General features: G+C 39.4%; 4 protein-coding genes across 4 annotated transcripts in view; all 4 read right to left on the reverse strand.

Moving 5' to 3' along the window:
* The window catches only part of LOC142150466 (olfactory receptor 5G9-like), a 12,470-nt gene extending 3,607 nt beyond the window's left edge, over nt 1-8,863 (reverse strand). Inside the window, exon 1 of the mRNA XM_075205660.1 lies at nt 8,605-8,863. Within this exon, the coding sequence (XP_075061761.1) occupies nt 8,605-8,863 (259 nt within the window). The remainder of the gene's footprint in view (nt 1-8,604) is intronic.
* A 20,974-nt stretch (nt 8,864-29,837) lies between these two features.
* Nucleotides 29,838-32,985, reverse strand: LOC142150467 (olfactory receptor 1500-like). The gene is made up of 2 exons (XM_075205661.1): nt 32,950-32,985; nt 29,838-30,782 (listed from the first exon to the last, which is right to left on the reverse strand). Exons 1-2 carry the CDS (start codon nt 32,983-32,985, stop codon nt 29,838-29,840), a joined length of 981 nt encoding a protein of 326 aa, XP_075061762.1.
* A 12,951-nt stretch (nt 32,986-45,936) lies between these two features.
* LOC142150468 (olfactory receptor 1500-like) lies at nt 45,937-52,342 on the reverse strand. Its single transcript, XM_075205662.1, has 2 exons — nt 52,268-52,342; nt 45,937-46,890 (listed from the first exon to the last, which is right to left on the reverse strand). Exons 1-2 carry the CDS (start codon nt 52,340-52,342, stop codon nt 45,937-45,939), a joined length of 1,029 nt encoding a protein of 342 aa, XP_075061763.1.
* A 12,454-nt stretch (nt 52,343-64,796) lies between these two features.
* LOC142150469 (olfactory receptor 1468-like) lies at nt 64,797-65,747 on the reverse strand. The gene has a single exon (XM_075205663.1). The coding sequence runs from the start codon at nt 65,745-65,747 to the stop codon at nt 64,797-64,799; it is 951 nt and encodes a 316-aa protein (XP_075061764.1).
* Between the last annotated feature and the right edge of the window lie 6,342 nt (nt 65,748-72,089).

The raw sequence follows: 72,089 nt of genomic DNA on the forward strand, positions 1-72,089 counted from the left end.
ATAAAACATAACTTTTAGTAGTAAAAGATAAAAAGCTGGATTCTAAACAGCAGCGAAATATAAATGTGAAAAAGTGAAAATAAAGTGTTTTAATACTTGCCGTGCATGACTCTTATTCCTTACTTATATATAGTAACAGAACACCTTATCTTAAGTAATCAGTTTAGGGGGAGTCAACCTCCAAATAAACAATAATTTAAATAAATATGTTGATATTCAAGTAATATTGTCCCATATCAGTAATTCCTGGAAAAATATATTGGTTCAAATCTATTATAATCCTTTTCTGATATGGTTGCTACAGCAAAATGTCAGTCACATTGGTTAATTATAGCCGTTTGGTTTCAGATCCAGCTGACATGACAAGTTATTAGCTATAAATCATAACAGATATGATTTACAGCTAACAACTTGTCATGTACTTGTCTTACTTAAAATATGTACAGTACATATATTCAGGCAGTGTCAAAAAGTTATATATATATATGAGTTTATTTGATGTAATCACTACTTACTCTTATTATATTTTATATTATCATTATTATTGTTATTATAATACACATTTTCATATTTTCAAATTCTTTCTAGTTTCATTATTGTAGATATTAATTGTATTTTCTTGCAATTTTTTTTCTGCTTTCATTTTTTATCAGTCACATTAGCTGGCTTTAACAGGGCATACAAGAAAAATATACTGAAACTGTTCCTGCACTTTTGCAGACTTCATCAACATCATCACCATCAGTTATTTATATAGCACCACTAATTCCACAACTCTGTACAGAGAACTCACATCAGTCCCTGCCCCATTGGAGCTTACAGTCTAAATCCCCTAACACACACACATAGACAGAGAGAGACTAAGGTCAATTTTGGTAGCAGCCAATTAACCTACTGGTATGTTTTTGGAGTACTTAATTTATGACACTTTCAACATATAGGTATCTGATGCTGACAGCTGATTCCTACATTCCTTCCTCTTTGTCACATGATGCAATTTCAGTGTAGGCGCCATAGACTCTTCCTTTTGGTACGTCAATTTGGTTACAGTGGAGTTTGAAACCTGCAGCTGACAATCAGTGTGCCTTGGCATTAATGATGGGTTTAATGACCAAATTAAGGGGATCGACAGAAGTTTCCTTGTCCATCTTGTATTATACAATGCACGACCAAACAAAACTACAAGAGCAAATGCATTTTCCATATACTCCTGTCATGGTATCTGCTAATTTCACTTAGTAATGAGGACAGAAGGTTGATTTATGTACCTATAAGAAGGTTGGATGCTACATCTACATATTCCAGAGAATGTTAAATATAGATGACTCAGTACCAGTGTTCTGGCCAGGACTATTCTTAAGACCTTCCCTTTCTGATGCCCGTTTCCTTCCTCATAAAAACTCAAATTTTCGGTAGAAGCCAGTTAGGCAGAAACAGAATAATACAGAACAATTAATAAAGTATAATTAGCATATATATCATTCATTCAGTATTGTAATGTTTTTTTCTATATTATTGCTGGTGATTTTGAACCATTCCCTTCCCCGTCAGCGAAGAAAGGAAGCTCAATTTATCATATTTTTAAGAGACGTGCAGATTAATATTATTTTCTTTCTATGCAGAGACATAGATAAACTCAGAGCTAAATAGTTATGAAATCCTCTGGAAACTGCCAACATTTTGCAATTGCAGAGTAACTGGATATGGATTTGGTTGGCCATGGGAGCAGTGGGGAACTTGATCATCATTTGCTAAGATGATTTCTTTTATTTAGTTCAAAAAAAGTTTATCTTTCTAAAATAGTCTAAACATATATTCATTAGACATGAGCAACATTTTCAAAATTGTTCTGCAACATATTCACCTTATTGTGCATTTGACTGTGGACATTTTACAAATTTCTCACTTTCAGTGTAAAATTCCCCATATCATCTTTGGTGCACCCGAAATTTCCACACCATTTTTATTCTGCCTAATCTTCTGACTTATTATTCCCCAATCACAACAAAGAGCAGAATGAATTGACACTGTCATTGTCAGAACTCTCTTCCTTACTATACATTTTCCACAATTACAATTTCAGAGCAGAATGTCACTTCGCAGAATGGAGAAACAAAAGAATAACTCAAGAATTGTATCTCTAGAACATTGCACCTCGGCAAAATGATTTGTTCCAGCGTAAAAATTCAAGTCTCTCGAAATTTGGTTACATCTTCAATCATTTCTTATATTCACCTAGCACTACAAGTAATGGATGCTCCTCAGTAAACAATGTACAGTACAGTGTTTTCGAAAAGTTGGGTTGAAAAGGAGATGTGAACTGGGAAACTAGAGATATGACTGTGATCTCCAAATTATAATTTATCCTCTAACACCTCCCTTTAAAAAACTGTTACTGGGAGGTTGTAAAAAAACAACTAGCCAAAAAAGAGAATTCAAAGAATTCAAAGAAATGAACATAAAACAATATTTATGCTGCATCAAAACAGTGTTTCCCCTACTTATATGGCTAGTTTTCTTCAGAGATTTTACTTTGATCTTATGAATTATAATGTTTCCTCATCGCAGCAAATCACTATCAGGATACTCTATATTACCAAAGAGATTAATTCCATTAATTTTATGCTATTGATTGTAAATTAGTCAAATAGTACTTACATTAGGAACTTCCTGTTGATGAAGATGGTCACTCATTTCTACTCTCTTGGAACCTTGGTATTGCTCTCTTTCTTGCTGTTAGGTGAATACATAGTAGATGGGTAACAGGGTTCAAAGATGTATATGTAAACAAAATATATTTTGAAGCAGTGAAGTGACCACCTTTATATATACCCCATTACATAGATCAATAAAACAACTATGAAAAATAATTAGATCTTTGGAGAGTTCTTTGATTTTTATCCCAGTGTGCGAAAAAATTAGTCCATTGAGAGTATAAGAAATTATTCGCCAATATCAGGAGAACCAGTAACTTCATTATAAATAAAAATGTTAATGCAGTATTTACCTTGCCTCCACTATTGCATTAAAAATATCTTAAAATTAAATATATACATTTGTTCCATTAAGTACACCCGACCACTGTTGACTGTAAGCTGAGCAGCTAAGAAATGATTCTTCAAAAACTAAAGTTTTTAGGAAAAATCCATTATGAAAGTTCGTTTGTGGACTATATAGAAACATCTAATAAAATCTGTATTTAGGAATACAATTTAATCTGATTTTCTACCTGAATAGACCCTCCAACACTATTCAATGCAAAATGCACTATTCATTAATGAAAGCATGTATGATTAAAAACATCCTTCTCATCAATTAACTTATTTTATAACAGTTACAAGTGTCGATTTGGAGTGTCTTGTGATTCAGATGGTGATTCAGATCAGTTTTGATTTATCACTGCAAGTAATGACACACAAAGGATCACCATCTTGGTCAATATCTAATTGGGAATCTATCAGATATTGATCTGGTCTGGTGGAGAATTCAATCAAAGGGTGACCAATTATGTGTAAGGGCATTCTCTGAGCAAACAATTTATGACCCATTGGATCCAGCCATTTTGCTCAAGAACTAATAGGTTAGATCTTTCAGATGTAGTAATATAAGTGTGTGGCTAAATTAGGCAAACTGTGCATCCAATCACTCTGCAGTCCTGTCTAGAAAAGAAACTCAAATTATTTAAAACCAGCTCAACATTTTGTTGGTTTGAGGGCATTTGGCTGAAAATCCACATTATATTTGTGATTTTTGAAGCAGTTTGATTCTTGTTCAACAACCTAGGCTGAATTAGAGTTGGAGTTTGAAGTTAAGTTCGAAGCTTAAGTCTGTCTTTTCAATTTGCATTTATCCTACATGTGCTGGTCTGTTGAACCTACAAGTGCTGGCCTGTTGAACTGCATGCTCCCCCTGTCTTGAATATATATATATATATATATATATATATATATATATATATATGTGTATATAGACCTTACTAACAATAAGGGCCTGATTCATTAAGGATCTTAAATGAAGAGGATCCTTATTTCAGTCACCTGGACAAAACCATGTTACAATGCAAGGGGTGCAAATTAGTATTTTGTTTTGCACATTTGTTAAATACTGCCTTTTTTACATGTAGCACACAAATACTTGATAACTTATTTGTACACTAAAATTTAAAGTTGATATTTGTGTGCTACATGAAAAAACAGGCAATATATAACTTATGTGCAAAACAGAATACTAATTTGCACCCCTTGCATTGTAACATGGTTTTGTAGAGGAGACTGAAATAAGAAGTTTCTCAAGTTAAGATCCTTAATGAATCAGGCCCCTTGTATCCAGGGACGAATTAACCATAGGGCTAACTGGGCTACAGCCCAGGGGCCTTTGGCATCCAGGGGGCCCTTGAAAGTGCTCAGCAGCAGTATTGATCGGTCAAGGGCGGGGGCGCCCCCAGTGCGATCAGTGCTGCTAAGCACTTTCACTGCGGTCCTTCCCCGGCAAGCTGTAGTCTCCTTACTGAGGAGATCTCGGGAGTCTCACTCTCACGAGATCTCCTCAGTAAAGAGCGCACATCGCACCGGGGAAGCAGGAGAAGGAGATAAGTGCCGGGGGGAGGGGGGGGGCGGCTCGGCTCACCGGGAGGGCCCTCAGGGAGGAATGGAGGCCCCCTTAGCCCAGGGGCCTCCATTCCCTTAATCCGGCCCTGCTTGTATCCAAACCAATACACAATATTTGAAGATATGTTGGTCTCACTTACAAAATAGCCAAGTGTGTCTCTCTCTGCAGAGACTTTCTCTTTCCCCAAGTAATGAGGAAATCACAGCTTACTTACTTACACACCTGTTTATTTACATCTTTCAGCTACTAATCAGTCTGCTGTCTGGATGAGAGGCCTGAGGCCTGAACAAAGCCTTAGGAATGAATCCTGCCCTCAGTCCATTGAATCCTTAAACCACCACTTACTGAAGACAAGCCTTTTACAAAGCTGTCTTTCTATCACACTGCACAATTTCCCTGGCATTTGAAGCGTATGCTCTGCTGTGAACTTAAAATTTGTAACTCCAAGAACCATCTGGTAACGTGGCTGTTCTTTTCTTTATTTTCACACATCAATATCAATATGGTTGGCAATAAGCTTAAATTGTCTTCCATCAGGATATTTCTACTTTGTCACTGACATATTTTTTCTCATGGTCATAAAGCTATCTACTCATATACATGATTGGATGCCTTTCCCGGTCTTTTTTCTGGGACAGAACTGCACCTATCCCTACATCTGAGACATCTGTCTGTACTATAAATTCATTTTTATGTCTGGTGTTATAAACCCAGCCTGAGTACATAAGGCTACATTTAGCTATTGAAATTTGTTTTCAACTTCAGGACTCCACTTCATCATGAGTGACTGTTTTTCTTTGGTAAGGTCAGTCAAAGAGACAGCTAAGGTGGAGAAAAATGGATATAAACCTTTGATAATATCACAAGATTCCTTAAATGTCTTGATTACAGGTTTGGGGCAACTTGTGTATAGCCTCAGTTTTATTAAGTTGTTTTTTTTATCAAATATCTTCCTATGTTTTTCCTTAAAATTTGACCTCTTCCATACCTATATTGCACTTCTTTGGGTTGGCTGTTAATTCTCTCCCAAATATGAAGTTTAACACCACTTGCACCCTAGGTATATGTGATTTCAAATCAGGACCATGGATGATGATAACTTCATCAATACAAACAGTGGCATATTGTCGGTTAGAGCTTAACATTCTACTCCGTCACTCTCTGGATTGTGTCTGGAGCCAAATGTAATTTGAATGCAAATGTTTTGAATTAAAACTGACCTTCCACCTATTCTCTTATCCTATGTATTAATAGCAATTGCCTGCACCCTTTTGTTATATCTACAATGTTGATGTGTTCCCAGTATTTCAATTAGCTCATCCACATGGGGCATAAGGTAGGCATCAAATTTAAACATAGAATTAAGTTTACGAAAATCCTTGTAGAAACACAAACTCCCATCTGATTTTGAAATTAGGACAATGAGACTCACTATTTGACTCTTCAGTTTCATCTAGTTTGATTTCTTTTTAACTTCCTTGGAAATACTTTAGCTTCTTGACTAATCTTGGGTATATTATGGTTGTTTAGGTTAGTTTTAACTTGTTCGGCCATGTTTTTCTGAAAACATTTCTCTAATGAGTAAGTATTTGGCTTCATATTCTTGATCAGTAGACAGGGTTTTCACTATTTTTACTTTGAATGTGTGGCAGCACGGACTACAGCCAACATTCCTTTCTGCTGTATTTTCATCATTTTCACTGGATCCCATGGATTTAATTATATTCCTTGAGAACATTTCTTTTATTTGGGGTTGTGGTCGTTTGAGAACTTATTGTTCAAATGTTCTTTTATATGGACTGGCATCACCTAGCTTCTTAAATAGAGTCAGATGGATTAACTTACATTGAAGCACAGTGGACTTACAAAATGGTGGATTGCCTATTACCTGGATTCCATCCCTCTCTCATCACATCCACAGGAAGTTATCAGCTCCTTCAGTCCCTTCAACAATACAAATGCTTGTATGGGGTTAAAACAAGGAGAAGCTCTTCATCAACTTGCATTAAGAATGTCATTATCCTCTTGTGGCTGGATCACATATAAATAACTTATGGTATAAATAAATTTAAAGGAAATAACGCAGGGCGCTTATTTGTATAATTGTACATGCACATATTTTTGATATTGTGTATATTTTGAGATAGGTAATCACTATTTCTGAGACCAGAGTAGAAAACGTGTTTTTCCTGTTAAGTTTCTAGATGAAATGCATTATGTCTGATGTATATATCAGATACAATGAGCCTTTGTTTACAAAGTCTTTGGTGTATTGTGATGTGGCGAATTGGCTTGTTTGGTTTTGTGTTGTTTTATAGGAATGTGTATTCGGCGACTGTCTGAAGAAGGTATTCATGTCAGTTAGACCTTTTGACTTGCTAGTATGTATCCTGCCTCTGAAATAAGACACAGGATATCACAGCAAGGTTTTTTAAGAATTCCATAGAAAAATGTAAATATTGTGGGCTTTGCAATGCATGTAAATCCATATTTGTGTAAACAGGTTATATCCTGATGCTAAATATAGCCTGTGTCTAAATTGTATAAAAGGCACTGGCTTGTATTGAAAACTTGTTCTTTCTGATTTCATATGACCTGAGCGCTGGTACCTTCAACCAGTGTTTGAGCAAATAAACATCACTTGCTTCATAGACCTGCTTGAAAATATCTTCCATGCTGAAAATCCTGTGACCTGCAGATGATATTCAAAAATCTTATTAGTTCGCCAGCTGTTTCTGAGGTTTGGATCCAAGCTTTCCGGTACCATCGCTCTGCCTGCTACCCATGCAGCCCTGGTCAGTATGATAGGCCAGGGGGGCTACATCCACAACTTTCCTGATCCACAGTAAGAGTTCAGGAGTTCCAGCCCAGGAACACCAGCAATGAGATACACTAGCAGCGTTAATTACTCAGAAGAAACCTGATAGTGGATGCCGGCAAGGGATCCAGTGGTGCAGCATGTGTAAGCCCCTCCTACTGCAGCAAGAGGGAGCATTTGGGATAACAAAAGGGAACGGTGGCAAAGTAAACCCAGCTGTTTGCCAGCAACAACAGACAGGATGGCATAGGCGGTCCATCCTGTCACACCAGTGTTGGCCACTATTTTTATCCCCTGGACTCTAAGAGACTTAGAAGCACAAGCTCAGCAGGAGAGTGCCACACTGTTAGGAACCCCTCCAGCCAGCACAATAAAACCCGGAATCTGCTCCGAAAGTCTGGTGTTCACTGGAGCCCCTAGTGGTGGGGACAGACTTGGCTGCAGACAGACAGAGGGTCGAGAGATGTGCACTGAGTGGGGAGATATATAGAAAGGATGTTGATTCAGCGCTCCCTACACAAATAGGTGTACACTGCAGCCACACGGGACCGGAGGGGAAATGGGAAGGGGAAGGGGAAGGGGAAGGATGAAGGGTGGCTCAACCCTTAGACACAGTATTATTGATATTAATAGGTCCCTGGGCGCATGGACAATGTAGTTTTGTATAAAACAATTTTAATGCATCATATGATGTTACATTTATACAGTGCTGTACATAAACATATACACAGAAATAGCGGTAGTAAATGACCTTTTTAGTGGTAGATAACTACCAGCCCCTTGCATATAGCAACAATAGGTAACAACTTATAGAAGGGCAATAATGGAACAAATACACATATGATAGATGTATAACAGCTGGTGGCATAATGGGCTAGCCGTGTGTGCAACAACGCTGAGTAATAGTCCAACAAAAAACTAGTAATAGTCACAAACAATTTTAAATGTGGATTCCATAAGTTCATTCCTCCTGAGTGAGGATATGTAACAAGTATAAAATGGTGCAAATAATGAATAATCCCCAAATATGAATAGTTTGGTTCCAAAACAAATCCTGGTTTATAGGTATTAATATGAGCCAGACAGGTCCATCAGGTGAGCCCAATTATGGAGGCTGGTTGAGGGACTTACCCTTAGTGAGGCAGAATGCAAATCACAGAGTTGTGGATAGTCCTAACCTGAACGCGCTCCATTGTGCTTTGGGCCCGTTGCCGTGGAGATGTTTTTCACATCCTGTTGCGTGGCGGAAGTGTCCGTCTCAGAATGTATGCTCTTGCGCATGCGCATGCGACTGTGATGCCGCCGCTCGTAGCGGTGGGTTTGGATATAGGTGTTCTCAGCGATAACTGCAGAGAGCTGTGCAATATGTTGTTGTGTGGCTTCAAACCAACGCGTTTCACCTTGGGGCTTCCTCAGGGATTGTAAAAGGGGGCCCATTGATTAACTTCTTATAGGCGCCCATGTTCCGGGTAGGCTACTGATAGGTCATTTGTGTTGTCATATGCCCCATCTCTGATAGACAGATGTCTCATCCAATGGGAGTCATCGTGATGAATAAATTTGTTTCTCCCTTTTTATTATGTCAGCTGTTTGTAGTTACATCTTCCACATTTTGTGTTGTTGCTTATATGGCTAAGGTAACATTGTTGGACTGGTAATATACCATAAATAGACACTAACACATAAAGTGTGTCCATATTAGTGTTTAACTTGCAAAGTTCTAGTCTTGTTAGTAGTGTTCCCAGATAGGTTGCAAAGCCTGCATTTTCCTTCATTTGATTCCATTATATGGAGTCCAAAGTCCTTTTACAGTAGTGCAATGTCCAATGTCTAATAAACATCCCCTAAAGGCTCTGGGGAGCAGTGGTCCTTGTTGCTGGCTGCATGGTGGCAAGTAATGATTACGTTCGCAACAGATCCCTGTTGCCATAATGTTACATTAACCACAAGTATACATACATACGGTCATAAGGGTCGCCCCTACATTCACGACCGGTGATGGTGGTTGGGCTAGTTGTGCAGCAATGTGGTGGCCCCTACTTACAGTGGGTAATGCCAATGTTATTGAACAATGGATTTAAACAAGAAAGTTATGTTAGACACTCGAAATTCACACATTGACCGCCGATTAGGGGTTGTGGTGATAATTGTGCAGGATTGGGTAATAAGTATTTCCCATATGTAGTTCTGCAAAATTGGGTAGTACGTAATTCCCATATATAGTTGTGACATTAGTTGGCGGGTGATTGCATGAAAACAGGGTTTGCAGATTGTACAGAGGGGATCTCAGAGGAATTGGCCTAGTTCGAAGTCAATATTGAGTCCTTCTGGTGCAAGGGTTTTCAAAAAGTAGATGTGTTTGGACTCTTCTCTCGATATAGATTTTATATAGTCACCCCCTCTCCAAGGTTTGATGACTTTTTTAATACCCATAAATTGCAATTTTGATGGGTCCTTGGAATGGTGTTTAGCAAAGTGGTCAGAGACACTATGCTTGTCAAAACCCTTTCTGATGTTTCTATGATGCTCGGAGATCCTGACGTGAAGTTTTCTAATGGTTCTCCCAATGTACTGTAACCCACAGGGGCATTGTAGGAGGTAAATAACCCCTGTGGTGTCACACGTAATTTTCTCCTTTATGGGGTATGTTTCTCCCGTGGTTGTGAAGGTATACAGGGTAGAAGGTTTAGTGTGTCTACTGGTGCTGACTTTGCACGCTGCACATCTGGTGCAGTGAAAAAAAACTTTTGTGCTCTCTTTAAGCCAAGTCTCGCCAGTATTTGGTTTGCTTGGTGCTATAGTACTATGTACAAGTTGGGTTCTAAGGCAGTTCGCTTTTGTATAGATGAACCTTGGCTTTTTTGGAAGAATTTCTTTGAGCTTTTCATCTCCCAGAAGAACTTTCCAGTGCTTCTGAATGATGTGCTCGACTCTTTTTGAGTCATTGCTGTATTGATTTATGAACGGGACATTGTACTCAGTAGTTGGGGCATTCTTTTTACAAAGGATACTGGTCCTATCTGTTTCCCTAACAGTTGTTAGGGCCTGTTCAACTATTTCCTGATTATAGTTCCTCTCAAGAAACCTATTCTTAAGTAGTTCGGCTTGGTTATCGAAATCTTCTATTTTGGAACAGTTGCGCCTAATTCTTGTGAATTGGCCTTTGGGTATGTTATGCATCCAATTCTTGTGGTGACTACTTGTTGATGGAATAAATGAGTTGGAGTCTACCTCTTTGAAAAATGTTTTGGTTTCAATTCGATTTTGTTGGATGTAAATTTATAAATCAAGAAAATTGATAACCTCTGTACTAGTGTCCACAGTGAAGTGTAGGTTCAGGTCATTGGAATTGATGTGGTTAAGGAAAAGTGTAAGTTGGTCTTGGGGTCCTGTCCAGATGAATAGGACATCATCTATGTATCTATACCAAAGATGTAGAAATTGGAGAAACGGATTGTGGGTCCATATGTTGTTGTTTTCCCAGACAGCCACAAACAGGTTCGCGTAACTGGGCGCAAATTTCGCGCCCATTGCTGTCCCGCGAACCTGTTTGTAGAACTGCCCCTCGGACCAAAAATAGTTATGGTTAAGTGTGAAAGATATGGCCTCGACTAGAAATTTTACTTGTTGTGCTGGGATGTTTGATTGATGCGTGAGAATGTCCAAAACATGTGCACAGCCTGATGTGTGCTCAATGACAATGTATAATGAAGTGACGTCGCATGTGGCCAATATATATCCTTCCTAAGCTATTTGAGGGACACAGGGCATGTGTTAGAAATTCTCAATAAAACTGTTTGGAAGGAAGGTCATATCACAAACCAGGAACATGTATAAATGACAAATAGAATCATGCGAGAGCTCCCCCTGGAGTTGGAGGATGTCCCTACACCCTCCTACTCTATGCCACAAAGATAACAGTGTATTGAAACTAATGCACATGCTCGGCTGCTACCTCACACCAGGATGCGGCATACTGCTGCGTCTCGTAACACACACATGGGGAGAATCCTAATCCCTGCCCATCACGAACCCATGTTTTCACCCTTGCCAATCCTGAACCAAGCTGATTAGAACTAGCCCTGTAAGGTGGGAATTCCACCATGGAAAATTTGGGCGCATTAAAAGAGCCTTCTTGAGCTTGGTGTAGAGTCTTGTCTCTTACCAGCTATATTGTGGATCCTGCACCATTCCTGCGACTAAGATGCAATTGTGGTATGCATCCTGTCTATCCATCTTGCTGCCAAGAACCTCTGCTCCATCTTGAGTTGCTCGTGGATCTGTTGAATGTGAATCTGATGGAACAGTGAGACTAGGTTTCAGATGTCTACCAAGTCGGTAGAAAGCATTTGGGCTGAGCGGCTGGGATCATCAAGCAAGAGGAAGGATCATTGCAAAATTTTGGCCAGAAGATTGATCACAGAAAGATCCAGCAGACCCAAAGGATTCATTGCTACTGCATCAGCCTCAGCATCCTTCCATTCGATGACAGCTTGTCCAGGAATCGGTCTAATGTAACTGGGTTTGTGTACCACATATTGCTGTTCCTCTTCATAATGAGTGTAGTTGTAAAGCACTGGGACATTTCTTGGGATAGATTTGATCTTACAAAGTATATTCTTCAATTGCAATGATCTGGTTTCACCTTCCCTTGCACATGAACCCTGTGATTTATATCATATCTTAATCACATTCTGGACATTTAAGTTCGGACATCACCATGTTTACTGAGATAGGTGTAGCGCTTTGATCTCTCCCTATCAAACTTATTTAAAGAGGCAGGACACCTCCTATCTTATTAGTTCCCATACCCCTATAGATACAATTATTCAACTAGGGAAAATGAGCACAGAGTACTGTACCAATTAAATTTATGGCTACTAATTCAAAATGGATTTCTATAATAGGTAAGGGGACCAAATTACTCCTGGGGTAAATGTATTAACTTTCTATTTTTTCAACTCAAACTTAAAGCGGCAATGGCTTTAAAGGCAAAACAATGCCTTTAAAGCCACTTTGAATTTTCACTGCAAACTCGCCGAATAGCGGCAAGTTGAAAAAATCAGAAGTTAATACATTTATCCCCTAGAATAAAGCTCGGGAGCACTGTACTGGCACTCAGGGCAAGACTCACAATATTTAGAAACATCTTTATATTGTATAGTTGGAAATTCCAAGGCGCAAATGAATGTATGGTATGATGGATATTTTATTAAAGCAAAGAATAATTGGATAAATGCATGCATAAAGAATATAATAAATATAAATACTGATGTAAATACACATCTGGTCCAAACCATAAAGGTCATCACTGCTAGCTGAAAGCAGTATGTAATAACATTGGAAATCAAACAAACATTAAAATGAGTCATGCAAATAAAGGTGGTGATGGTTGCCTGTTCTAAAGTCTATGGTAGTGGTATCACAAAGACAGTATAGAAGTTCAGGAGCTGAGCTCATACAGCCAATGGGGTGTGTGGATAAAAATTCTGACAGCAGCAGCTGTCGTTCGAGTGCCACACAAATAACAACAGGTTCAGTGTCAAAAAAACACACCATTTGGTGTCTCAATGTTCCACAGTATTGTGTAAGTCCAGTGGTTGGGTCAGGTAGCAGGGATAGCTCAGATGAAATAAGGTGTGCTGCCTGAATTTCAGTCGTTTCAATGTGCCCCTTCCAATATCTATACTTCCTCCAGATCTTACACAAGAAATCCTTACTGTATTCAGCCACATGATAGCGGCTTCAGATGAAGTGTCTTTACGTCCTGGTTCTTCTGCGCATGCGCATAGGGAGTCCTTGCTGTGTTAATAAGTTCCTGATGGCTGCAGTCAAAAATGATCCCTGAGGAAGCCCTGTACGGTAGAAACGCATTGGTTCTCATTAGCTACACCAACCTATTACCGATTAGCTGCATACTGTGTAAGTATACAGATTAGTTCCTCCCCGTCTGCAGTATGCATCCTGTTCCCCTCTTTCACGGGGCCGACAGCATGTCATGGTACAGAAAATAGGAGAGAAGTGTACAAATCGAAATGGAAAAAGGTAATTGAGGGCTTATTGTAATAAGGATGAAGGTTGTGTATTAATTTAATGAGGGTGGGTGATACCATTTAATAGTGGGTCAGAAATATTAATTTATTGGCGGGGCAATTTATTTCATGTTGAGGACTACTTAATTTAATAGTGGGTACATTGTAATGACTATTAATTTAAGGTGGTGTGATGGCATTATTAAATTAATGCTTGGGTGCTTTGGGGCTTATTACCTAAATGTGGGACTGAGATTAGCATGAAGGAGTGCTATTTATTAATTGTGAACACCAGTTATTTAATATTGGGTCTGTTTGGGGGTAAATAGGTGTAATTATTAAATGTGAATAATATTAATTTAATGACAGGGCATGGTGGAGGGAATTAGGTCTGTCTATTAATTCTATTTATTTAATGTTGGGGCTAATTAGGGGGAAATAGGTATTTTTATTAAATGTGGATGCTATTATTTCAATGTCGGGGTTTGTAGGGAGTAAATAAGTCTATATATTACGTGTGAATACTATTAAATTAATGTTGGACTGGTTTCAGTAAATGTAAGTGCAATTGATTTAACATCTGGGTTGGTTGGGAGAGGGAGGCCTATATTGGCCTATACTCATTGCTAGACTTTACATATTTTATGCATCTCTCTTTTTACAAAGCAGTGCTCCAAAATTCCAGAATCTAGACAAGCAGCAAGCTTAAAAGACCAGCAGCTGCAGGTAGTGGAAACTACTGGAACAGGTTGGAAAGCGTGGCACAGTATGCCAACTGTCCTGATTCTGGTGGTATAGTACAGTGTGAAGCAGGACATTCATCCCAACTATCCTTGCAGTGGGAACAAAGTCCTGAATGAGCGGGATAGTCACATAAAATTGGCACTGCTCCAACAGAATCAGGACACTTGGCTACCATTGTCCATGTATTTGAAGGGGATTGGAAGAGATGAAGGGCAGCCTATCACTGTCTCAAATGATAGCTATGCCCCTTACATACACTCTGACAGTGTGGAACGGAAATCCTGTACTTGCCCCTGAGCAGAACCAGATGGGGTCTCTATGTTCAATTTATTAATAAAGTAATGTTGGTTATCCCTGTGTACACAAACTGATATGGGGACAAGCGGAACTGGGCAAACTAAAGATTATACGACTGTGACAGCCCACTGGGTTGGGGATTCACCTTCACCAGCAGGAACAGCAGCAGCAGGCACCCAAGTACCTCACATTTTTCAGAAGTAGGCTACTCTGTGTATCAGCGGCTTCACTAAGAGCTGACAATCTGTTACAAAAAGTAAGGGATGTCATTGCAACATGGCGAATCCTGCTTGGACTCTCCTGGGGATATGTGATTTCTGATACCGACACCAATATTGTTAGAGGATTACAGCGGGGGGGGGGGGGGGGAATTCCATCACATTTCCTGTTTTGCTCACACAATCAACTTGGTGTTACAGAACTTTTAAAAAATGACAATGACAGAGATTCAATCTCATCAGGCTCAGTACCAAGGGATTGGTGAATAGCAGATGTGGTGCCTTAGTTTAAAAAGGGTTCGAGATCACAACCAGGGAATTATAGACCTGTAAGGCTGACATCAATAGTGGGGAAACTACTGGAAGGTATTTTAAAGGATAGTATTCAGGATTACTTGGTACACAATAAAATTATTAGTGGAAATCAACATGGATTTGTGAGGGATAGATAATGTCAAACTAATCTAATTAGTTTCTACGAGGAAGTTAGTGGGAACTTAGACCAGGGCAGCACAGTAGATGTGGTCTACTTAGATTTTGGAAAGGCCTTTGATACAGTGCCACACAAGAGGTTGGTTTACAAAATAAGGGAACTGGGTCTAGGAATCAACATTTGTACTTTGAAAACTGGTTAGAGAATAGGGAACAGAGAGTGGTGATAAATGGAACATTTTCTAATTGGTCAAAAGTCTTAAGTGGAGTACCTCAAGGTTCCGTGCTGGGACCACTCCTTTTTAATATTTAACAAAGTATTGGCATGCATAAAAAGGGGCATAGATGCAAGGGAAGACAGTGTAATTTTGCCACTGTATAAATCGTTGGTAAGACCTCATGTTGAATAATATTAATTATTATTATTATTATTATTATTATTTTTTATTTATAGGGCGCCACTAGGTGTCCGTAGCGCCTTACAGGGACAAACAAAATTACAATACGAGGTGAAACAGCACAGAACAGTAAACAATAATCACAGTAACTCAGTGAGCTCAGGGCACAGCTAGAGAGGTGGGGGAGGGGAGAGGGGTAAGTCCGCCAATAGCGGCACCTAGGAAGGAGGGCACGGAAGAGAGGGAAACCCCCAGGGGGAAGAGGAGGGAGCGAGAGGGGACGGGGGAAGGGGGTCACCGAGGAGGAAGGCTAGGTAGCTGGCGAGCAGAGTTAAAAGTGGTGGAGACAGGAGGAGAGAAGACCCTGCTCAAAGGGGCATACAATCTAAGGGGTAGGGTAGACTGACAGTGAGACACCGGGGAGAGAAGGAGAGAAGGAGGAACAGAGAATAGGGATAAGGGAAGGGGAATGAAGGGGAAGAGTCAGAAGAAAAGGTAGGAAGTTAAGTGGGAGACTGGAAGGCTTTAAGAAAAAGGTGGGTTTTTAAAGCCCGTTTGAAACTGGACAGATTAGGGGAAGTTCTGATGGAGGGAGGGAGCTTGTTCCAGTGGAGGGGGGCAGCGCTGGGGAAGTCTTGGATACTCGCGTGGGAGGCAGTGATCAGGGGGGAAGAGAGGTAACGGTCATTGGCCGTTTGGAGAGGGCGGGATGGAGCATGAGTAGAGAGGAGGGAGGAGATGTAGGGTGCTGTGGAGTTGGCGAATATGCAGTACAGTTCTGGGCACCATTCTATAAAAAAGATAATTTGGAACTAGAAAGGGTTCAGAGAAGGGCGACAAAATTGATAAAGGGTATGGAGTCATTAAGTTATGAGGAAAGGTTAGCCAGTTTAGGCATGTTTACTTAGAAAAGAGGTGTCTAAGGGGAGATATGATTACTATGTACAAATACATATGGGGTCAATACAGAGAACTTTCATGGGAACTTTTTACCCCAAGGACCATACACAGGACACGTGGTCACCCCTTAAGGTTAGAGGAGAGGAAATTTCACAACCAGCAAAGGAAGGGTTTTTTTTACAGTAAGGGCAGTCAAGATATGGAATTCATTGCCAGGGAAGGTTGTGATGGCAGATTCAATAAATATGTTTAAGAAAGGGTTAGACAAATTTTTAGCGGTAAATTAATTAAAATGAAGGATAGTAGTGGATATAGGGTAAAAATAGGACTGTAATATTGAGTCTGGGGGGATTTTCATAATTGAAACAGATTGGCGGTTGCTTACTCTGGATGAATTTCAAATATAAGTGCAGGATCGCAGGAGATCCAAAATAGGTTGAACGTGATAGGCTGGTGTCTTTTTTCAACCTCATCAACTATGTTACTATGTTACATGCAGGAAATGTTGTTCGTGTCACGAAAAATTTAGGGTCATTTTCGGGATTCTGCAGCAGCATGTAGGAGAAAGCAGCAGCTGCAAGGAGACTAGAATTTGAGGGGAATGTACTTTAGTCCAGCGAAGTAGTCATCTGTGAAGAGAATGCAGACACGGTTGCTTGTGTCAAGTGATTGCCTTAATTATACTTTTTGAGAAGCAGCTAGAGAAATTGAAGGATGAAATAATACTAAGCAAATCCGCTAACTATATTGTAATTGTAGATCTAGGACTTAATTCGCTTCACCAGGATCCAAGAGCTATCAACACCTTGTAATGACGTCTCTTCCTTCAGTTTCTCTGGCAACTGCTTTTCGGAAAAAACTTAGCTTTCCCAAGACACCCAGTGGAGATGCAGATAAGTCAGCACAACATTTTGACATTTGCTGTGCTGTAGAAGAATTGCCCAAAAATTGTGACAGCTATGCCATAAAATGAACTGCAAATTCCATGAGGATGGCCATTATCGGCAATTACATCAAAGTACACAGACTTCTGTGATGGTGGATTCCAGCGGGGATAAATTAGTTTTGTTTAAGGAAGATGTACACCATGATTAGGGTAAATATGATGACAATGTAGATTGTAGGTGCTGAAATCTAGCTAAGAGAAAGGAGCTACCTGATGCTGATATGCCTGTTAATATTTTGGGTGGAATGGTATCTTGACAATTTTATGTTTTTCTACAGAAAACTTTTTAGCTATTCAGCTAGAGGTTTTTTTTCTTTAAAAAGATACAAGCTTTTTATTTACATTTTTGTTTCCCTGACTTAAAACCACTATGCACTTGAACATAGGCTTTAGCACATGAGATTGAGGAATTAGTATCATCATGACTGAGACTGGAGAGTGGTAACAACAACGTCACCCCTCCTGTTTCCTTATGAGCTATGGCACAATACAATGTCACTGTAGACTTTGAAGAACACTGACAGCCCTATTATTACAATTTCTGTTTCAGCACTGAACCCTGCCACCTCTCCTGTTTCTGAGTGAGCTATGGTACAGTAAAATGTAACTGCAGATTTAGGCCAAGCCAGCCAGCCCTATAATGTCTATTTCAGCAATGACTCTTAGCAGTGGAGCACTGCTCTTTGTCTGTTACCTATATAACACTTCTGAATTTGCCTGCAAATGCATTGCAGAAAAAAAGCCCGCAAGGACTTGTATATTTGTATTTCAGCAATGACTCTTAGCAATGGAGCACTGCTCTTTGTCTGTTACCTATATAACACTTCTGAATTTGTCTGCAAATTCAGAAAAAAAGCCTGCAGGACTTGTATATTTGTATTTCAGCACTGAAAAAATTACCAACGCAGCTCTTCTCTTTGGGTGTATATAAAATCCTACACTTATTGGTGCAAAGTCAGAAAAAAAGCCTGCAAGGACTTGTATATTTCTATTTCAGCAATGACAAAATTACCAACGCAGCTCTTCTCTTTGGGTGCATATAAAATCCTACACTTATTGGTGCAAAGTCAGAAAAAAAGCCTGCAAGGACTTGTATATTTGTATTTCAGCAATGACAAAATTACCAATGCAGCTCTTCTCTTTGGGTGTATATAACACCCTACACTTATGGTGCAAATTCTGACAAAAAGTCTGCAAGGACTTGTATATTTGTATTTCAGTAATGGAGCTCTTCTCTTTGCCACTCTATCCTACCCCTTCTATATCCCTCTCTCAAATGACGCTAGATCGCCATGGAGGGCAGTATTTATAAATTCCAAAACTCGCGAGATTTGAGATCCGATGATGTCACAATGACGTTGCACCTCGTTTTGGAATCCGATGTAGCGCAAATGTACCAAGCCGAATCTGCTCGGTAATCGAATCCCCGAATTTCGGGTGGGTTCGGTTTTCAGGAAACCGAGCCCGCTTATCTATAATATAAAGTAGACTCAAGTTCTACATTTTCTCTTTTAGCACTTTCATATTTACTATTGAGATGTGCTAAATGTAGTGTAACTCTAAGTGCAAGCGGACATAAGTAGCATATTTGATTTACCAGGCATTTATGTTGCAAATAAGTTTGCATACCTGCTTACAACTCTAATTACATTTATTCAATTGAGGAATTCTCTATCATATGATATAGTATTGCAGCCTCTTTGCAAACAACACTTGGTGTAACACGGACACTTACGGGCGGATGCAGATTAAATAGTACATCCGTTTTGTAGAAAAGTGGGTGTGATTCTGCCACTTATGTCGGGCTTCCAGGCTGCACCTGGAGAAGCAGGGCAGGGCATGATGGCTAACATAGACTGAGCGCAATAACAGCATGATTATGCAATTGCAAATGGATACAGACCAGACATGAGAAAGCCGTATTGGTGGACTGGGGCAAATGTAAATAACAGATGATGATAACGGTTTCCGACACTAGTGATCCGCTTGTGATTAAACCTTTCCAAATGCGACGCTGAAACTGATTGGTGTTTTCTTTATTGCCGAGTCATGCATTATGCTATTGTTGCATATTTAAGCACATGGTGGGCAGCTGTTTCTGCTATATTAGAGAGGTTGTTTTAAGTTCTATTGATATTGCATAGAAATGCATTTGTTGCACATATAAATACATAGAGGCATGGGCACAACTGGGATATACATGCCTGTGACGTGTGCCTGGTGCAAACTGGGCACATATGCTAAACAAGAGTTTATGGCTCCTGTTGGACTGGTCTAGGAACAATCCAATAACCAGATCGGCAAAGCCTCTGCAGGCCTTGATATTGTGAGGACCTAAAAAAGCAGGAGGACATTGGGATTCCTCCTTTACTAGCTGGGTGAAGAGTGAATAGTGTAAGTCCAGGAAAACAGTGACATCGACCATTTAGGGTAGGGTAGTATGGTAGGCAATCCCTGGCTGTTATTAACTGTACTCTTGTTAAGTGTGATTGAAATCTATATTGGTGATTTAAAATAACGGAACACTTTAATTTCTCCATTTGTTATTGCCTAGATAATCCTGAATTCACATAGATATCGTTTACTCTCAGCTACCACTAGTGGCTGTCTTCGGTGGACTATCTAGCCTAACTGGGCTAAAGAACTACACATGAGCCCCGTATTCTCACACGCATGTCCAAGTTTTCTAAGTCATGTTTTCTTTTTGCTTATGTAGTTGGTTTATAAATCCATCATTTCTTTTGCAGATTTCATGCACCAGGCACATATTAAGCACCTACATAATTATATATCTATAGCAAACTTAACTGCACACATTGTCCATTCCTGTGTGCAGTTAAGGGCAAACAAGCTAAAGTGGCGAGAAAATTTTCCCAGAGATAAATCATGCATTATGCTTAATAAGATTTTGCATAACATTTGTAATCCAGACAAGGACAAATTGATATGATGTTTGAAAGAGGAAACATGACAACATGATCGTATATTCTGTATGTCTTTCACCACAGGATAATGAGATTATCTTAATGTTCAAAGTGCACCAAATTTATCTCCTTTCTAATGTACACCAATGGTTCTACTTCCACTTAATGAGTTATTTAGGATATAATTCTCATATTTTTGTTTAAAGTCTTAATGGTTCATAGTTCCCACATTATCCATCTGCCACTTAAAAAAAACTGATATGTACGATAATAATATGTTTCTGTGCTGTAAGAGTAAGGTACAAATTTACACCTACTTCCAACAATAAAAGTATCATCAAACATTTTTAATAAAGATGACAAAGGTCATTTTTTACAGTTGTCATGACCAGAAACATATGAGTGTTGTATACTTGGACCTTATTTATCACCTCCGAAGTTGTGAACAGACAACACAATGTATCACCTTTTTTGCCGCCTTCATTTCCTCCAAGGCAGATGACAGCAAGACATAATGAATAACATACAAGCTTAGAGTTAATTCTAAAGCTCATATGGTATTTTCTTTTTTCCTTAGTTTTCATGTCCGAAACTAGTAACTTTTCCCATATTTGAACAGTTTCAATGTTATTGAACCTTGCACAGAATACCATTTCAGCCAGCTTAAGAGTTTAACACAAAAAAATTGCACTGCTTTTTGTATGTACCCATCAGACACAAAATTAAAACCACTGACAAGTGAAGTGAATAACAATGATTATCTCATTACAATGGGACCTGTCAATGGATATATTAGGCAGCAAGTGAACAGTAAGTTCTTGAAGTTGACGTGTTGAAAGCAGGAAAAATTGGCAAGCATAAAGATCTGAGCGACTTTGAAAAGGGCCAAAATGTGATGACTAGACGACTGGGTCAGAGCATCTCCAAAATGACAGGTCTTGTGGGGTTCCCCGGATATGCAGTTGGTAGTACCTAGCAAAAGTGGTCCAAGGAAGGACAACAGGTGCAACAGGATCATGGGCGCCCAAGGCTCACTGACGAACGTAAATGAAGGTTACCCCGTCTTGTCCAATCCCACTGAAGAGCTACTGTAGTAGAAATTTCTGAGAATGTTAATGCCAACTATGATAGAAATGTGTCAGCACACACAGTCCATTGCAGTTTGCTGTGTATGGGGCTTCGTAGCTGCAGACAGGTCAGAGTAGCCATGGTGACCCCTGTACAATGGGTACGTGAGCACCAGAACTGTACCATGGAACAATGGAAGAAGGTGGCTGGGTCTGATGAATAACATTTTCATTTACATCATGTGGATGGCCAGGTGCATGTGCATTGTTTACATGGGATGCACTATGGGAAGAAGACAAGCTGGCGTAGGCAGTGTGATGCTCTGGGCAATATTCTGCTGGAAAACCTTTTGTCCTGGCATTCATGTGGATGTTACTTTGACACGTACCACCTAGCCTCGTTCAGCAGGATAATGTGACCTGCTACACTGCAAAAATTGTTCTGCAAAGGTTTTAGGAGCATGACAAAGGGTTAATGTTGTTGTCTTGGCCTCCAAATTACCAAGATCTTAATCCAATTGAGCTTCTGTGGGATGCACTGGAAAAACAAGTCTGAGCCATGGAGGCCCCACATCACAACTTTAAGTACTTAAAGGACCTGCTGCTAATGTCTTGGTACCAGATACCACAGGACACCTTCAGAGGTCTTGTGGAGTCCATGCCTTGATGGGTCAGAGCTGTTTGGCGACAGAAGTGGGACGTACACAATATTAGGCAGGTGGTTTTAATGTTGTTGCTGATGGGTGTACATAGTGACTTACAGACATATACATGCAAATCAGTTTCTTAAAATATAATATAAGTAAATACAAAAACAAATACTACACTTTGTACTCTTTCTCATAGTCTGACGATGGGGGGGAGGCTAGAAGATTGGAACAACTTCTCAGTAGCAGACTGTGAAAACTAGAGATGGTCACTGACCTCCGTGTTTTGGTTTTGGATTCGGTTTTGGATCTGGATTACCGTCGTGTTTTGGTTTTGGTTTTGGTTTTGCAAAACCGCCATTGCGTGTTTTGGTTTTGGTTTTGGTTTTGTTTGGTTTTGTTTTGCTATTTTTTGGGAAAATCCATGTTTTTGGGCCTAAATTAACCCAATTTAGTGCTCCAACTGTTTTAGAGACAAGTAATCTAATTGTTGAGGTAATAAATCATCCAAAAAAACAGTTTAATTCTTCGTTGGTAGGCCTATTCTACACACAAAACAGATTGTCTTCCTCTCCATCTATGCATATTGGCAATGCAACCATCGTCTTTGAATGTATATTACACCCTACACTTATAGTTAAATATGTAAAGAAATGGAAAAAGCCAGTTTGGTTTCTGTCTCTCAAGGCCCCCCTCCACTTGTATAAAATACCAAAAAATTCAGCCATTATAGACTGTACAATATTAATTGACATGGAGAAAGCCAGTTTGGTTTCTGTCTCTCTAGGCCCCCCTCCACTTGTATAAAATACTAAAAAATTCAGCCATTATAGACTGTACAATATTAATTGACATGGAGAAAGACAGTTTGGGGTCACTCTGTCTCTCTAGGCCCCCCTCCACTTGTATAAAATACCAAAAAATTCAGCCATTATAGACTGTACAATATTAAATGACATGGAAAAAGCCAGTTTGGTTTCTGTCTTTCTAGGCCCCCCTCCACTTGTATAAAATACCCAAAAATTCAGCCATTATAGACTGTACAATATTATGAAAAATGGACAAAGCCAGTTTAGGGTCACTCTGTCTATGACACCCTACCCTTAAGGATAAATTGCCCTAACAGCAGCCTTTCAAGATGGTATGTGATATGGAAATGCCACAAGTCCCTTTCCTCTTTGGGGGTAGATTGCACCCTACACTTACATAGAAAGTTTTAAAAAGATGTTATCGGCATCATCTTCAGCTTAATCCTCACCCTCATCAGTGTGTACGTCATCATCACAGACTATCAATTCATCGCCGCTTGAATCCGCCATTAGAGAACAGTCAGTGCTTGGATGTCTTGGATGGTGAAGGCCTTCCTCGTGGAAGATGTAGTTCATTTTTATAAACATCATTTTCTCCACATTTTTGGGAAGTAACCTTCTACGGCGATCACTGACTAAGTTCCCTGCTGTGCTGAACACTCGTTCAGAGTACACACTGGAGGGTGGGCAGCTTAGGTATTGCAAAGCAAGTTTGTACATGGGTTTCCAAATGGCCTGCTTTTATTCCCAGTAAGGAAAGGGACTGTCTGACATTTCCATATCAACTACCTCTTGAAAGTAATCCTCCACCATCCTTTGCATGTTTATACTCATATTGGATGGAGTTATGGGCAAAGTGACACATTTTTTTGAAAAATCCTTCAAACCAGCCCAGATGTTAAATTGTTCTGGTCTGCCCCCTGTGTCTTCCCTGCTTCTTTTTTGGAAATTTAATTTTTTACGAGCAACAGCTTGAGAAAGTGAAGGAGGACACGTCGTCAAGCCGAGGCCCAGTTCAGCGGCCAACTTGCTGAGCAATAGCTCCTTGCAAAAGTTCACATCTCGCTCATTTACAAGTAAAGACTCAATGTAGGTTTTAAACCTTGGATCAAGCACAGTGGCCAAAACGTACTGATCCGAGTTCAAGATCTTAATAACTCGAGGATCATTGTGAAGCGAATTAAGTACTTGATCGACAAGGCCAACATACTTTGCTGAATTGCTTGCTTTCAGCTCCTCCTTCATTTTCTCAAGCTGCTTTTCCAATAGTCTAATTAAAGGAATGACTTGGCTCAAACTAGCAGAGTCTGCACTGACCTCACATGTCACAACTTCAAATGGTTTCAGCACCTTGCACAGCACTGAAAGGATTCCCCACTGTGCAAGAGTGAAATACATCCCCCCTCCTTTCCCAATGTCATGACTTGTGCAATATGCTTGGATGGCTTTGCGCTGTTCCTCCATCCTCTGAAGCATGTACAGGGTGGAATTCCACCGAGTTACCACCTCTTGCTTAAGTTGGTGGCAGGGCAAGTTAAACTGCTCTTGGAGCTGCTGTAATCTCCTACATGCTGTGGCTGAATGCCTGAAATGGCCTGAAATTTTACGGGCCACCGAAAGCATCTCCTGCACCTCACGGTTATTTCGTAGGAAGCTCTGCACCACCAAGTTGATGGTGTGAGCAAAACAGGGAATATGTTGGAAATCACCCAGCTGTAATGCTCGCACTATATTGTTGGCGTTATCTGAAATGACATACCCTGGGGAGAGTCCGAGTGGTATAAGCCATGCATCAATCACATCTCTCAGTTTGCGTAACAAATTGTCAGCCGTATGCCTGTTAGTGAAGCCGGTGATACAAAGAGTGGCCTGCCTGTGACAAATGTTACGTAGTGGTGTACATGCTGCTGCTGTTCCTGCTGGTGAAGGTGAATGACCAACCCAGTGGAATGTCACAGTCATATAGTCTTTGGTTTGGCCACTTCCACTTGTCCACATATCTGTGGTTAAGTGAACAGTGGGCAGAATGGCATTTTTCAGCGCAATCTCTACATTTTTACACACTTTTTGGTATAGTTGTGGAATAGCTTTACGGGAGAAATGGTGTCGCGATGGAATTCTGTAACGCGGACACAAAACCTCAATTAACTGTGAAAAACCAGCTGCGTTTATTGTGGAGATTGGACGCAGATCTAACACTAACATTGCAGCCATGGCGTCTGTGATTCGCTTGGCGACTGGGTGACTGCTGTCATATTTGCTTCCCCTCGCAAATGATTGTTTCACAGTTAATTGCTGAAATGTAGGACTGCTCATTTTATTAACCTGCCTCTGGGATGACGATTCACCCCCAGCAGCAGGACTAACGCTTTCTTCAGAGGAATCAATAATAGTGCCGGAGTCATCCAGCCTTAAGTGGGATGCCGGGCTAACTCCGAGCGCTACTGAGGATATTGATGAGGATGGTGTGGTGGGTGTATTTTGTAGCCGTCGGTATGTCGGTGAGCGGAGGGTCTTAGCTGATGAGGGAGTGCTTGTATTCTTTTGGGAAGAACTTTCAGCTTTTCCCAACACTTTGCCATGAACTCTCGTTAAATGGCGTAACATAGACGAGGTTCCAAGATGGTTAAGGTCCCTCCCTCGACTGACTGTGGCTTCACATACACTACAAATGGCTATACAATTGTTGTCTGGATTTGGGTAGAAATAATTCCACACATAAGAAGTGGATTTTTTTGTTTTATGCCCAGGCATGACAATGGCCTTTTTCTTGTCACGTGCCAGAACTGCTGCCACTGGTGCAGGACTTACACAAACAACCTCATCCTCATCAACATCCTCATTAGCGCCTTCGTCGCCTACACAAATCTCCCCCTCATCCTCTTCTAATTCCAAAGTGGCATCCTCAATTTGGGTATCACCGGCTACACTCGGGCTATTAAGGCACACATCAGCAGAATGCTCACGATTAGACATCCCACTGTTGGATGGACTCTCCACAGGGATTGTTGTCATTTGTGAATCAGAGCAAATATTCTCCTGTAATGCCTCACTGTTATCTTGCAGCTCGGCTTTGACGCGTAACAGTAGTTGTGCACCAATTGTAGGCTGGGTAACTTTTTGGGATCTGCCACTAATAGCAAAAGGTGAAGGCCTCATTCTCTCTTTGCCACTGCGTGTGTAGAATGGCATGCTTGCAAATTTTTTTTATCGTCACTTAACTTTTGCTCAGTTACACTTCTTTTTCGCTTCAATACAGTAAATTTTTTTTTGGTTTTTGTTTTTTGCACTAATTTGAAAACACTCTGTTGTTTGACATCGCCTTGGCCAGATGACGTACTGGGAACACTAACATCAGGACTGGTGACAGAACCTGGTTGCTCATTCAGATCATATGTGGACTGCTTTGAATCCATTCTGAGCGCAAACCACTGGGGAGTGCTAAAAATTATTTGGTAGATACTGCTGACAGTTATGACTTTTGACAGCCAGAAATATTAATGCACAATTAGGGAGGACACCCCAAAAGCACTGAGGAGTGCTAAAAATTATTTAGTAGATACTGCTGACAGATATGACTTTTGACAGCCAGAAATATTAATGCACAATTAGGGAGGACACCCCAAAAGCACTGAGGAGTGCTAAAAATTATTTAGTAGATACTGCTGACAGATATGACTTTTGACAGACAGAAATATTAATGCACAATTAGGGAGGACACCCCAAAAGCACTGAGGAGTGCTAAAAATTATTTAGTAGATACTGCTGACAGATATGACTTTTGACAGCCAGAAATATTAATGCACAATTAGGGAGGACACCCCAAAAGCACTGAGAAGTGCTAAAAATTATTTAGTAGATACTGCTGACAGATATGACTTTTGACAGCCAGAAATATTAATGCACAATTAGGGAGGACACCCCAAAAGCACTGGGGAGTGCTAAAAATTATTTAGTAGATACTGCTGACAGATATGACTTTTGACAGCCAGAAAATATTAATGCACAATTAGGGAGGACACCCCAAAAGCACTGAGGTGTGCTAAAAATTATTTAGTAGATACTGCTGACAGAAATGACTTTTGACAGCCAGAAATATTAATGCACAATTAGGGAGGACACCCCAAAAGCACTGAGGAGTGCTAAAAATTATTTAGTAGATACTGCTGACAGATATGACTTTTGACAGCCAGAAATATTAATGCACAATTAGGGAGGACACCCCAAAAGCACTGAGGAGTGCTAAAAATTATTTAGTCGATACTGCTGACAGATATAACTTTTGACAGCCAGAAATATTAATGCACAATTAGGGAGGACACCCCAAAAGCACTGAGGAGTGCTAAAAATTATTTAGTAGATACTGCTGACAGATATGACTTTTGACAGCCAGAAATATTAATGCACAATTAGGGAGGACACCCCAAAAGCACTGAGGAGTGCTAAAAATTATTTAGTAGATACTGCTGACAGATATGACTTTTGACAGCCAGAAATATTAATGCACAAATAGGGAGGAGACCCCAAAAGCACTGAGGAGTGCTAAAAATTATTTAGTAGATACTGCTGACAGATATGACTTTTGACAGCCAGAAATATTAATGCACAATTAGGGAGGACACCCCAAAAGCACTGAGGAGTGCTAAAAATTATTTAGTAGATACTGCTGACAGATATGACTTTTGACAGCCAGAAATATTAATGCACAATTAGGGAGGACACCCCAAAAGCACTGAGGAGTGCTAAAAATTATTTAGTAGATACTGCTGACAGATATGACTTTTGACAGCCAGAAATATTTATGCACAATTATGGGGGACACCCCAAAAGCGCTGGGGAGTGCCAAATATGAAGAAAAAATAATAAACCTCTATCCTCCTCTCTGCACTAGCGATTTTGGTTAGAGCAATTGCAAGAACAATATTGTATTCTCTGTCCCTGCTCTAATTAGCCTATGACTACACCCTGCTCTCTCCCTCTGTCAAATGGCGGTGGATTGCTGTGGAGGCGTGTATTTATAAAGTTGAAGTATCGCGAGAACCGAGCCCCGAGATCCGATGACGTCACAATGACGTTCGGCCTCGATTTGGATTCGGAATGGGCGGGAGAGTACCGAGCTGCTCAGCTCGGTACTCGGATACCCAAAGTTCGGGTGGGTTCGGTTCTCGGAGAACCGGACCCGCCCATCTCTAGTGAAAACTAACAATTTTACTGCATTTGTAACTTTTTTCTTTATCGTCAAAAAAATGCTCCTCTGTGAAATCACTAAAAGAGTATAACTGGTATGGTAGAAGCTTTACAACCGATTTATTGCCCTCTGTCCAACAATTCTATTAGTGTTCCAAAAAATAAGTAATAAATCCCTACTGGAATATTGTATGTTTTTCTGCACTTATACATATGAAATAACACTACATTTTTTGGATTCCAGGAGAGATAGCTCATCAATAAAGGTTCCTTAGGGAATTGATATATCATTAACACGTTATTTGTTACCTCCAGAGGTTACAAATGTATACAGAGGTCTTCACAAAACTGTATTGTGGGAAGTATTGCTTTACTCATTATTGTGTTCTATAAGGATTATATATTGGACTTGGATTCAACCCCTACCGTTCTTCCTGGTGGAAGGTGTATATCCAATCCTTTTAGGGTTCGTTGAACTGAGTAATAAAAAAGGGTTATTTGTTCTTTTATGATAACATGATAACTCTGAAAGTATGATCCTTTCATCAACATACATTAACCCTTATCTGCCAGTGACTTCCTGGTAAGTTGCTTGACTAAAGCAACTTTAGCTTCTAGAAAAGATGATGAGATCATTAACAGAATACAAACAATAGAACACACATGGCAAAATAGTACAGAACAATAAACAAATAATACCAAGTCTCCAAGAGCTCCTAGCTTAGCTAGCACAGTGAAGTTGGAGCAGAAGCATAGCTATTGAGACAGGAGGGAAAATGGCCCTGCTCATAAGAGCTTACATCCTAAAGGAATTGCAAATAGACAGCAGGCACAATGGGAAGTCAGTGGAGGAGATATAGCGCAAGAGGAACAAGCAAGAGGGGATAGGGGAAGAGAGAGGTGAAGAGGTCAAGTATGAAGTTATGATAAGAAGGATGGCTGGTAGGCTTTGAGGAACATATGAGTTTTAAGTGCCCGTTTGAATGTGCACAAATTAGGGACAGTGGAAGGTCATTCCAATGGAGCCCTAAAGACATCTTGGATTCTGGAGTGGGGTGAGGTGATCATAATGGAAGAGAGGCAATGTTTATTGGCCAATCACAGAGAATGGAATAAAGTGTGAATGAAGAGGAGTTTGGAGATATATGGGGCAGTGGAGTGGAAGATTGGAAGAGGGCTTTGTAGGTGAGGGTAAGGAGTTTGAAAAAGATTCTGTAGAGAAAGGGAAGTCAGTGTAAGGCAAGGCAGAGAGGGGAGGCAGAAGAGTAGTGGCATGAAAGGAGCCTAGCAGCCATGTTGAGTATAGAATGTAAGGGGGCAAGATGGGAGTAGGGTAGGCCAGCGAGGTGAAGGTTACAGTAATCTAGATGGGAAATGATGAGTGCATGGATAATGGTTTTGGTGGCATCCTGTGATAGGAAGGGCCGGATGCGCACAATGCTTCGTAGTTGGAAGCAACAGGATTGGGGAAGAGATTGAATGTGGGGGGCAAAACAGAGGGAGGAGTCGAGGGTGATACCCAGGCAATGAAGTTGGTGAACAGTTGAGATGGTGGTGTTAACAGTGATAGAGAGATCAAGGTGGGATGGAGATCTAGAAGAAGGGGAGACAATGAGTTCAGTTTTGGCAATGTTAATTTTGAGAAAATATTAGGACATCCTAGAGGAGATGGCAAAAAGGCAGTCAGATACCAAGAGCGGAGGGGGGTAGAAGGGTCAGGAGAAAGAGGTAGAGGGGTATTCTGATTAGGATACAGTTATGACAACAGTTCTGAATAATTCTACAAAGATTCAACGAAAGAACATGTTTTCTATAGAACAAGATTACCACAAAATATATTTTTATGGACTGTTTTGTGTAAAGCTTTCTTTATGTCCTTATTCTTGAGGCTATATATAATGGGATTTATCAAAGGGGTTACCACCGTGTAAATCAGTGATAAGATTTTACTTATGTTCAAAAATTGTCCTTTTGTTGGTAGCACATAAACACCAAACAGAGTTCCAAAAAATATGGACACCACAGTCAGGTGGGAACTACAGGTGGAGAAGGCTTTCTGTCTGACAGTGTTAGATGGAGTCCTTAAAATAGAGTGAAGGATATTAACATAAGATACTATGATTATTATACATGGGATGATAACCACATTAACACTTAGTAAATAAACTTCTATTTGAACAATGTTTGTATCTGAACAAGAAATTTCCAGTAGGGGAACAAGATCACAGAAGAAATGGTCAATAATATTTGGCCCACAAAATTGTAGCATTGATGTTGTTATAGTGTCAATCAATATAATGGAAAAACTCAACATCCAAGAGATGATCGCCAATTTCAGGCAATATGCACTGTCCATTATAGAAGCATAACGCAAGGGGTGACAGATGGCCAAATATCTGTCGTAAGACATCACTGTGAGGAGAAGACACTCAGATGCTTCTGAGGCACAGAAGAAATAAAACTGAGTGACACAGGCAACAAAACTAATTTTGCCCTTCTCATTCAGTAAAATATAAAGCATGTTGGGGACAATATCTGTTGTTAGCAAGATATCATTCATAGAGAGTTGTGTGAGGAAGAAGTACATGGGAGAATGGAGGTTTTTGTTGTAGGACACCAGTGTAATGATCAGGAGGTTCCCACATACGGTCACACAGTAAATCACAAGGAAGAGAATAAAGAATATAATCCTTACATTTTGGCTGCCCTGAAATCCCAAAAGGATAAACTCAGTGACCGAAGTCTGATTGCTCCCCTTTGTTGATTGATGAAATAAAAAAATATCTTATTAGTTATAAATTTGTTATGTATATTTGTAATGGCAATATGAAAAAAGTAAATGCTGCTGATTGATTCTAGTTGAATATTACAAAACTCAAGGACTGGAAGAGTTGGAGGACAAACATTTATGCAGAGCGTGTTCTGTCAGTGATAATTGAATTTATTCTATCTAGAGAGTAGAACTACTGTGCCTCATATGTACTGCTGCTCTAAGGCAAAGAACAACAAAACTTAAATCTACATTACATAGTCATTAAGATTTTAAAGTAGTATTTAATTTATACCAGGTGTTAATGGTATTATTATTATTATTATTTTATTTATAAGGTGCCACAAGGCTTATTCTGCTCTGTACATAGGTGGTTACAACATACTGTTTACCATTTCATGTTTCATTTTTCATCAATCACATTGGCTGACTAGAACAGAGCAGTCAGAGGAAAACACTGAAGCTATACCTGCACTTTTTCAGACTTAAATTATAAAACTATAAAACATTCAATGTATAGGAATCTGATGCTGATAGACTGATTCCTGGATTGTGCCTCCTCTTTGGCACAAGATGTTTTTTTTTAGTGCAGGGACCCTAGGCATGTCCTTTTTAATTGCCTATCTGGCAATTAAAAAGGACATGCCTATGGTCCCTGTATGGTCAACTGTAAGCACAATTCATTTTGCTTACAGTTGAGTTTCAAACCTACAGCTCACAGTCAGATTCTTCTTGTCCATCTTGAATCATGCCATACATGACTAACCAAGACTGCAGGAGCAAATGTATTTTCCGTGTGCTCCTTTCCTGCCATGGCGTCTTCTGCTTTCCCTTAGTAATGAGGACAGTAGACCTTCTTCTGTGCCATAAAAGGATGTTGGGTGATTCTTCCACCTATTTAGAGGATGCTAAATTAAGAGGATTTACGAGCGAGGTTCAGACCAGGACTATTCTTGCCACCTCCCCTGGTCCTTCTGAGGCCCCTTATCATCCACATAAAAACTCAACCCTTAGGTAGCAGTCAATTATGTAGAAACAGAAAAAACGCAGAATGCAGAATAAAATATATTCAGTATACATATATAGTCTTTATTCAGTACCCTCATTTTTTTCTATGTTCTTTTTGGTTATCTTGGAAAACTCATTTCTAAGTTAGCGAAGAAAGGAAGACCAATGTTCTCATATTCTTAAGGAGATGTCCATGGAGAGACATAGATAAACTTAGAGCTAAAGAGTTATGGAATCCTCTGCATGCTGCCAAATATTTTGTAATTGCATACTAAATAGATAATGGATTTGGTCGGCCATGGCAGCAGGGAGAAACTTGATCATTAGAATTTTTGAGATTATATTTTGTATTTAGTTAAAACAAGTTTGTATTTTTAAAATGTTCTAAATATATATTTATTAGAGATAAACCACATGTTCAGCAAAATAGTCACCTTATTGTGTGTTTGGCTGCAGAAATTCCCACATTTCTGAGGCAAAGTGATAAGTTTCCCATATCATTTATGTTGTATCCATAATTTCCACATGATTACCATTCAGTCTTTTCATTTATAGTATTCCAACCACAACACAGAATGAATTTGCACTGTTGTTGTCAAATCTCTATTTATAGAGTTTAAATTAGCAGAATTTAGAAATTCAGTGTAAAATGCCATTCAACAGAATGGAGATACAAATTTGCAACTCGAGGACTGTATCACTACAACATTACACCTCAGCGATAGGACCATTGTCCAGCGTGACATTCAAGGTACTAAAAAGAATTCTGCAAATTCTCTCTCTTTTGTTTATTAGTCACCCAGCACTACAAGCTATGAATGCTCCTCAGTAAACATTGTGCAATACAAATTTTTCAAAAAGGTGACTCAAACACCTTCTTTATAAATCACTGTTACATAGCTGATTGTCAAAAAATAAAGTAAAAAATAAATAAAATGGCATTAAAATAATTTATATGTTGCCGTAAAACAATGTGTTCTTGAAACATTGTTAAGTGACCAATCTCATGAATCAAATTTACAAATATTTCATCATCACCAAAAAATCTATTTCAGCTACTCTGGATATTCTGTATTACCATGAAATTCATTTCACAGATTTGTATGTGATTTTTTTGATTGGAGATCAGTCAAATAATACTTACATCAGGAACTTCCTGCTGATGAAGATGGTCACTCATTTCTACTCTCTTGGTACCATGATATTGTTCTCTTTTTTGCTGTCAGGTCTCAAAGATAAATTCTTTGTTGCTCATTATTTTTATGCATCTACATTCCAGTATATCATTGAACACTGAAGTGACCACCTTCATATATACCACATTACATAGATTAATAAAGCAACTATGGAGAACCAGTAGATCTTTGGAGAGATCTTTGATTTTCCCTGTGTGTGATAAAATTAAGTGCATTGGGAGTATACGAAAATTGCTTTTAATTTGTCCCCAATAGTTTTATTAGCTTAAAAGTAAAAGAAATATAATGTAGCATTTGCCTTGCGTCTTCTATAACACTGAAAAATAATATTATATAAAAATGAAAATATATACCTTGGTTCTTAGAAGTACACTTGACCATTGTTAACTCTAAGCTGAGCAATCATCATCATCATCATCATCATCATTTATCATTATTTATGTATATAGCGCTAGCAAATTCCGTAGCGCTTTACAATTGGGAACAAACTTTAATAAAACAATACTGGGTAATACATACATACATATCTAGATGTAAGAGGGCCCTGCTCACAAGCTTACAATCTATGGGACAATGGGAGTTTGAAACACAAGGACATGTGCTACATCATATTGCACACTGGACCATCTAGAGTGCAAAGGTAAAAGTACTGAGTGGGCTCTGTGTGTACCAATGTTGGTCAGAGGGTTGTTGTCTTGTGTTATCTGTGTAGAGGGTGGTAATAGGGGAGATTAAGATGGTGGTTGTGGAATATCATAAGCTTGCCTGAAGATGTGGGTTTTCAGAGAACGCTTGAAGGTTTGGAGACTAGAGGAAAGTCTTACTGTGTGAGGGAGGGAATTCCACAAAGTGGGTGCAGCCCGAAAAAAGTTCTGTAACCGAGAATGGGAGGATGTGATGAGAGTAGAAGAGAGATGCAGATCTTGTGTAGAACGGAGGTGTCGAGTAGGGAGATATTTTGAGACTAGTGAGGAAATGTATGTCGGTGCAATTTTGTTGACGGCCTTGTATGTTAGTAGAAGAATTTTATATTGGATTCGTTGAAATACAGGCAACCAATGTAGAGATTGACAGAGTGGCTCAGCAGAGAAAGAACGGTTTGCAAGGAAAATCAATCTAGCCATTGCGTGCATAATAGATTGTAAGGGTTCAAGTCTGACTTTGGGAAGACCAGTAAGGAGGGAATTGCAATAGTTGATGCGGGAGATGATGAGTGCATGAATTAAGGTTTTTGCGGTGTCTTGTGTGAGATATATGAGTATTCTAGAAATGTTCTATTGATGTATGTAACATGATTTAGATATGGAGTTGATGTGGGGAATAAATGATAGTTGTGAGTCAAGGATAACACCTAGGTAGCGAGCTTGCGTGGTGGGATTTATGGTCATGTTATCAACAGAAATTGAAATGTCAGGCAGGAAGGTTCTGTTTTTGGGTGGGAATATTTTTAATTCAGTTTTTGAAAGATTGAGTTTGAGTTGGCAAGAAGACATCCAAGATGAAATGGCAGAAAGACAGTCAGTAACGCGAGACAACACCGATGGTGAAAGATCAGGAGAGGATAGATAGATTTGTGTATCATCCGCATCGAGATGATACTAAAATCCAAAGGAGCTTATTCGTTTTCCAAGAGAAGTGGTGTAGATAGAGAATAGCAGAGGACCTAGCACTGAGTCTTGTGGTACTCCAATTGATAAGCGGAGCAGAGGTGGATCCAGAGAAATTAAAACTGAAAGAGCGATCAGATATGTAGTGTCAGGATCTGCCTGCAAGCCGCTTGCAGTACATACTGCTTTGCTTGGCAGCTCCTGCCTTTTGACTTTATTAGTGTGTATTTGCAGAAGTACCTCTGATCACCAGAGGTGCTGCTATCTTGCCTTTCACGTTTAGGGGATAACACTTTCTCCAATTATCCCATGCACGTGGGTGTGTTTTCTTTTCCCTTATATATGCCTGTTCCTCCCAGCAGTCATTGCTGGTTATTGTTGTCCCTTCCTGTTGTCACATCCTGAGGTTATTCTCTGTGGTCACTTCCTCCTGTTTGTGCTCCTGGATTTATGCTGCTGGAGATCTATTTCAACATACAACCTGCTGACCTGTTCCTTATGTGAACCTGGGACTTATCTGTGCATTTCCCTGTGCATGCTGCCTGGAATATTTCCTCACCTCCCATTTACCTGCAACTGCTGTATATCTGGTAAATTCTGCAAGCTATTATGTCATCAACTGTTCATACTCTCCAGCAATAAACATTGTTTGTTTTTTCACCTATCCATGGCTCCTTAGCTGTATTTCTACATTGATCCGTGACAGTATAACCAGCCAACAAAACAGCTTAGGAGTCAGGTGAAAGTTTTGTTTTATTTCTGGGACCTTTTCTCTGCAATCAATTTTTCATTTGTTTTCTGCAACATGTCTGTTTCACCAATCTTGGAATTGCCACTGCTACAAACTTTACAGATGGACATTATCTTGCTACGCTCCCAGCTGGCTAAATTTTCTACTTTGCTTTTGGACCCACTCAGGAGACTGTCAGATTCTGTCTCTCCTAATTCAGAAGCTGCTAATCTGTCTCAATCCACCTTCTCTGCTGATGAACCTGTGCAAACAGCACCTCTTAAAAGTGCTTCTACAAATTTGCTGTTTTCTAAGAACTATGGGGTAACAAATTCCCAATTCACAGGTGGTCCACGCCTCATCTGACCGAAGAGGAACGGCGTCGCAGAATAACAAACAAGTTGTGTCTCTACTGTGCCAGCAATGCACATTTCTTGCAGGACTGTCCCATCCGTAGACCACGTCAGCTTACTGAACCATCCCCTGTTGTTTCCTCTCTGCATTCCAAATCTGTTTATGCTCCACCATTTCTGTTCTCTGGGAAGAGACCCAATCTGCCAGCTCCAGCCACCTGTCCTGAGGTGCCAGCTCCAGCCCCCTGTCCTGAGGAGCCAGCTCCAGCCGCCTGTCCTGAGGCGCAAGCTCCAGCCGTCTGTCCTGAGGTGCCAGCTCCAGCCCCCTGTCCTGAGGCACCAACTCCCTCTGTCTCCTGTTGCGAGGTGCCAGCCTCTGTCTCCTGTTGCGAGGTGCCAGCCTCTGTCTCCTGTTGCGAGGTGCCAGCCCCGAGTCTGCTGCCACTGTGTCCGGTCCCGAGTCTGCTGCCACTGTGTCCGGTCCCGAGTCTGCTGCCACTGTGTCTGGTTCCGAGTCTGCTGCCACTGTGTCCAGTCCCGAGTCTGCTGCCACTGTGTCCGGTCCCGAATCTGCTGCCACGGTGTCCGGTCCTGAGTCTGCTGCCACGGTGTCCGGTCCTGAGTCTGCTTCTGCTTCCACGGTGTTCAGTTCCCAGTCTTCCGCCGCTGTCTCCAGTTCCGAGTCTTCAGCCGCTGTCTCCAGTTCCGAGTCTTCAGCCGCTGTCTCCAGTTTCGAGTCTTCAGCCACTGTCTCTCTTCCCGAGCTACAGTCTGCTCCAGAGGGGGCACTGCCCTTAAAGACTGCTCCAGAGGGGGTCCTGTCCCTCCAGTCTGCTCCAGAAGAGTTACCTGTCCATGCGGTTCAGCCCGATTTGCCTGTCTATGCGGTTCAGCCCGAGTTGCCTGTCCATGCGGTTCAGCCCGAGTTGCCTGTCCATGCGGTTCAGCCCGAGTTGCCTGTCTATGCGGTTCAGCCCGAGTTGCCACTCTATGCGGTTCAGCCCAAGTTGCCTGTCCATGCGGTTCAGCCCGAGTTGCCACTCTATGCGGTTCAGCCCGAGTTGCCACTCTATGCGGTTCAGCCCGAGTGACCACTTGGTGCTGTCTGCTTTGAGGCTTCTCACAGTGCTGTCTGCCCTGTGGCTTCTCACAGTGCTGTCTGCCCCGTGGCTTCTAACAGTGCTGTCTGCCCCATGGCCTCTCACAGTGCTGTCTACCCCAAGGCTTCTCACAGTGCTGTCTGCCCCATGGCTTCTCACAGTGCTGTCTACCCCGAGGCTTCTCACAGTGCTGTCTGCCCCGAGGCTTCTCACAGTGCTGTCTGCCCTGAGGCTTCTCACAGTGTTGTCTGCCCTGAGGCTTCTCTCAGTGCTGTCCCTGCCAAGCCTGCCGCCCAGTCTATGCCTGTTGCCAAGCCTGCCGCCCGGTCCGGGCCTGCTGCCAAGCCTGCTGCCCAGTCTGGGCCTGCTGCCAAGCCTGCCGCCCAGTCCGGGCCTGCTGCCAAGCCCGCCGCCCAGTCCGGGCCTGCTGCCAAGCCTGCCTCCCAGTCCGGGCCTGCTGCCAAGCCTGCTGCCAAGTCCGAACATCTGTTACCGAGGGTGCCAAGTCTGAACCATCACCTTTCTTTGAGGGACATCCTTCCCAATTTAATGCCCTTCTGAGATATTTTGCTTCACAGATCCCCTCCGTACCAAGCCTTGTTAGTAGCGCTAAGAGAGAGGTACTATTCCTAATATCCCATTTTAGGGGAGAGGCTTTGGAATGGGCAAACCCATTTATTGAGAAGGATCATCCCATCTTATCGGACTTACAATCCTTTTCTGAGGCAGTAATCAGCAAGTTTGTAACTCCTCCTGCTATGCCATCTTGCGGGGCCTCTGCATTGTCAGCAATACCACCTATCTCTCCTGGCCAAGAGATACCATTGTGCTCCTCCCAGTTGGCTCAGGTCTCAATCCCGAGGAAGTCCCGTAAAAGGGAGGACGTAAAAAGAAAGGAGGTTCTGCAGTGCTTCAGCTTCCATCTGGCATGGTCTCCTTTGCCTTTCCGCCCATGGACGAGGACTTTTCTGCCAGGCCCCCTATTGTGGACTATGATTCCGACGAATTTAGACATTTTTGGTAATCAGGCGTCTGGAATCCGCCCTAAGGAGGGGGTACTGTCAGGATCTACCTGCAAGCCGCTTGCAGTACATACTGCTTTGCTTGGCAGCACCTGCCTTTTGACTTTATTAGTGTGCAGCAGTACCTCTGATCACCAGAGGTGCTGCTATCTTGCCTTTCATGTTTAGGGGTTAACACTTTCTCCAATTATCCCATGCACCTGGGTGTGTTTTCTTTTCCCTTATATATGCCTGTTCCTCCCAGCAGTCATTGCTGGTTATTGTTGTCCCATCCTGTTGTCACATCCTGAGGTTATTCTCTGTGGTCACTTCCTCCTGTTTGTGCTCCTGGATTTATGCTGCTGGAGATCTATTTCAACATACAACCTGCTGACCTTTTCCTTTTGTGAACCTGGGACTTATCTGTGCATTTCCCTGTGCATGCTGCCTGGAATATTTCCTCACCTCCCATTTACCTGCAACTGCTGTATATCTGGTAAATTCTGCAAGCTATTATGTCATCAACTGTTCATACTCTCCAGCAATAAACATTGTTTGTTTTTTCACCTATCCATGGCTCCTTAGCTGTATTTCTACATTGATCCGTGACAGGTAGGATGATAACCAGGATGGAACAGTGCCTTCAAGACCTAGAGATTGTAGCGTTTGTATGAGGAGAGTAATTTTGCACTTTTTAATAAATATCCATTGCAAAAGGATGTTTGTAGACTATATTGAATAATCTACTGAAATATGTATTTAGGAATAAAGTGTGAACTGATCTTCATCCAAAATAGACCATCTAATTATATCCAATACAAAATGATCTATTCATGAATTAATTAATGTATGATTTAAAAAATCCATCTCATCATTTAACTGAGTAATAGGTGGAAGTGTCAATTTGGAATGTCTTACTAATGAAGATGTAATTCAGATGGTGAATCACATCAGTTTTAATTTATCACTGTATGTAATGGACCAAAATTATCACTGATCTTTATCAACATCTAATTGGAATCTATCAGATGTCGATCTGGTCTGGTGGAGAATGCAATCAAATTGTGACCAGTAACTGATTATGTGTCATCTGCAGAGTCAGCTCCTCCTTGGGACCTGTATTGCTGTCAGCCTCCCAGATCAAGGCTAGCTGGGCAGCTTGAAGTGCAGAGGCAATGGTGCACACGGTCATTAGGGCAGATATGTCTTAATGCTTCTTCCTGAGCCAGTTTTCAGCACTCCTGCAGGTACTTCAGTTTTTCTAGGAGACTTAACTGCCCCATTAAAAGAATCCATATCCAATAATCACTGTAGAAGTTTATCTGGTCTTTCTGGCCACAGGCAATGTGTTGTAACCCCTCCTTATCATCATCAACATCATCATTAGTTAGTCAAGTCGGGGCAGAGGATGGCCAGTAGCTGTCAATTGTCTACCAGTTCCTCCATGTCAATCTCTGGGAACAAATGCTCATGGCACCGTGGCCATCGTCCTTCAATCATCGTCAAATTATTTGTCCTGCCAGGTTGCCAGGGAATAGTGTAGGAAACAAAATCCTCCTCTACCAGCTTCTCCCTTGAAAATAATTCTTCCTGGCTCTGGACATAAGCAACATGGTATGCAGTTTCCTGGGGCAGTCAGAGCAATTTCAACAATCTCCTTCCACTTGGGCTACTCCAACAGGTTATAGGGCACAGTGTCACCTTTGTATTGTAGAAACATAACAAGCAGTTTGTTTATTTTCTATTTTTTTGTCTCCATTTATCTCTCTGAACTCCTCACAAGTGGCTGAGAAGCACTCCAATGGATTTGGGGTACAACAGTTAATATAAAAACAGTTAAAATAAGCTATAGTATTTTGCCTGTTTGAGCCTAAATGGCTACATTTTATAGTAATTTAATATTTTTTTTAAAAAACCAAGCATCAAACATTACTGTATTTGACTATGAAGTTTGTGTTTACAGTAGGAGTTCGCAGTTCACACAGAAAATGTTTAAAACTGTTATACAATGCAGACATTTAAGCTTGACCAAGTTCCAAAATTGTTAAACTGTTTGCGGTGCTTGACTTTAGCTTAAAGATTTTATGTATTTAAAGTTGCAGAATTTATCATAAATGTTTGAACTTTAGAGCTGAATTGTTGAACCAGTTTGAGAATCAAATTAAAACGAATTTAAGCATCTCTCGTGCTTAGTAGCATGGAAATTTAACTTTTTCATGCATTTATTCAAGTCTGAAATGTACTATATTTTCTGAAACAAGCATGTGGACATTTAGATTTAGTGCTTGGTGGCATATTATTTGCCTTATGTAATGTTCGAATTGCCGCTACCAATAAATATTGTCCGATGCGATTAATGTGGTTCCAAAGCACAAAGAGATTTAATAGCAAAATATAGCAGGATAACAGCAAACCATGATGATGCATAAAAGGTATAATATTTTACAGGAAAGTATATCCGAATACATTACGCAAGCACCCCCTGGGCCCAGGTCCAGATTTAGTCTTGTAGTCTACAGGTCCAGGACTTGCTTATATACAGTTTGCGTTAACATAAACAGTGATGATGTCATGAATATACACAGATAACACCAAGAAAGATCTTCATTGGTCCGTTAGACTACCGGTCATAGGTCAGTTAATTTGATCTCTCTTCAAAGATGGGGGGCAACTTACTCCAACTGTTGCCTATGTGTCTTCCCGCCAAATAGCCAGTTTAAACTGACCAATAAACAAAGTGCTTTTGAGTATAAATCTCATACCATTCATTACTTGCGACCGCAATATGCGATCGCTTCCATATTGATACCAGATTTCAGCTAATAAAATAAAGATTAATATGAGACCAAACTCCACACATTTCTGTTGACTTGAACCATAGTTACCTTTACTGTTGTATTATCTTGTGCATAAATAATTTCTAATACATTTACTAATAAATTAATGTGGATTGGAACTTTAATAAATGTGTACTATTTACAAAATGTAAGTGTGAATGTAAGTGTGTGTTATTTACCTGTGCGATTGCGTTATTAACCCTGTTATGACATCTTGTACTAATCGCAATCGCACGGCAAAACAATGTTAATCAATTTAGCCTACTTCATCCAATTATTTGAATTCCACACTTAATTAACTTTTTCTCTAGCTGTTGATTACTCATGCAGTCTTTGGGCTAATCTCAATAATTTAAATACAATATTAGTATAATCATAGCTGTCTGGACACACTGATCTTTTCCCCATTGATAAGTTGTTTTGTTTTGGTTGCCCACGATCGAAATTATGTATTTGTAAGTTTTCCCTTCAGCCCTCTAGCACAGACAGTGACTTCAACATGAATGGCAATGTATGTGTAGTGTGACCCACTAATGTAAGAAGGAGAAGTTCTGGCCCAGATTCTGAAAAGGAGGACTTCCAACAATTTCAGGAACTTTAAGTGCAAACACCACTCAAAGTAAATTATACCCTAACAGGATTGAAAATGAGTGTGACCACACCCACCAACAGCTCAGAAGGGAGCTCAGGGGGAGGGGCTGGGGTCTGTCCTGCAGGAGGCAGCTGGGAGAAGTTGCAGAACCGGACTTGTGACACTTTAGTAAAGAGAGGCAGACTTTTCCAGAGAGCTTGAATTTGTGAGGCAGGAGCCAATGAGAGTCCTGGATTACAGAGAGTGAGGACTACTACAGTAGTAGCAAGGTGTCTAGGACGTACTCCCAGCATCTCTGACTTTGTGTGTTTTACTGAATGGGGTTACACACAATTCCAGCACTCAATCTTTCACTCACCTATCACACAGGTTATAGATATGCTGAATCGCCCCCAAACAGTGCTTTCACATCCATATACACCTATGATCTGCCACCACCTATTGAATAAGGGCAGATGGACCCCAATATACTATCACGCACTGGCACACACTATGCTCCTTGTTACACACAGGCTAGCAATGCGAACACCAGCAGTCAAAAGGTTAACACTTAATACCTCAAAACTTTGTTACACAAATGTACACTCTGGCACATACTAGACTTGTTAGTCAAATGGATTAACATTTCACAGACCAGCATTTAAAGGGTTAACATGGTCAATCAATGTTCTTCATAACAGGCAAATGCAGCGGGTCCCAAAGTGTGCGCTGTGGCTCCCAGGGGTGCCACGGTGCTGTTACAGGTGCCGGGGCCAGGAAGAAAAGAATAAAAAACAAAAAACTTACCAATCGGGCGGCACCTGGGACCCAGCATTCTCCTCCCTCTCACTGAGTGCCGGGAGTGACATCATCACATCCGACATATTCAGTGAGAAGCGGCGGAAGAGAGGAGGATGCTGGGTCCTGGGCGCCGCCAGATTGGTAGGAAGACAGAAGAGAAGACAGAAGAAATAGAAGAAAGAAGACCAAGTATGGTAAGTAAAGAAATGGTGATAGGAAACAGCAATGGAAGGGCAAAAGAATGAAGAAGGGGGAAGAATCAGGATGAAGAGGGGCAAAGTGAGGACGAAGAGGGGCAGAGTGAGGATGAAGAGGGCCAGACTGTGGATGAAGGAGGGCAAAGAGTGAGAAGGAGGGCACAGAGTGTGTGGATGAAGAAGGGCACAAAGTGTTAGTATGAAGGGGGCACAGAGTGTCTGGATGAAGGAGGGCACAGAGTGTGTGGATGAAGGAGGGCACAGAGTGTCTGGATGAAGAAGGGCACAGAGTGTGTGCATGAAGGGGGCACAGAGTGTGTGGATGAAGAAAGGCACAGAGTGTGTGGATGAAGGGGGCACAGAGTGTGAGGATGAAGGGGCACAGTGTGATCGTGAAGGAGGGCACAGAGTGTGAGGATGAAGGGGCACAGTGTGATGATTTCTGTACATGTTGATGTTTTATTTTGTTTGTTCTTATTCCTCTTAGTATTAGCTGTAAATTATTCTTTGACAGAAATATAATTGAAAAAATACATAATAATATTCTTTTCCCTTATTTTTGCAAACAACATCCTAAGTATTTCTGTCCTGACCTCAATACTTATTATGTTATTTTGACTCAACTACTTATAAAACGGTACTGCTCTGTAATTATTTTGGAGGGGTGCCTTGAAAAATTATGGAGACTCTATTATTATTATTATTATCGTTTATTTGTAAGGCGCCACAAGGTTTCCGCAGCAGCGTACATGGTATGAACAGTAGACTACACAGGGTAAAACGGTACAGAACAATAAACACAAAGTACCAATACTTCAGAAACTCCGGGCTGGCAAATACAGTAGAGATGGTGCGGAAGAACAGGTATGGAGACAGGAGGGAAGAGGGGCCCTGCTCATACGAGCTTACATCCTAAGGGAGGGTAAACAAAATCAGGCACAGAAGGGAGCCAGTGAAGCAAAGGGGAGAGAAAAGAGGGGCCAGGGGAGAACAAGCAGAAGAGATGAGAGGTTAAGTGGATGGTTGGTAGGCCTTAAGGAACAGGTGAGTTTTAAGTGCCCGTTTGAAGGAGCACAGATTGGGTGAGAGACGAATGGAGCGAGGGAGGTCGTTTCAGTGAAGGGGGGCAGCACGGGAGAAGTCTTGGATTCTAGAGTGGGAAGAGGTGATCAGAGTGGAGGAGAGGCGACGATCATTGGCCGAGCACAGGGAGCGGGCGGGAATGTGAATGGAGAGAAAATTAGAGATATAAGGGGCAGTGGACTGGGAGAGAGCCTTGTAAGTGGTGGTAAGGAGTTTGAAAAGGATTATTATGGGATTAAGTTCCGGTTGGACCTTTCGTTGCTATACGCAGGCCAGAAATTTGACCCGGGGAGCCTGTTCTTGCCCTTCCACTAGATGGATTTGGTTTGTTTGTCTGTCCGGGTTATACATTCAGACACCTCTCCACCGATTGGGATGAAACCAATGCGAGGTGGTCCAGTTTTAAGGGGTTAGGGTCCTGGTCGGACCTCCCGCTGGTGTACAATGGGCAGAATTTTGACCTGTAAAGCCTGTTCTGAGCCTTCTACTGGATGGATTTGGACGTAAACTTCCCAGCCTGGTCACTTAGGATACCAGAAGACATACCAGAGGGTTGAGCTCCCAGTCAGACCTCCCGTTTGTGTATGCTTGCCAGAACTTTGACAAGGGTAGCCTCTTCTGAGCTTCCACTGTATGGGTTTGGATAATGTTTGCATTATTTGCATTCGGACGAATTTCACTGAAAGGGTTTGGAAAACATCTATATATAAAAGAAGAAGTTTGTTTGTCTCTTTATTTGTTGGCAAATATCTTAAACACCCCTGCACCAATTGGGACAAAACCAACACGTGGGGGTAAATGTATTAACCTCCGGTTTCTTCAAGTCCCACGAGTTCAGCGTCTTCGGTGCCTAAATTTAAAGCGGCGCTGCCTTGTAAAGGGAAACTTCCCTTTACAAGGCAGCGCCGCTTTAAATTTAAGCGCAGAAGACGCCGAACTCACGGGACTTGAAGAAATCGGAGGTTAATACATTTACCTCGTGGTGTCCAGTTGGATTCTGGACAAGTTTTAGGAGGTTTCGGGTCCTGGACGAACCTCCTTTTGGTGTACGCTGGGCAGAACTTCAACCCAGGGAGCCTGTTCTGAGTTTTTTTCTGCATGGATTTGGACGAAAACTTCACAGACTGGTAACAGTGGACCCAAGAAGACATACTAGGGGGTTGAGGTCCTGGTCAGTCCTGAAGTTGGCCTAAACTTTGACCTGGGGAGTCTGTTCTGGGCCTTCCACTGGATGGATCTGGATAACATTATATAAAAAGAAAAAAACGACACTGAAAAGGAAAGCTCTACTTTTTCCATTCATTTTAGTAAAACATTATGTTAAAATTTCAAGGAGTACATCGGAAATTAAATCTCTCAAAGTGCTTAAGATTAAGAAATTTAGATTAAAAATATTAATTTTACAGCAAATTTTCCATTTTTTCCAGTTACATGAATGAATTTGATTTCATTTAGAAACACCTTACACATATCTATTACAAGTAGTGATTTCCCAAATTAATATATATATAAAAACAATTTAGTGACCCTTCAATTGTTGCATGTTCAGTGCTGTTATGAAGCAGGCAGCATACATCTGGCCATTTATATGTTCTATTAATGTCTATTGAAGTAGCTATTTGTTTTTTTTTACTTCAGAGAGACCTTCAGGGTGAGATTCATCCTTCTTACTCATGATCACCAAACTCTGGCATTGTCAGTGTAAACTGGCTGCTTTTTGATATGGTTAAATGTGATCCTCCCTTACTAAACACAGCTAGCCCCAGGATTGAAAAGCACAAAGGTTTTCCTAGGCATAAATGTAGTAACTAGGGTAATTAAAATGAGAACCACTCATGACTGAAGGTAGTTACAATGCAACTTACTATAGGAGTAAGTGGTTAAGTGGTTAGCACTTCTGCCTCACAGCACTGGGGTCATGAGTTCGATTCCCAACCATGGCCTTATCTGTGAGGAGTTTGTATGTTCTCCCCGTGTTTGCGTGGGTTTCCACCGGGTGCTCCGATTTCCTCCCACAGTTCCAAAAACATACTAGTAGGTTAATTGGCTGCTATCAAATTGACCCTAGTCTGTGTGTATGTGTGTGTGTGTATATTAGGGAATTTAGACTGTAAGCTCCAATGGGACAGGGACTAATGTGAGTGAGTTCTCTGTACAGCGTTGCGGAATTAGTGGCGCTATATAAATAAATGATGATGATGATTCCTTGGTAATGTAAAATAAGTCATTAGGTCAGTAAGGAAATTACAACAGCATGGGCATTTCTTAATTATCATCAAAGCAGCCATATTTGGGGTGACCCATAAATAGCTCAAAAATCAATGGGGCCTCCTCTTATGTTCTGAATGGCTAGATAGCTTGAACAGCATTCAATTTGAGCAAACTCCCATCTAACAACTACATATTTTTTCCAGCTGTTTTCCTAGCGGATTTGTCCAACCACAGCTTTATACGTCTAATGTTTTACATTCTTATCATGTTAAAAATCATCACGGCAATGTGTAATATAGAGCTTTGTTAAACTATGGTTTTCAGGCAGTTTGCAAGCAGTTCAGTGTTTAATAAATCTGGAAGTTTTGAAAATGTCAAAAATTCTGCCTGAAATACGCAGTTTCTACAAAGCGACCCTTCAGTAAATCTAGCCCAAAGACTTTACTATAGAACAAGATTGCAACAAAATAAAAATTTATGGATTGTTTTGTGCAAAGCTTCCTTAATGTCCTTGTTTCTCAGGCTGTAAATAATGGGGTTTATCAAAGGGTTCACTACTGTGTATTGGAGTGATAGAATTTTACTTATACTCAATGATTGCACGCTTGTTGGTAGAACATAAACACTAAACATGGTCCCATAATAAATGGCCACCACAGTCATGTGGGAACTACAGGTGGAGAAGACCTTCTTTCTGACACTATTAGATGGTGTCCTTAAGATGGTATAAATGATATTGACATAAGATATAATGATTATTATGCATGGGAGGCTAACCAGAGGGACACTTAGTAAATATATTTCTATTTGTACAATAAATGTATCTGAACAAGACACTTCCAGTAGGGGAACGAGATCACAGAAAAAATGGTCAATAATGTTCGGGCCACAAAATTGTAACATTGATGTTGTAACAGTGTCAATCAAAACAGTAGAAAAACTCAACATCCAAGAGATGACAACCAATTTCATGCAATATGCACTGTTCATAATAGAAGCATAATGCAGGGGGTTACAGATGGCCAAATATCTGTCATAAGACATCACTGTGAGAAGAAGGCTCGCGGATGTTTCTAAAGCACAAAAGAAATATAACTGAGTGATGCAGCCAGCGAATCTAATGGTGCCCCTATCATTCAGTACAATATGAAGCACGTTTGGGACAATATCTGAGATCAACAAGATGTCGCTGATAGACAATTGTGTAAGGAAGAAGTACATGGGAGAATGGAGGTTCTTGTTGTAGGACACCAGTATGATGATCAGGAGGTTCCCACATATGGACACACAGTATATCACAAGGAGGAGAATAAAGAGTAAAATCTTTATGTTGTGGCTAACTTGAAATCCCAAGAGGATGAACTCAGTGACCATAGTCAGGTTGCTCTCCTGTATTGACTGATGAAATTAGAAGAAATTAATAGAGTTGTAAAAAAAACATGTAAACTGTATATTAGCAAAATGCAATAAGCAAAAAACTAAGTGCTGCTAAAGAGTTTAAATTGAATATTATAAAACACATATGCTAGAAAATAAGAAAAGCAATTGTCAATATATAAAAAATATGATTGTGCATTGTATAGAGCAAAATACTGGCCATTAGTAGTCACTGAAAAGCTAAATGTTCATACATTCTATGGGCCTGATTCATTAAGAAACAAAAAAAAGTGAGTGAAATTTTCTCTTTTTTAAATGGACGAAAAATGCAGCAGGTACACCTGTAGTCATCAAAAAGAGGATCTCAAGAAACATTTAATACGGGTGTAAGTACACTGTTCCTATACGACACTTCCCATATGTACAGTCACAACACACTGCATATGTATTAATAAAGTCCCATCAGAACGCATAGATAAAAAATAAAATATTAAACACATTAACATCAGTTAATAATATAATCATTCATGCAAAAATATTTAAAAAGTTTAATTTTTCATTTTGGAAAATCGAAATACTTTTATCAGGATGCTAGCAAAGTCTACTGTACATAAAACGCCTTTTTCCAGTTGCTCCTGAGAGCAAAAACATGTTCTAGCATGTATACGGGACCGTCATCACTCGGCACTTACACGTGACTTGTTGTTGATGTATCTGATACTGCTGAAAATCATGTTCCAATCTTAAGTTGTCTGGAGGACAACCAATGTACATTTTGGTTTATATGCAGCCAGGAGTTGTTAGCTGTTTGTTATTTCTGATCCAAACTGACTAAACATGAGCTTCACTTGTTCTTTTTAAAAAAAAATATTGAAGCTGATGATTATGATGATGGCAGCTGGAATTTGCCGTTCGAATAGAAAAAAAAACAAAACTATAGAATTTAACCATTTAACTTCGAACAAGCTCAAACATGTCCGAGCCAACTTGAACATGTTGAATTTTGCTGGAATTTTTTAGCCTATCAAAAATTCAACCATTTATCACAATTGTTTTACACTTTAAAAACAGTTTGAAGATCTCACCAAGTCCCCCTGGAGATGTGCGTTGCCTGTTCTACAATACCAGAAAGATACACAAAAAACTACTTTGATATTAACAGATGTGATAAAATAGACATATTAAGAGACATTTATCAGTAGAGGCATAATAAAAAATTTCATAATTTAACCATTTAAACTGTTGTACCTGACATTTATCCCCTCTAGTGTAAGTGACCTCTATGAATTCACAACTGCAGATGCAGAGCAGAAACAATTATTTAGGCAATCTGCAATATCTCCATTTAGTTTTTAGTTTTACTATTCTTCCCTTTGTTTTTGGTCTACCTATAATGTATTTAAAAAACATTTTGTAACCCTTTGTTACTGTCGGTGCAATCTATTTTGCTGTCTGTGGTATAGTACATTGTATCGTTTGTTTAATGTCTTTTAAACTTGCTTTGTACGCTTTTTTACTCTTATTTGGTCAATTTTTATTTCTTATAAGTAGTTTTTTTTTAGCCCTTATAACAGCTGCCACTTCATTGGAGAACCGTATTGGATTTCTCTTCCATTTGCTTTTAACACCATGTCTGGCACACAGTTTTGTTGCATTTAATAATTTTTAGTTTATCCCACTGTTCTGACACTACAGCGATCAATTCCCGCCCTGGAAGCTGCATGAAAACAAAAGTCAACATTTGTAAAATCTAAAACACCTGTTTTGATGTGGTTTTGCTTTATTGTCACCTGTATATTAAAACACACTGACCTACCTGTCCATGTTTTAGGACTAACAGTGTCTGTTTCGAGCAGTTTGAGCATGAACATGATGACAGTAACACTGTCATCCTCAGAGATATGATGATGATGATGATGAACATTTATTCTCATCCAACACTCAAAGGAGGAGAGATTGATATAAAAAATTACAAACATTTAAAAGGACAAATAATGCTCAGATAACCCCCTATTTTACAGGAAAAGAAGCAATGCCGGTGACAGTGGTAATGAAGCAAAGGAAATTAGTGCTGATGCATCTTGACCCGCATCCAAATTACTTATGATAAAAACGTTTACTGGGCTGCAAACATTTCTCATTTGTTCACAAAACAAGGAAATGTGTGTTTTCAGAATCTTGGGGAATAGCCTCACAAAATAAAATGTCAGTATATTATGTATTTTCAGAACCTGCTACTACAGTTCCCATTGTCAATGAGGACTGTGATGTAAACCTCTTTACCAAGCTTTGAAAAGTAAAGATTTTTACTAAGCTGACTCTGCGCATGCAGTTTTCATTACCAGATACTTCATCCCGTATTGCTGCAAAAGCGGTGACAAGGGATGATATTTTCCGAGGCAATTTTGAGTTGGGTCATAAATACACCCTATATTCATAAAACTGTATGTAGTTGCCATTCAGCATAAAAAAGGTTTTTTTGCAGCAATTGCATCAGAGAAGCACAACTCCTTGTATCCAGCTTGAAAAATATTATTCTATTAATGAAAGTATGAATTATCATAGGCAAGTTGAAAGTAATAGTATGGCTGCTAGTTCTCTATCAACTACAACAAACAAGTACCAAGACATTTCTTAACACAGGAAATAACAGTCATATGTTATGTAAAAGTCCAATCACCAGTGAAAAACCAAAACTATCAATTTGGACAATGATTTAGTGTTAACCTACCTCTTTAGACAAGCTTATAATATTCCTCAACCACCCTCTTAACCTCACTACCTTTAGCCTGTTACCGCCTGTTACACAATTTCACACAAGACAACTACCCCCTGACCAACATTGTTGTGTGACAGGATCATTTAGCTTATGAGTCACTTTTACCTTTGCAGTCTGGCTGGGCCAATATGCAAAATGTAGACTTAACCTCATGTGTCAATCTCCCATTGTACCATAGATTGTAAGCTAGCGAGCAGGGCCTTCTCACCTCTCTGTCTGTTTTACCCAGTTTGTTTATTAGTTTATTATGTTTGTCCCCAATTGTAAAGCGCTACGGAATATTTTAGCACTATATAAATAAATGATGATGATGATCATGATGTTACATAGATAACACAGTTATTATCAAGTACCTAGATTGTGCAGTATGGTTAAATTGAAATTACCATGGAACAAAGATCAAAATATCAAATCAATCTAACATAAGGAAAGACACCGTAGTCATCTTTTGAAGAAACATACAAGACCTGACAAACCAGAAGATAGTTCAGAAAAAGCAAATGAAAATCTTAATTGTATATCTAAAGCATCTGTCAGGGTGATGATGATGTACATGTTGATTGTTGGTGAAATGAAGCCCCATCTGTTGTTAATTGTGAAGTGCAAACTGTAAATTCTCAGTCATCATCACATAACGTTTGTAATAATTCTACAAGAAAATTCCAGAAAAGCCATAATTAAGGCCACCAACTTTTATTGCTGGAAGTATTAAAAATAATACAGTGGGACATCCTAGGCCACCTACTTTAAATGTACACCAAGGGAAATAAATGATAGCTGTAGAAAATATGCCTTTCTTGTTTGTCAACTCTGCATCATTTTGGGAATTGATTGCATGTGCTGAAATTGAGATAAGTATTTCATCTAACACACAAATACTTGATAGCTTTATTTTTACACTGAAATTTAAGGTTGATCTAGGACCTGCCCTATCCCAAATATAAATCTTTCCACACATTTTAAATTTACCTCCCCCTCCAGTGCAAAATGATTTTGCCCAGGTGGAAAGTTAGTGCTTTTTTATTCTTTGCTCTCTTTAATGACTCAGACCCTCTGTGTTTTGCTCCATGTTGTAGATGGCTGATAGGAAGTATCGGGTTAAAATAATGCTACAATCTGCCTAATAGGAATAAACTGAAGAAAATCCTGATTCACAAGCAGAATTTATTTTAAAATTTAAAAAAGAAAAGTGGCAAACACAATTTTGAGACTTTAAACAACCCTACTGCAATGTACCGAGTGGGCACAGAAAAGTAAAGATGAAGATTGAAAACATCAGAGACCACTGATAAGTGGTCACAAGTCACAAACTAATATTGCAGCATTCATAGGCGATTTTCCACTAGGACAATACAGGGACAATGAGTTTCAACATGAGAGCTCCTTTTATCATTTTATAAACAAGTGACATTTTGATTGGCTTCATTACATTAAATTCAGTATGATTGGCCTGATTATCCGGCGGGTGTAAATAATTGTGCTAATTTATTCATGAGCCTCGAATCGCTGAAATTAGTCCATATTTCATAATAGGCCAAATCTATTCACCCGTCTCTATACAGAACTGCAAATATGTGCTCTTCCCTATACAGTGCTAACTAAAGGAGAGAAACTGGCCTAAAGGAAGATATTAAAAAGGCCTAAAAAACAAATCAGATGTTTGAAGACATTTTTGTTAATATCTTCCTATTTGAAATAAGAAAAGTGATGGAGTGCCAACTATCAAATCTTGATGGATATTTGGACGAAAAAATAAGAGCAGGCTCTTTCACTGAGGGAAAGAGAAACCCCCCAAAAATATCACCATCACGTCTGCGAGAAAGGGGAATAGAAAGTCACAAAACACGTCAGCTGGTAAAACATTAGTGGATAACTAATATCACTTTACTCAACAAGGGAAAAGTCCAAGTTAATTGGTATCAGGGGTTAACCTCAAAAGAAGTCTTGTCTTATGGTCAATTAACTAAATATAACAAAACCTGCTTAAATTACTGCTGTTGAAATCTATGCAAATAATACACTGCAATATACACTATATTACCCTATAAGGTGACAGCATGGTGGCTTAGTGGCTAGCACCTCTGCCTCACAGCACTGGGGTCATGAGTTTGATTCCCAAACATGGCTCTATCTGTGTTGAGTTTGCATGTTCTCCCTGTGTTTGCGTTGGTTTCCTCTGGGTGCTCCGGTTCCCTCCCCCACTCCAAAAACATACTAGTAGGTTATTTGTCTGCTATCAAATTGACCCTGGTCTCTCTCTCTCTCTCTCTCTGTATGTATGTTAGAGAATTTAGACTGTAAGCTCCAATGGGGCAGGGACTGATGTGAGTGAGTTCTCTGTACAGCGCTGCGGAATTAGTGGCGCTATATAAATAGATGATGATGATAAAGGTGTACATACATACATACATACATACAGTATACAATGTATATGCTGTGAATATATCAATATAAAAAGCACACAAATTAGACGACTGAAAGTTTGTTCATCTCTGAGAACCACTCTCAGGATTACTTGTATTGCCTAACTTGAATTATATATCACAGATTAGCAAAAGTTTTTGATTTGGGAATAGGCAATATATCCATCAATGCTTACTGCCAAATTAATGTACTTACATTAGTATCTTCCATGTTTTTCTGTAAAGGTGGTCCCTCATTGGTGGACTCTTGGTTCTTTAGTGTTCCTCTCATTTCTGTAGGAAAGTAGATTCAGAAAGTGATATATATGGGTCATATATGTCTGAGATAATCTATTTGAGCCATCTTTAAAAATAATTTTTAAGTAGAATTTCTGCCATTACAAATGGGCCATTATGTTTCTGTACTTTTTATTTAAAACATCTTTACAAAAGCATATTTAACACAGCTATCAGTATTTCTCCAAAACTGGTTGCTCAAATTCTAAGAGATTTTACATGTTAGTATTTTTCAGCAACATAATAAAGTCAAATGATTTATGCAGTATTTATACAGACCTCTTAGCAAACCACGGTATGAATATTGTCAGTGTTCAGAAACATGTTGTCAATCTCTTGCATGAAGCATTGAACTGAATATATTAATATATACCCTCTTATATAGATGAATACACTGAACTAAAATAAACAAGTAAATCTTTCGAGAGTCCTTGATCTTCTCCTGTGTGATAATAACCAGTCCATTGGGAGTATAACAAGAGTGCTGGTAATTTGTTCTTAATATCAGGAGAGCAGTTTCAAAATGCTCCAATGTTTTAAATACTAATATTATATTTATTTTTCATCCCCTATAAGACTGAGTAAGAAAAATGTCACTCTAAAATGTGCAATCCAGAAATAATAGTGTTGAAAACTTAATTAGGTAGGAAAACTAATTTTGCAGGACTGAAATGATTAGCAAATACTCCATTCAGGTAATCAGAGTAGACTTTCATTCAGTTTAACTTTTGATTCTTTTATTTCTATATTGCTCAGCTTAGATGGACTATAACACCCACCCTCACTGTCTATGTCTTTGCTTCTTACTTCAAGGGGAAAATTGCCTACATCCATCAAGAAATCTCCTACTACTACCTTTACCCCAGCCTATTTCAAAGCCCTGCTGCCACACATTGTCAATTATCCCTCCTGTCACAGTCTATCTCCATTCCTCTTTCCCCTCAACCTGTTCTCTCAAGCATTGTCCTCCTCCCCTGCCTCCTCCCAATCTCTCCTCTGACACTTGTAGTTGCCTAGCCAATGTTTTCAACATGTCCCACTCTTCTGACATCTTCCCTTCCAGCATCAAAAATGCAACTTCCATTGTCAAGAAACCATTTCTCAAACCTGCCACTCTCTCTAGCTACTGCCCAATATTGATTGTGTAGCACTCTCCCCTGTTCTCCAAGCTCACTGTCTGGTGGTCATTATAGATTCCACCTTCAGTTACATTCAACAAACAATCCTGTTATCTCCACCATCACAATATTGCCAGAATTTGCCCTTTATTCTTCCTGGATTTAACCAAGACTATCAGCCATGCTCTTGTCATCTCTTGCCTTAATTATTGAAATCTTCTATATCTTCTGTCTAATATCTGTCTACCCTAAAATCTGACTTCAATGTTGTAACTAATCACCCACTTCTGCCATACTTTTTCTGCTGTGCCTCTTTGCAAAGCCTTCCATTGGCTTTCCATAACCAACGTAATACAATTCAAGTTGCTTACCTTCACCTATAAAGCCATCATTAACACCTTCCCTTATACATATCCTACCTTGTCAAGAAATACACCCCTACTCATGCACTCTGTTCTGTCAATGAACGTCACATCTCCACCTTTCCTGCTACTACCTCACACTCCCACCTTCAGAACTTCACCCAAACTGTTTCCCACATTTGGAACTCCTTAACCGGCCCAACCCAAACAGACTTACCCACAATGTCAAATCTTTGATGTGCGCCTTCAAAACCCAACGTGCCTATTCTGCTCCAATCTAAAGTAATTGCCTCCTTACATTCCACCTTCTACTCATCTCCCTTACCTATCATCTGCATTTGCTACCCTGCCCCATCCTAAATAAGTCCCTGCTCTTGCTCCACCTATTTCTTCGTCTCGATTGCCTTCACCCAATCATTTCATATATTTCCATACAACTCTTGAATGTTAAATCTCAAAAGTTTTGTCCTCTTATCTCCTATCTCCTCATCCTTTTTGTAAGTTTTCCTTTGTTCAAGTTGTGTTTTCTTATGTAGTCGCTTTCTATATTGTTTCTTCTTATATTGATTTTTATTGATTCTCTTGACACTTCTCTGCATTTTGTTCTGTTTATTTTTGTGTTGATTGCGCAACACTGCAGATTCTTTGTTGCGTTATAAGGAAACTAAAATGATGATGATAGAATATACCTGCTTTCCTGTTTTGATGACCTTAAGCAGCGGTCAGGGAACAGGGGTAAATTACCCCAAATGGGGTAAAAATTAAATTCCTGGGGGTAATGCTGCTGATTCACATGCTGTCAGTTGGATTGTAGACCCCTTAAAATGTAAAATTTCTGTTGTACCAGAAGAGCCTCAAGGGTTGACAGAGGCACTTCTTGAGCTTCGATGCAATAATGAAGCACGTATTGCATTGTAAAACAAAGCAGATCTTTCATATTTTTGGATGTCAACAGCTGCAAAGGCATTCAAAATTGCACATAAGGAGGCAGTCAAAAAGTTGCTGCCTTTTGCAACAACCTACCATTGCAAACAAAGATTTTCCACTCTAACTAACATAACAACAAAGCAGAGAAATTGACACAATATTGCTGCTCTCGTATCAAAAATGTAGCAACATAATTTCTCTAAAACCTGAAGTTTTGAAGTTGAATAAAATTTTGAATTCCAATAATTAATAATATATGGTTTAATATATGGTTTCCTTCCTTTCAAAACAAGGGGGTAACGTCGGCGTATCTAAATATATATGGGGTAAAAGGTAAAAAAGTTCCCTGACCCCTGACCAAAAGGATTATCTGATCTTCATGCAATACCGAATAGTAGTAGGATAAAATAATCTTGGCCCTAGCGCAGGTTGAAGATATGACTCCTGTTCAATATATATATTAATTAAATTTATGTACTAGGTTTTAACCGTGTTATGATACTAGCTATGGTCAAGCCATCAAAGTATCTTAAAAACATGTCTTTCTTTTCCATTGTGAAGTCTCAAACATTTAAAAGAAGTCCGCTCAGAAATAAAATTCTAGTGTAATGCCTCTTGTGACAAGTGTAAGGAACCCGGCAACAATAATAACGGTTAAGCTCTCCTGGGACCCTCTCTCATCAGGAAAAATGCCATTGCCACATCCCCATAAATATTAAATATTGCCAGGTGCTGGTTATGGTGGATATATGTTATATAATTATTATGTATGGGTTGCATTATTCCCTAAAAGAGCCTAATCATCCCTTGGGAGGTTGCTCCAATCAAGACTGTTTCAAGCACATTTGGGTTTTATCATACATAACAAATGGGACTTTAGCAAAAATGCAACAGGCTAATTTTAGGAAGGTACTTTGATAATCTGGAGTGGAAAGTAATTATGTTGCTTTGCTTCAGATGATTGAGAAGTATTGTTGGAACCTCTTATCTCTAGACTACATGGATCTATTACCAGTCGTGGGCCCTAAGGAGAAAAGGGAAGAGTCCAGGCATCAGATGGCCAGTTGAGATGGTTCCCTCCATGTACCCATAAGCGCTGACTGTGGAAATATGGTCAATGATAAAAAGTCTGACCCCTGGAGATCCAGATACACTTGAACAACAGGACTGGCTGGGGAGTACAGTCCATGCTGGACTGTTGTAGATGAAGGGGCTGGATACATCAACTTAAACTATTATAAAGTTTCTTCTTCAGTCCTCCCAGATGCTTCAGATCTGTGTTTAAGTTTGTGTCCACCAAATGCAATGTGCCATTAAGCCACACTGCTGCCTTGCAAGGTTACAAGGAGCATAGCCCAGTGTCCATAAGAGCATACCAGCATAGCGCTTAGAGTATATATTTGTATGGTGTGAATTTCTTAATTTAATGTCACGTTACAGGATTAGTGTGATGGTGTAACTGTTTGTAAAAGAGTTGGTTAAACAAACTCTTATGTTTTCTATTCAGTTATACAAGCAAATTAAGGTATCTACCTGGGTATAAAAATCATTACCCATACAAATGGTATTGAGGTGGATGAGAGGCTAAAAAAGTAAGGGCTCTCTTGGTGTGGGAATGGTCACCCCTCTTTTCCAAACTACCATAATGGTTGGGTTGCAATATCCATGATGTCACCATTTGTGAAATACATAAAATTGTAATTCAAGCACATATGGTGCTTTTTTGTGATGAAAATACTATGTGGATGGCTGCAATAATACATTGTCAGAATCTGCCTCCGTCTGCGCTGCAGCATCGCCCACGGGGATGCCGCTTTGCCTCTGCAGCTCCAGTCTGCTGGACTAATGTTGTTTCAGGCCTGCAGTACCTCTGGCTTACCAGAGGTGCTGCTATTGTTCTATTGCCTTTTCCTTTACTAGCAGGAGTTAACCTTCTCCTCCTGTCAATCACAGCACCTGTGTTATTGACTATATGCCTGCTCCTCACTATGCTCCTTGCTGGTAATTGTTGTTTGTTTTTTCCCTTGAACTAACTGTATTGCTACATTCTGTTTCTGTGAAATCATTCTTTTTTCCTGTAACTACTGTTCAGAAACCACTTACTACTCATCTATACCCAGTCACCAGGATGTTAACCTGAAATCTGTCATATGGTTGCACATACTGCAAACTTACAGTTCCTGTGAATTCCTGGCCCTCGCCGTTAATCTTTGTACCGCTAACTTACCTGTTTCTGCTGGGATGTTTTCATTACCATTTACTTGTTATCTTGCCACATCCGGATGTTTGTTTACTTACCAGGCCTTACCTGGTCTGTGTTTACCTTGGATTGTGTTCTCACTGCAACAAATCATTTTTAATGTTTTCATCATACTTCTGGCTCCATGGCTGTCATTACAAGGATTTAGTTTTTGAAACAGAATTGTAATATACAAGTAGTATTCTTGACACAGAGATGCTGGAGAGCTGAATCAAGCATTGATGATAAACAAGAGATGATTATCTGATAAATAACTGATGTTTCTCACCCACCTCAGCTCTGCTAGCTACGTGGACATAGGTGTTACAACCTAATTTTCCAAAAAGTTAATTGCAGGGATGTTCTTTCAGAAACAAACATATGCAACAGACAGGCTGAGATTACCCAGTGCTTTTTTTTTGTAAGAAAAAATTTGCCGGAACTTACATCTTGTTAATCTTTTATTCTTATTGAGCCGTGATTAGTGTATATAAACTGTACAATGGTTCCTTCCAAACACCTCTGTGCTTTAAAATCCAATACTCCTCAAGGCAAGTCTTCAGCCTACCGCCCCTCCTCCCCCCAATACTCCCTTCCTTGCCCCTCACACACTTGACAATTGTAAAATAAAAATAATAACTTACCTCCTCCGGGCTTGCTGGCAAGGCTGCAGTCCAGATGCACTGATGTCTAAAGTAGAATGATGTCCAGTCTTCACTGCTGCCCAGGAGCAAACGCAGGATATCTAGAGGGGAGGCCCCAAATGTTCGATTTAATAATACAAAACAAAACATCTGGACATCACTCACCTGTTACACACTGACACGTCCCCTGCTGCCTACCAACTTTTCTCACATATGCCCACTAGCTATTCTCACCCCTATTCTGCCCCCTCATTTTTTGTAGCCCTCTCTTTCTGCTCCCATCATTTTTCTGTATCCCTCTTTTTCTGCCTCCATTTTTCTGTAGCCCTCTCTTTCTGCCCCCTCAATTTTCTGTAGCCCTCTCTTTCTGCAACCCTCTTTTTTGTGTAGCCCCCTCGTTCTGTCCCCCTTATTTTTGTGTAGCCCTCTCTTTCTGCCCCCTTCATTTTTCTGTTGCCCTCTCTTTCTGCCCCTCTCATTTTTCTGTAGCCCTCACTTTCTGCCCCCTTCATTTTTCTGTAGCCCTCTCTTTCTGCCCCCTCGTTTTCGGTAGCCCTCTCTTTCTGAGCCCCTCCCACCCTTTCTGTAATCTGTACTTACCTTCTATGCGTCTTTTCTCGCTTCTCTGCTTGAACGCGGCTCCTCTGACTGGCAGCGTCGTGACGTCACAACGCTGTCAGGGCCGGAAGCCGGACACACACTAAGATGTGGTGCTGCACTGTCGCAGCACTGCAGAGAAAAAAAAATGTTAAAAAGTTAATTAAAGTTTGAAAACCCTTTGAAAAAAAATGCCGTTCGGAGCGTTCTATGAGAAAAAAAGCCTTGAGATTACCTATATCTTTTTTAGCTATTGTGAAATTGTAATTACTAGTGTAACACGCCTATAGGTAGGTGTAGTGCGGATCTTATCTGGTCTCTGGATGCTCTTCTTTGATGCTCTTCTTTGGATCACGACACGACAGTGGAACAGAGAACCTTTGCGTCCCCAATACAAATAGGACGCCAAAAATGAACTAACATCAAATTTATTATTTGGGAACAATATATTATTAAAATGTTTGGGGCAAATAATGATTAGCAGCAAATACCATATAATTACAAATTTCTAGTTATAATCAATGCTACTCACAAATATTTAACTTTTAATCTAAATAAAAATTCACTGTTTTTGAGTGTTTTGGTAACAGTTATGGAAATAGCACCGCGGATTTAAGCACATTTTTACATTTCTACATACAGCATATCAAATAAAACAATTACTCTTTTCCTTTCTATATCAGCATTCAGTAGTCTTTGTGGAAATGAACGTAACTAGGCAATATGGCTGCCAACCACAAGATGGAGGATATCTCTGAGGTTTCAGTTAAAACAAAGGTTCTGTGTTACTGTGAGGTAAGAGTCTCTGTCACTGGACACACATCACACTTATCTGGTGATTAAACATAACTTTCAGCCAAATGTTCTGTACATTTCTTCTTATCAATTGGGAGGAATAAATAATACTGATATTCTGATAAATATGAGAAACTATTTGTTGTTTTCCTGTCAGAGTAATTGTCACTTGCAAACAGGTAAATATATCTCACTGTCTCATCCTCTTCTGTTATCTCTTTATGAATTTCTCTTTATAATGCTATCACTCTCACACTTTTTAATGTCTGTCTCATATTTCTTTCTCACTGTGTCTCACCACCTCCGCTCACTGCTGCTCCTCTGTCACTCTATCAGTGCTTCTGGTCACTGCTGCTGTCACTCCAGTTCATTAGCTGTCTTTTTGTCTGTTTTCCTCTATTCTCTCTTTTCACAAGGCTCCTCAGCCCTCTCTCTGTTACTCTGCTTCCTTAAATCACTGTCTCCACAGTCTCATCATTTTTCTTGTCACCCAAAACACAGAACTTTTCAGCAGCCCCCACAGACTGGACTTTCTGGGTATTAAATCCTGTTCAGTATCATGCTGTGACAGTCCTGTTTCACTGGGTCCTAGTGCCCAACAGTTTCTGGGTATCACAATAGCATGCTCAAACAGCCTGTGATTGACAGAGAATGCAGGAAAGTTCCTCAACAGACCTGTCATAAACTGTATGGATCTAAAAAACCTACAATATAATCCTTTTTTTCATATAGAAAGATCATATATACTTTTCAGACTACAGAAGAATATTGTGTTACGTGAATAGTCTGAGACTCAAAGGAGGTCACTTATTACGCTCAAAATAACCGACTCATAGTTTAGAATTATTTCCACGGGTGCACCTAATTTCTTCCATAATGCATTGGTTTGTTAGGGCAAGAAGGAATTCTTTGCAGAGAAACAGAAGTTTTCAATGGCTGATGAGAGGAGATGGGAGGAAGAACTTACTTGAAAATTATAGAGCTGGTGTAAAGGTCTAGGTCTCCGTCCAGATTCCATGCTCAGCTCACCTCATTGCTGGGACACTTCTACCCACAATTGTTGTCAGCGCTTATCCTTAATACTGCATATCTCTGTGTATCTAGCAAACTGAAAACATGACCTATAGTGTAGGACCTGTATACAATGGGCTACACTGTCCACTGGGATGTAGGCTTAAATGTTTTAATCAAAATATGAACCAGCACCTCATGTTTTCATTTTGCTAGATACACATAGATATGCATTGTGAAGGATAAGTGCTGATAACAATTATCTTTTTGTTTTGTATACATATAGGACATTTATTTTGCCATGCGGCTGGTACCATTTATAATATGGGATTAAGCAAGTGCGGGCTTATATCTTCTCTGGTTTTGTCTCAAAATACTGCCTTGCATTGTCTAAGCAGCTGACTATAAAGCCTATTTAAGGCTCATTTTCTCATTTGGGTGGGGCTCACATGCCAGCTTTTGCTAAATGTAAGCCCCTATACACTTTAAGCCTAGTACTGTAGTTATGCCACCCCGAAAAAAACAAAGTACAATATTCATCTTTCTATTTGTTTTTGTTTTTGAATTTGGAGTAACATTAGCGCTGAATTATTTGCCAATTTATATCCTTTTCCATTTATTATCAATGGATGAGTTTATTATTTAGTTAGAGAATTGTTTTGGCTGCTTTTGGCATATTGGAGCGCCAACAGTATTTACAACTTTTGTATTCTGATATACATTGTTTTCTATATAGCCACATTCCACATTCCAATTTAGAGATGTAGTTGCTACACCATGTGAAAATCAATTAATGTACATATGTCTATATGTACATTATTTTGACATCAAATATGTTATTAATGAATTTGGTGGACTAGTGCCATTTCTTATTTTTGTTGAGTGGCAGTCGTTCCCCGCCATTGTTTTACTTTTTGCAGCTGGTTAGTGGCAGATTTGGTATTCAGTTTAGTGCCATTGTACATTGTAAAGGTAATTATCATCTTTATGTGTTGTGATTTAACCACTGAGAATATCTATTTATTGACTCCTGAAGAGGGGTATAAAAAAACCAAAAGGTGTGGCTCCTCCCCATATCACCTTGAAAAAGAGTATTCAATTAAATTGCGTTGGTGAACTGTCAGAGGAGATAGCTAGATCATGGTGTTATACTGTGGACCTTTGAGCTATTCACTATATTGTGGTTTTCATATCCCGAGTGTGAAGATACCGGGTGTATCTGGCCCAATGCAACCCACTTCACGCTGGCTGGCCACCCACGGGTGCCTTCCTATGCCAGGGAAGTCTACCCAGCACCTTCTAGGATTCGTATGGTCACTCAGGCAAAATGCAGTTATAAACATACAACAGTATATTTATTGTCATACAAACAACACTAGAATCTTATGTACACACAGTAAATAAATGCCAGGCAGGTTTACCACATTATCTGTCCCTTACCCCAATAACTTAAGGAGATATAGTCACCTGCTGTCCAGACTTCACGACCCATGGATCACTCTCAGCTGCATATATAGACGCTAGTTAGAAAACGACAATTCAAAACTAGATGCACCTTCATGAATGAAATCCCAGCATGAACATCCTTCCCCCCTGGAGTTGTTCCTTATATCACAGGTCTAATTTCCACAGTCTTTCCCCTCCCTGGGCAAACCCCTGGGTCTATTCTCCTTAACCATTGGTCAGCGCTGGACTAGGGGGTTGGACAGGGGAGTGAAGATGAGCTGTCCTTCCAGAGAACCTCCCCTGTTAGATGGCCTGTCTGGACTAGCCTGGTGAGAACAATGGACACCAATTAGTTTTCCTACTCCAGCACATGGCAACCTGATCCCTACCCACAATCCCCCTGGCTTCACTTTACAGACAATGAATAGCAACCTTACTGCAAGTCATCAATATACAATACACAATTTACATATTTACACTGAACTACAATGTCCCCTTAGCTACATGTTATTGGACAATGCAATTGTAGTCTGGTGAGCTTGGGAACAAAAGAAGGGCTATAAAAAGTATTTGCTATAATCCACATTATGTGACAAATGAGAAACAGAATGATTAGCTTATCACATTCATTTAGTCACACAGAGTGATGGAGATCTTTGACATTATCCTACACCTGTCTGATTTTTTTTATTTACTATCACGCTTGAGTCCTTAAGTACACATACAATGGAACAGCCTTTAAGATCTTTATTTCTACAAAGCATATATAAAATTTACGGATCTAAATGATTTTGTATAGATGGGTGTGCAATGGGATGAGAGTGTAATCATTGTACTTTCTGTTTATTATATTGAAAGTTAGCAGGGTTACTCTCTGTGGGTCTGAGTCGTTAAGATTTTTATTCCTAACCCTAACGCTAAGCCTAAGCCTAAGTGTAAGAGTTAGGTGGTATGAGAATCGGCAGTGCCGATTTAAAAAGACTGATATAGAGGACGCAATTTCAAATGACGTCAAAAGACGCTGCCGTTCTTACTACTGATCGGGATTTGGTATGACACTCTTGGGGAGTTGTTGTGTCATTGTTAAGGTTAGTCATCATTTGTTATCAGTCGGCCAAGTGAGTTTTGTTTTTGTGGGTTCATGGTAGTCACTGTCGGTGTTATTAGCACCGTTAAAATGACTACCACCGGTTAGTAGTATATACTAAAGTTGCATTAGACCATTTGTACACAATATAATAATGTAATGAAGTGCCATAAACTTAAGAGAGTAGGTTTTTTACAGTAAACTTATTAAAGTAAGTTTATTTACAATGTTATGAAAAAAATCAAAAGCCATATTTTGCAGATAAAATATAATTAAATGCAAACACAATTAGAGTTTGTTTATTCCAATTTTCTTAGAGGACTATCACATGATTCATTTATGTAAGATAAAAAAATTGTATAAGTTTATAGAAGACAGACTCCATTTTAATATCCAAGAGAGAGGAAGATTCCACGTTGCTGTGGAGAGAGATACACTTTACTTGAGTACTAAATCTCATTGCATACAGTTAACAAAGCTAATGATGAGTGTTAAATGCCAAATGTGCTATAATTGGTCTGTTTGTGATAGTAAATCCCTATATTTCAGCCAAACAAGAAAAGTATATTCGGGTCATTAATGTGAAACAGTGGTAAGGAGGGGGTTAAAGTAGGATAAAATTCTCATTTATAAATCAAGATTTATTCATTCTTAATACAAGATTTACAAATTCAGTTCCAATGCTATAAATTTTCATTATTTTCCTTAAAACATTGAAAGTATTAATGAAAAATGTTCCATTCAATAAAATCACTTTTAAACATTCCAAAGGACTTCTTAATGTGTTGAATCCGCAAACAGTATATAGTGGAATCAGTAGAGGAGTTCCTGTAATGTACAGCAATGACAAAACTTATATACATTGGTTGTCCTCTGGTTGGAGGAATATAAATAACACGGAAGATTTTCAGAAAAATAACCTTTATAAAAATGTAAAATCCTATCATGTCAATAAATGGATATGTAAATAAAAGTATACTATTAAAAATAATTATAACTGAATGATTGAGGAATCTGAGCAAGACATGTGCATCTTCTAATCACAGAGTACATGGTCAATAAATCATGGTCCACAAAACTGCAATAATGATGTTGTCGTACTAAGGAGCATTGGGGAAATAAATTTTAAGCAAACTCCATGATAGAATTATAATGATGTGATCTACAGGTTCTCAGATACAGTAACTGTCATAACACATCACTGTTCAAAGAAGTTATCACCAGTATGTCAGATGGGGTAGTCGTGAGGAAAGAAGTACACCAGGAGATTCTCATAATAACTTGATTACCATTTAAAAACTGAAAGTCCTATATTTTCGCATAAGATTAAATATTAGTAATCAGAAAATAAAAAAATTATAATAGGTTCATTTAATACAAATCCTTCATCCCCAAAATCGTATTTACATTAGTCACACCAGAGCCATCAGGGCACAACACAACCCACTCTTCAAATTCCTAGAGGTCCCTTGACCCCATACCTAGTTTCCAGTTTCCTCAGTTTGCTGCTATCTGGGTTAAAATTCCTTCCAGTGCTTTTCATGGGCAACATGGAAGATAGGTATTAACTGTGGGTTAAGTTTTATTTGAATATGTCTAGAAACCGGGAAACGCAAAGAGGCGGGCACCTTTAACCAATCATTTCACCACACTTACAGAATTCCATACTTTGACTGATGAGACTCTCTTCAAATTTTTAAACACCTTCTCAAAACCCAGCTCTACACTAGACCATACCCTACTTCAATGAGTACTTAATATATGCTATTCATATAAGCACACTCACACTACTGTCACAATATAGATGCCAAATGGGATACTCTGTGTGAGCTTTGCACATTTTCAATAGATTGTAAGGTCTCTTACAAACATGGCCCTTCAAACACTTAGTTTTCACATGTGCACGTCTTGAGCCTACCTTGTATGTCCCTGTGTTACATATGAACTGGTTTATCAATTCTCATGAATAGCAGACCACTGCAATACCTTACAAATCAATAATACTAATAACAACAACAACAACAACAACAAAAATAATAATAATAATAATAATAGAGAAAGAGAGACATCATATAACAGTAAGGAGAATTCAATTTCTATATTGTTTCCTATAGGCTCTTCTAATCCTCCTTGGATGAAATAAAAATTATTCACAATATTTAATTTAACCAATTAAAATTATTTTGATCAAATTTTTAATGTGGTTTATTTAAAGCACAGTTATTAGGATACATTTAAATAGCAATTATATAAGTCCTTGATAGTTTTTTCAACTGCTGTCTTTATGTCTTTATTTCTCAGACTGTATATAATTGGATTCATCAGTGGGGTGACCACAGTGTACAACAGGGATAGAACTTTGCTAATGTTCCATGACTGTTTTCTGGTTGGAACCAAATAAACACAAACTAGGCTTCCATAATACATAGACACCACAGCTAGGTGGGAGCTGCAGGTGGAGAAAGCTTTTTGTCTCCCAGTAGTAGATGATATCTGTAGAATGGTAGCTATAATATAAACATATGATATAATGATGATCAGGAATGGAATCACAACCAAAAGAGCGCTCAACAAAGTAACTTCCAACTGAACTAAGGTGGTATCTGAGCAAGAAAGCTCTAGTAGTGGAGCAAGATCACAGAAAAAGTGGTCAATGATATTTGGTCCACAAAACTGTAATGTGGTTATAGTTAGAGTGTGGATTAACACTACTGAAGCACTCAATATCCAAGTTACAATAACCATTTTCAGGCAAATTTGAGTATTCACTATAGAAGAGTAGTGCAGTGGTTTACAGATTGCCAAATATCTGTCAAAACACATCAAGGTAAGAAGAAGACACTCTGAGGTTTCTGAGACATCAAAGAAATAAAACTGAGTGATGCAGTCAGTAAATGACATTCTATTGACTTTTACCAAAACAGCATGAACCGCATTAGGAAGAATATCTGTTGCCAGTAAGATGTCTGATACAGCGAGTTGTGTGAGGAAGATGTACATGGGAGAGTGGAGGTTCTTGCTGTAGGACACCAGAGTGATGATCAGGAGGTTCCCACATATTGTCATACAGTAAATAATAAAGAAAAGAAAGAAGAGATAATATGTTATACTTTGAGGACTCTGAAATCCCAAAAGATGGATCATGGTGATGATGGTCACATTTGTTTCATGCATTATCTGAAAATAGAAGATGAGGAATGGTCATATAATTTATAAACTGTTCATGTTACAGTCATGGCCAAAAGTTTTAAGAATGACACAATTATTATTTTTCACAAAGATTGCTGGCTCAGTTTTTATGATGGCAGTTTGCATATACTCCAGAATGTCATGAAGAGTGATCTGATGAAATGCAATTTATTTCAAAGTCCCTCTTTGTCATGACAATGAACTTTATGAAATCAGGTCAGTGATTCTCTCGTTAACACAGGTGAGAGTGTTGATGAGGACAAGGCTGGATATCACTCTGTCATGCTGATTGAGTTAGAATAACAGACTGAGAGCTGCTAGAAATAATTGTTCTTCCTTTGTTAACCATGGTTACCTGCAAGGAAACACGTGCAGTCATCATTGCTTTGCACAAAAAGTGCTTCACAGGCAAGGATATTGCTGCTAGTAAGATTGCACCTAAGTCAACCATTTATTGGATCTTCAAGGAGAGAGGTTCAATAGTTTTGAAGAAAGCTTCAGGGCACCCATGAATGACCAGCAAGCACCAGGACTGTCTTCTATAGCTGGTTCAGCTACAGGGTTCGAGGCACCACCAGTGGAGAGCTTGCTCAGGAGTGGAAGCAGGTACATGTGAGTGCATCTGCATGCACAGTGAGGCAAAGTATTTTGAAGGATAGCCTAGTGTGAAGGGGCCAGCAAAGAAGCCACTTCTCTCTAGGAAAAACATCAGGGGCAGACTGATATTCTGCAAAAGGTACAGGAATTGGATTGCTGAGGAATGGGGTAAAATCATTTTATCTGATGAATCCAACTTCAGATTGTTTGGGGCATCTGGAAAAACACTTGTCTGGAGAAGAAAAAGTGAACACTACCATCAGTCCTGTGTCATGTCAACAGTAAAGCATCCTGAGACCATTCATGTGTGGGGTTGCTTCTCAGCCAAGGGAGTGGGCTCACCCACAATTTTGCCTAAGAACACAGCCATGAATAAAGAATGGCACCAAAGTATCCTCCAAGAGCAACTTCTCTCAATCATCCAAGAACAGTTTGGTGACGAATAATGCATTTTCCAGCAGGATGAAGCCATTGAAATAAGGAAAAAGTGATAACTAAGTGGCTCAGGGATCAAAACATCAAAATTTTGGGTCCATGGCCAGGAACCTCCTCAAACCTTAATCCCATTTAGAACTCGTGGTCAATCCTCAAGAGGCGGGTGGACAAAGGAAACCCCACAAATTCTGACAAACTTCAAGCATTGATTAGGTAAGAATGGGCATGCCAGGGCAAATTGAAGAGTCCTCAAAAAGAAGGGTCAACATTACAAATATTGACTCTTTGCATAAACTTAATGCAATTGTCAATAAAAGCCTTTGACACTCATGAAATGCTTGTAATGTTACTTCAGTATACCATAGCAACATCTAACAAAAAGGTCTAAAATCTCTGAAGCTGCAAACTTTGTGAAAATCTATAGTTGTGTCATTCTCAAAACTTTTGGCCATGACTTTACACTGTTGTATCAAATGTATAACTTTAATCCAGTGAGTGTTTAATATGTGTGTGTGTGTGTGTGTGTGTGTGTGTATGTTTGTGTGTATGTATGTGTTTTGCTTGTATTTAAGGTCTACATAAAAGTGGAATTACAGAAATACAGTAGCCCCAATTTTGCTGTGAAATGTGTGATAGTGTTAAATGCAGACTGTATAAATTTAATATGTGCATAAAATACAGTATTTAATGCAAATAAAACAACTATAAGATACCTAACTACATAATTGAATATGTGGCTTCTGAAATGAAACAAACTGCCAAAATGTTTGTAATGAAAAATAAGCAACAACAGAATCTCATCATATATTTGCATAAAATTTATGTTTAGAACGATCATATCTATAACAATTGATATAAAAAATAGGTTGCCAAATAAAAATAGTAGTACAATAATACAAATCATTTAAAAATACTAAGTAAACAAGGAAAAGCACAAAACATTATGCAATAAAAACAATATGGAACAAACATAAGGTTAGTAAAAATAAAAACTAATATTGCATGCAAAATATATATCTGGTACTACATCACATAATTTACTAAAGAAAATGAAGGCTCACCAATTAAATTGAATAAAATCTTAGTCATAAATAGCAGAAAGGCATCTATGTATTCTCTCAAAACATGAAAAATAAAGTTTGGTATTAAAACCTGTGTAAATCCCATACACTTTCCATCACCATACTATTCCTGTGACTGTGAATTTTCAATGTGGTCAATTACCATCCCGTTAAGTTCATATGTTTGAAGTTTTGCTTTCAGAAAGTGAATGAGTTTGTTCAGAGCAGGACATTCTGAAACCATTTTCATGACAAGCTACATGTTACTCCAAAGTATTTGAAATCATGTTGCCAATGTAACCGTACAAGTAGGGGTATTCCAAATGGTACACAAGAAAGAATATATTATAAATAAATATATCAAAGAAAGTAAAGCAAGAGAACGGTTTAAATTTGCTCCTGGACAAAAAATCTAAAACAATCAAATGACGACGCCAAAAGCCATGATTATATTTCAATCAACCGTTTAAAAAAAGGAAAATTAGCATTGACACAAATTCAATATGACATAAGAAAATCAAAGCTCCTGGTCCTGGGCCTGAGACATTAATGACAGTAAGGCAAAAAAGGAGTAAGTTTTCTCCTGGACAAACCATGTTACAATACAAGGGGTGCAAATTAGTTTACTATTTTGCACATAAGGAAAATACTGCCTGATTTTTTGTCATGTAGCACACAAATACTTGATAACTTTATTTGTACCATGAAATGTAAAGTTGATCTAACCCATGCCCTACCCCAACTATACATCTATCTACACCATGTTGCCTTTGTTAATAATGTAAATTGGGGCCTATAATATTAGAGACAGATAGAGGCATAAGACATAATCGGGTACATACTCCAGAGCACTCCCAATCGCACCATGTGTCCCAAAATAAATATGCTCTAGCTGTACCCATATTTCCATACTCTATAAATGTTCCACGTCACAGAATAAATGTTGGGACAATTTGTAGCTAACAATATGGGATGCCTGTAAATGAGAAAGATACAAATCTTCACTAAACAATGGTACCACAATAAAAATGGAAAAAAGACTTACCTTAGCCTTAGCTTGAGTTAAACATATAAGGCCTGATTCATTAAGGATCTTAACCTAAGAAACTTCTTATTTCAGTCTCCTGGACAAAACCATGTTACAATGCAAGGGGTGCAAATTAGCATTCTGTTTTGCACATAAGTTAAATACTGACTGTTTTTTCATGTAGCACACAAATATCAACTTTAAATTTCAGTGTACAAGTAAGCTATCAAGTATTTGTGTGTTACATGAAAAAACAGTCAGTATTTAACTTATGTGCAAAACAGAACACTCATTTGCACCCCTTGCAATGTAACATGGTTTTGTCCAGGAGACTGAAATAAGAAGTTTCTTCAGTTAAGATCCTTGAAGAATCAGGCCCATTAAGGTTAATTCTACAAAACACATCTTGTTTTAAATAGTTCTAAAAAAAATAATGTAAAAAACTTACATTTTTAAGCTAAATCCACAGCTAAGACCTGTAATGTTATATTGTTTTTTTATTTTATTATTATTATTATTATTATTATTATTATTATTGATTTTGTCATTCAACAAACGCAGCCCTGAATATTTGTCTGTGCTAAATGCTGAGGAAAGTCAAACATTGGAAGGTGTCATCACAATTTATATACATCAGCAGAATCAATTATGCAGGACAGAGGGGAATATACAAAATGTGTTACACAAATATAATGAGCAGTGTTACATGGGAATATCTAACAAGCTATTTTCTATTTGCATTTGGCCATGATATTAATTTAGCTGCAATATATTTATGATTTGGAAAAATTCTTGATACAATTTTGATATTAATTAATGACATCTTTTCACATATTGGGCCTGTTTCATTAAGTAAAGTAAAGCAAAAAAGGAGTAATTTTCAAAGAAATAAAGATTCTATCTATCTATCTATCTATCTATCTATCTATCTATCTCATATCTATCTATCTATCTATCTATCTATCTATCTATCTCATATCTATCTCATATCTATCTATCTATCTATCTCATATCTATCTATCTATCTATCTATCTCATATCTATCTATCTATCTCATATCTAACTATCTATCTATCTTATATCTATCTCATATCTATCTATCTATCTCATATCTATCTCATATCTATCTATCATTCTATCTATCTATCTTATTATTTCAAAATCTGTTCAGCTACCCACTGAGCTTAACTACGATTGCTGTAGCCATTTTTGTTAGACTACTGGACCCAATGAGCCACCCACTGAGCCCAACTGTCAGCATTTAGGACCTTGTGTTAAAACTGAAGAGATTACTTACTCTTTAAACACCAGTCAGGGGTCAGTAAAATATATTTCACCTTATCCATTGCTCTGCACAATTGAGACTAATTGTGCTTCCACATACTTTCATTACCCACCCAAGCTGACCCACATGCATCCACATATCACACATTTTGCTATGATACATTGACACAATGCACACTCTCTTTCTCGTATCCACTTTAAACTAAAAATGAGCGGGCTCGGATTTCGCTAATCCGAGCCCACCCGAACAGTGCGGATCCGACGGGATCCGAGCACTGTTCGGGTACTTCCGGCAGCCCAAGGAATGCAAAACGAGGCTATAACATCCAAGTCTCGCGTCGGATGTCGCGAGACTCGGATCTCATTAATGCCCCGCTCGCGGCCGCCATCTTCATTCTCCCTGTGGTTACTGAAGAGGGAGGTTGATGTGCTCTGTCCTGCTGATTACTTTAGTCAAGTGGTGCTTTGTCCTGCTGAGTCCATTAGTACTTTGTCCAGTGCTCTGTCCTTCTGATTACTTTAGTCAAGTGGTGCTTTTGTCCTGCTGAGTCCAGTAGTACTTTTTACAGTGCTCTGTCCTGCTGATTCCAGTGGTGCTTTGGCCAGTGTCTGTGCTGCTGAGTCCAGTGGTGCTTTTGTCCTGTATTTGTTTCTGATAAGTCCATAGCAATTTGTTAAATAGCCAAAAATCATTTAAAAAATTTAAAAAAATACCAAAAACATACCAAGATTTTTTTAAAAAAAAAATATAAAAAAATAATTGAAAAAGTATAAAAAATATTATAGAGCAATATATTCTTGCAGTCCCAAAAAAGAGGAACTGCCATTTCTATTACTACGTTCATTGTTTCTGCAGTTCCAAAAAAGAGGCACTGCCATTTCTATTACTACGTTCATTGTTTGTGCAGTCCCAAAAAAGAGGAACTGCCCTTTCTATTACTACGTTCATTGTTTGTGCAGTCCCAAAAAAGAGGCACTGCCATTTCTATTACTATGTTCATTGTTTGTGCAGTCCCAAAAAAGTGGAACTGCCATTTCTATTACTACGTTCATTGTTTGTGCAGTCCCAAGTTATCTGAGTTGGCCCCCCTCCAGTGTGTACTTGGAAAGAGTTTTTAGTGCAGCGGGGAACCTGGTCAGTGAGCGGCGAAGGACGTTGCTTCCGCAGAACGTTGAAAAAATGATGTTCATAAAAATGAATTATCAATTCCTCAATCAAGTACAGCACTGGCCTCCAGGTACTACAGAGGGACCTGTGGTTGTGGAGTCCAGCTGGGACGAATTAATAATGTGTGAGGATGAGGAAGTACACACTGAAGGGGGAGAGGAATCAGAGGATGAGGATGAGGACGACATCTTGCCTCAGTAGAGCCAGTTTAGTTTGTACAAGGAGAGATGAATAGCTTTTTTCGTGTGGGGGCCCAAACAAACCAATCATTTCAGCCACAGTTGTTTTGTAGGCCCTTTCGCTGAAAGGATTGGTTTGTTAAAGTGTGCATGTCCTATTTCAACAACATAAGGGTGGGTGGGAGGGCCCAAGGACAATTCCATCTTGCACCTCTTTTTTTGGCATTATGTGACCATTCAACAGTCGTTTGCCATGAGCACAAAGTACTACAGTAGTCATCCTATGGCAAAGCGGATAACTGCGGCCTTAACAGCTATGTTGGTGTTAGATGTGCATCCGGTGTCCGCCATCTGTGCAGTGGAATTCAGACCAGTTGGAGGAGGTAGGAGCAGCCATATGTGCAGTGGAATTTAGACCAGTTGGAGGAGGTATTGTGGCCCTGGTACCAAATTGGGTACCGGGGCCACTCCACTACGCAGTCCAGATAGCTGCGTATCATATATTAAAATACGTTGACTGTTGCTGCCAAATCAAAATTTTATGAAAATGACTTGTCATCGTCGAAAACAAGAGGT

Source organism: Mixophyes fleayi, chromosome 4, assembly GCF_038048845.1.
Source record: "Mixophyes fleayi isolate aMixFle1 chromosome 4, aMixFle1.hap1, whole genome shotgun sequence".
Taxonomy (NCBI): Eukaryota; Metazoa; Chordata; class Amphibia; order Anura; family Limnodynastidae; genus Mixophyes; species Mixophyes fleayi.

What these genes read in the sequence shown, in the direction of transcription:
- LOC142150467 (XM_075205661.1), bottom strand. Translation starts at nt 32,985, where the DNA reads ATGAGTGACCATCTTCATCAGCAGGAAGTTCCTGAT. An exon ending in ATCAGCAGGAAGTTCCTGAT is followed by an intron (nt 30,783 to 32,949) that starts GTAAGTATTATT and finishes CAATCAACAAAG; the next exon opens with GGGAGCAATCAGACTTCGGT.
- LOC142150468 (XM_075205662.1), bottom strand. Translation starts at nt 52,342, where the DNA reads ATGAGAGGAACACTAAAGAACCAAGAGTCCACCAATGAGGGACCACCT. An exon ending in AAAACATGGAAGATACTAAT is followed by an intron (nt 46,891 to 52,267) that starts GTAAGTACATTA and finishes TAATTTCATCAG; the next exon opens with TCAATACAGGAGAGCAACCT.
- LOC142150469 (XM_075205663.1), bottom strand. Translation starts at nt 65,747, where the DNA reads ATGCATGAAACAAATGTGACCATCATCACCATGATCCATCTTTTGGGA.